At 39.0% G+C, this 72,089-nt stretch overlaps 1 protein-coding gene across 1 annotated transcript; it reads left to right on the top strand.

Moving 5' to 3' along the window:
- Positions 1-64,899: 64,899 nt before the first annotated feature.
- On the top strand, positions 64,900-68,073 carry nAChRbeta1 (nicotinic acetylcholine receptor beta1). Its single transcript, XM_017906586.1, has 5 exons — positions 64,900-65,275; positions 65,366-65,502; positions 65,820-65,974; positions 66,182-67,223; positions 67,849-68,073. Exons 1-5 carry the CDS (start codon positions 65,182-65,184, stop codon positions 68,011-68,013), a joined length of 1,593 nt encoding a protein of 530 aa, XP_017762075.1. The 5' UTR covers positions 64,900-65,181; the 3' UTR covers positions 68,014-68,073.
- Positions 68,074-72,089: the final 4,016 nt, after the last annotated feature.

The raw sequence follows: 72,089 nt of genomic DNA, 5'->3' as shown, positions 1-72,089 counted from the left end.
CGACTCTCAGCTATCACAGACAGTTTGCACGGCTTAACGCGTTCGGGGTTACAGTTTGAATACAAAGCGATCCACCGGGGCAGGATGTTATTTACAGGCGCTGAGAATTGCAACTTAACCCTTCGTGCTCGACGATTTTTTCGCTAAAGAAGGGCTGGAGTTGACAAATTTTCTGCCATAAGGCTGATGATATTCTTTAAGCAGTAAATAAGAAATCGTATGTATAATTAACACGTAGAATTATTTAATTTCGATATCTCGCACACTGTTACGTTATTTTAAATTTGATATATTAATTAATATCGAGCTTCGAAATTTTATCAAATGGTGACTGAAAGTGCAAAGGGTTAACACTGAACCTGTTGTGGTTTGAATGACCGTTTTTTAATTTTCATTGAAAATTCAACGTTATAGTATAGTCACTCGTCTTGGTAATTTGTCTGCCAATATACGTGTATATCGACCCTTTAATATCTCTCTGAAATATACTATTTTTTAAGATTCTAATCATTGCTTCTTCATGCACCGGTTATATGACCGTGATGAGGTTAACGTTAAAATTCTAGGGAATTTTTGTTATTCGAGTCATTGGGAATTGCTCGGTCGATAATTTCGTCATACTTTCTTGATGTTTTATTAACTTTAATCCTACTACAGTAGGTCAAATGGAAAGATTATTTTTCTTTTTTTTTTTTCGACATACATCGGTTTGAAGTTGCTCGGGAAGCTCGGAGAGTCTAGGCTGCGCCACCATTTTGTCGCGCATTGTACTATAACGACGTGACTTTCCGCGTCACTAAACTCCAATGACAGAGAACTGACAATTTTCTTTCATGGATCTTTTGCCAGAAAAAAATTTTAAGCGGTTTAATTTGCAATTTGAAAGTCACTGATCTGCAAACAAGAAATCTCGAGCAACAGATGCAGAAGTAACGTATCATATCGGTGTACAAAGAATATCTATCTCTTCTTGGAATAGATACCACAATGGAACTACAAGAAGCGTGGATAATTCTCAGCACTTATGTACAGATTCGAAATGTAGAGCAGATAAACCTCTCGCTGTATCTCTGTTGCTAAAACACTTGATTACAAGATCAGTGAAACTGTGAGCCAAAAGAACTGGAACGCGTGACTTCCTTCGGTACCAAAAAGCTGTCAAGAGTATATGCACGTTCCTCGCATAGATTGGAACAGAATCAATCTAAGATGATGTAAAGATGATGTAAAGAGATTATGAGCTAGTTATAAGATTTTCCTATGTCGAGAAAAAGGTATGACGAAAATTAAGTAGCTCTTGTAGATTTTGCAGTGAATTTTCGCTTCTATTCGCCATCCTGTTAGAGCTCGATTATCCTGGACTGTGCTTCCTAATTCGTTCGACCAAATGTCAGATAAATGTGAAAGTTCCGAAGTTGCAACAGGATGCAAATTACCCATGGGAGTGCAAATGGCCTCTGGGCCTTAGAACCGAGGTAACGCCATGAATTCCGCTCCCTTTGGCTCATTACGCTTTCATTAACAACTCCTCCTCGCGTTCATCGTTGATTAACATTTTACCAGGTTCAAGACGGTCCACGAAGCGTACAGCGGCGATTAATTCGAACGGTTCCCATACTCGGATTACCGTAGAATAGTGCGCTTGACATTGAGCCAGCGAAGTGGAGTAATAATTGAAATGACGGGGACACGCAGGTTCGCATGTGCAAGTACCTTCGCAATTGAGGATCACGCGACTAACGGAATACGCGTCACGTATGGGTTTCTGTGTTCAGCCACGATAATACATTCTCGGAACGATCGTTCCGGGGATTAATCTTGCCAACCGACCAATTTTTCTAATGTTAACATTTATCGCGTTTAATTGCGAAGTGATTGACTACCGCACTGATTGCTCAGCGGAGTAGAATATCTGTGGAGGAATTACGAAATCGGTGTTTCCATTTGTATCGCGGCAAAACCGAGGCTTTGCTGAATATCTTAATCGGATATCTCGAGAATGGAAGCTGAAATATTCGAAAATTCGTCAAGTTGAAATTTAATTTCTTCACGAAGCCTGCGCCATCTTTATCCTAATTTCGCCAATTACGTTTGACTTCTACTGTCTTCGCGGACATTTTAACTAAAGTTACTCTGCAGCAGCGTAATCCGAGCAATAAATCGCAGCCATTAACGATACACATGTTGAAAACTGCCGCCTGACGATCACGTTGGAACAATTCCGATCCTCGAGCATGTGCGACTGCGACACGAATAATAGGCCAATTTCTTAATGCTACAATGAGACACCTAATCGAATTCTTCGACTGAATCGAGCGGGTCCAATTGCGATAAAGAAACAAAATAATCCGAAGGGTTCAAAGAGTCACTTAGAGGAGCGAAAGGGTGCAAGGGGGACGGAGAAAAGGGTAGAAAATTCCGACTGGTCGAACAGCTCCCTCTCCTTCTTCCACTCGCGTGTTTCTTTTCCCTGTAGCCTACCATCTATCGTCTCAATGGCCAGCTCTCTTCGTTACACCAGGATAAAGAAGTCAGAACAAGAGGGCCACGGCACGAATCTCCATCTCGTGTTGCATCTTCCTTGCTTATCCGTGCCGCTATCTTCTTTCAATTATTTCTCCTTTCCTCGTTTCTCCTTTCGTTTATCGCGCTCCACTTCTTCGACTCTTCTTCGCGGAGCCTGTGAGCTTCTCGTCCGGGTCCCCGCGTTTCTCTGCCTCGATCTCTCCTTTCCTAGGCAAACCTGCTTTTAACGTTTCGCCGCGTTTCAATGTCGACTCGCCGAGGGGTAGAAACACAAGGGGTCGCAGCCGTGGGGGGTGCGCGGTGGCCATTGACACTTGGAACCGGTGAAACGGAGAGAAAGAAGGGGGTGAGATTCTATGGTGCGATTTTAATTTCTGAAGGAAAGTCGCCGGGGAAGAGAGCCAGACTGCGAACGATTTAATTGTTCCTGGCGACACGCATAAATGGACGACCGACAGGGTCGAAAGATGACGATGGATAGAGTCGTTCTTCTCGCTGCTTCCTCCTTTCCACTTGTTTATTCGCGAGTGGATCAGTTGCCTTGGCCAATCGAGCCTCGTCGTCGAAGGAGCAACGTTGAAGAGGGCAAGGTGATGGGTTAAACGACACGCAACGAGCATGAATGGAAAGTGATAACGGTGTCGAGTTAAAAAATTAATTTAATTTAGCTCCAGCGTATTGAATAAAATACGTCTTTGGGAACGTACTTCGCTATCTACGAAATAGTTTTATTCCCATCTATTATAGGAATCCACCAAATTCACACGCGAACTTTGAGCGTAACAACGCGACTGTGTACGTGCCAGATTTTTCATCACTGTGATTCCAAACTGACGATTTGAAGAAGAATAACACGAGATTTGGGATGATGGGCAATATTTATATCCGAATTAGAAAATAATGGGGTAAAATAAGTGTTCGAAGATTAACCCCTTCCCGTGCCTTTTAGCTCAACGAAATCTGAACCAAAACAAATTAGACTGATACTCGGAAACAGTCGCAATACGAGCCGAATTGTAAATATTATATTTGCGATATAGTGAGTTTTACGCGATACTACTGTTGTGGAAGTAAACTCTAATCCTTTTTCCTTTTATTACTATTATAAATATATTATATTTTGTAATAGATGACAGTTTCGAAACTATATTTAGAAAAATGTTCTGATCACGAGTCTGACTCGTGATACTCATGTTTGGGCTGACTCTCTGTTCTCGTGTCCGACTCGTGATATTCGTGTTTGACCCAAAGTCTTCATCACGAGTCAGACTTGTCAAAATAGAAAAAGGGAATAACGTCGCAGCTTCTGACGATTAACACTTACATCTTTTTGGTCATGTCATGGATCACGATATGCTACTCGAGTGACCAAGAAAGTCGAGCTTCAAAGCACCAATGAGAGTTATTGCAAGTTGAAATTTTTCGGATATTAAACCCCTCGTTAATGTCCAATTATATCGACACTGTCTCTTTCCTGTTGTTAGAATTTCCTGTGATAAAATGCTGTTCGTTATAGTATAAGCAATGACTTCTTTTTTTCTTCGACGATGAGTTTATGCATGAGCTAAAATTGTATACTCGTTTCACGCCAATTATCGCACAAATATTATTTCTGTCTTCATCATTGATCCAGGTTGTTGAAAAAAGGTATGAAAGCAAAGTTATAAATATCGATCATCGATGAAAATATGAATTTCTTTTAAAAACAAACGTAGAGGGAAAAAGTAATTCCAATGAAAATTTGCAAACAATCCACGAGTATTTCGATTATTTTTCTATTACCATTTTTTTTTTTTTTCTTTTTTAAGTTTGATATCACAATAATATACCGACATGGGACTTTATCTAGAATACTTTTGTTTGCGAACAAAGACGTATTCCGATACAGCTGATAAGATAAGTTAAATACATCAAATCAAGTACAAGTGTGTACGACACAGACACGGTGCTCCTAATTCTATTTGTGTTACAGTATGCGACCTACTTCGCTCTAAAATAACCTAACACCATATGATAAGAAGAAAAGCTTTCGCAATCCACATACTGTGTAAACGTATGTATCCCAGCTGGTTCTCGGCTGCCATATCTTCGCTCATTCGCGACACGTTGCTTTCTTTCGTTCCATGATAAATTGTTTACCATAAACTTAACACGCGGTAAATACATACGTAATCAGTCTGTTCATCTTTCGATCAACGAATCCCATCTGTAGATAAGATATCGACATCGGTCTCTCCTTTTCTATCCTCATTTGCAACACCTAAGCACCCTAAAGAACAGCTCACTTGTTTATCGTCGCGTTACACCGTCGAGACTTTCTTATAGGATACAAAATCTGCCACACTGTCCATCTCCACTAAAGCACACGAATTACTTGCCCAACTTCGTTCACGAAAATCAGTATCAAACTTACCACGCCTCCATCGACCAATCACTCAATCTACCCAACAATTTAACCGTTTGAGTCCCAAGCAGCTCGATCGTGCTCAACTTTGCTGATGCATGTACGTCACATAGTACCAACAAGCGCTATTGCGACGATTGGGATTTTTCGACATAAAATTAAACAAGCGCTATCTCGCCGTTTGGACTTCGCACTCGATTAAGGCAAGCGTTATCGCGCTGTTCAGGGTTTTTCAACCGTGTTCTTTCGAAAGCCTCAAGCCCTGCTTGGGACTCGAACGGTTAATCACCCCATTAGCCATAGTTCAGATTCATCAGAAGCTCTGTTCAATAACAAATTCAACAGCCTTTCGTATAAATGAATGAAGCTAGATAGAGGAATGACGATTTTCAACGATCAAGAAATTTCAGCTCTTGGAAATTTCAGCGCAGAGGACATTGAACAGGATGAAACATACTAAACGAGGACCTTCGGCGAAACGAGGACGAATAGAGGGATGCAGAATGGCAAGGGAAACAGAGGTTGGGACCAATCCGTAAAATTGTAACGCGAAACGCGCTAAATGCTGAATAGGCAGAGGAACGAACCAGAGGAACGTTACCCGAAGCTCCTGAAAGAAGAATGGCCTGTCTACCTGCGGCCAGGTATTTCCGTCGTCGTTCCAGCACTCGAGGAAACGTGTAGAGTATTCAATGACTCTGTGTACCGATTTCACCACGTGCCTGGAACGAATTATTTACGAATAGACACAGATGTGACCAGGTTGAACGGAGATACACTCGTGCATGAAAGTATGCGAACGTTTGCACGTGCTGTCTACAACGTGTGCTTTGTACACGTTAAACTAATATTTGGACAGGAAGGTAAAGTTACAGAAATAATTCAACGATGCGTGTGGTATTTATAATACATATGTTATAAACTTACACTATTGTATTAATTGAAAAATGAGAAACTCCGATGCTACTTTGGTACGTGACATCAAACTGTCTGTGCATAATAAATATCGTGCAAAACTTAATAATTAATTTATCTTCAATTATCAATAAAAGAATATATCTTTTTGGTTTTAAATTGTTATAGTTTAATAAAATCACGTGGTAAATAAAAGATAATAATTATTATATTATATTATATTTTATATAATATAGTAGAAAGATAAGTCAGAGATCGAAGGTTAAGAGAACTTTGCAGCGAACTCACTAGCGCCACCACGACCCGTATATACGTTCAATTAATCTTCCGTAAGTATCGTATATATCGTTGAATTATTTTTTAATTTTATTGAAACAATCTGGAATTTCTTTTTTACTATACGTTTTTTTTACCACGCAGTTTTAAATATTTCAGTGTAACGAATATATTTCAACTGTCGGACGTAGCAAAGAAAACACCCAGTTTGAATACTTTCGCGTGTGAGTGTACGTTCCTGTTCCGACACGGAATGGAAACGTGCCGGAAATGGTGGATAAATTGTCTCCTGGTTCTTTCGCGATAGCAGGAATTTTCTAGAGGTTTTGTCTAGGCTGAATCGCATTTTCGACTAGGGTTACAATTTATCGAATGCGAGGCAACTCTACGCCGTTTTATCCTTTCCTTTTCGAAATTTTTCCTTTTTCCTTCCGAAATTTAAATTGGATTTTTGTGAAATTTGCGTTTTATGGCCACGCAACGCCGATTACTATTCATGGAGGGAGATATATCACGGGCTTGTGAATTACGAACAGGATTTAATTTCTAATTTGAATTCTAATTTATGCGTTTATCGGTGGCCGTTTTTGGCAACGGGAAGTGTAACGGTGACTGGGTCGATTTCGAATTTACTTTGTCAAAGTAACTTTTTCGTCCATGGAGTACTCAAATTGATCGGTTTTAAGTTAAATTTACAAAATTCGAGAGTTCTATTTGCATTTCACGCAGGTATATACGAAAAACAACCGTAAATTGCTTAAAATATCTATAACGAATAATTCTATTTGACGATAAATAATTCCAATTCACACTCGATTCTATCTAATAAAATACAAACACTGCTTCGTGCTAAAAAATAAAAATCCAACTTTATTCCTCGGCCAAAACGAGACTAAAGGAAGTGAAAATTCGTTTCGCATCGAAGGGTGAAAGCTGTTGAGTTTTCTAAACTCGTAACGCGTGTATAAAAGTCGCTCGACGGAGATGAGAGAAATGAAACGGCAGAGGAAAGAAGCTGCTCTTTTTTCGGTTCGAAATTTTCCGCTCGCTCACCCTCCTTGAACGTTTGATCTCGAGAAGCTATAAGAACCGGAGAAAGACAAAGGGTGCGTTTAGCCTTGCTTAAGTGTTCTCTTAATGTGGCATAGTCACCCTTTTACCTTTAAAGTGGCAAGGGTGGAAACGACTTACAAATATCGGGGAACGATGCTCTTTTGTTCGTGCTTCTCACCACCTTCTAGGATCATTCAGAACGCAATGCTTCTCGAGGGTCCTCGAACCATTCATTCGCACGCAACACGCATTAGTACCTTCGATTCAACATTTCGCTGTGAATGTGTATCTCGAACAAAGCAAGAACACCTTTCGCTTAATATTTTGCTGATGCACCATATCGATGCGGTGTGATAACGTGTACAGAGGGGGTAGAAGGGATGAAAAACGTCATAGCGGGATAAAAGGAAGGATGTACGTGCATAAACGAGCAAAGGGATGAAATAAATACGAAAAATTAATAAATACCACGTCGAATGTGTACGAAAAAATGTAATATTACTTTGATATTTACTGGGAAAAGTTACTTCCGTTCGGTTAACCTCGTTTCCGATTAGCTGATACCGGAATGGAAAATACCGTGTGGAAAATAAAACACCGTTTATATCCATCTACGTATCCAACAGAGAACATGAAAAATGTAATGTCCCCTTTTTAATTAAACGAAATATTTCATATCGATTTTACGCGTTCAAATAGAGTGAGATCGTTATACGCCGTGGATAAGCAATTTACCGTTTGTTATTAGGCATGCATGGTATAATACGCTGAATGGGAATGAAAATCCACTGGATCATATGGCTTTTTCCCCCTCACAAAGAGACTTTAACTAGTTCTTAAGTCCACGGCTATATATTTCCATTCAACAGAAACGAGCTATTGTAATATAGTAACTGATGCAGGCTGCCCTCATTGGCTCATTAATTGAAATGTAGCGCGGCATACTGAGACGGAGAGTTTAAGAAGATTTGAACTCGGAAAATAACGTGAATTTTAAACCATTTCAAGCTTCTGTTCTAATTCAGGCAATTTAAACTCAGACTTGGTCTATTATCCCTGACAATTGCTACAATTTTTCGCCCAATAACCTATTCAAATACGATACCTCGAAGAAACTTGAGCTTTAATACATTCCTAGCGATTAACCCTTTACACTCGAGAGACGACTCAGAGTCGCCATTTAAGCAGATTCTATAGATCGGTATTAATTGATACGTCAAATTTAAAATTAGAGACATCGAGGCAAAAAAGACATGGAGGCATTGTAAGTAAGCGCGTGATTCGAAAGCCGCATCAAGGATAAAAGACACGTAATATTCGAAAGGGTTCCGAAACCTTCGACTTCCATCCTTTGTCATGAACCTTCGGGTGTCCGAGGTGTACGAGCCCGACTCTCGCCGACAAACAGGCGGCAATCAGAAATTCGAGACACGCCAAGATACACCGGCAAGGAGTTTCAAGGCGCACCCGAAAAGTATAATCTCGCGGGACGGTAATCCACTGAAATGTTGGGCTTCGTGGGATCGTCCAGGAAAACTGCCCGTGGAGATCCGGATTTACACGAGAGGATCTATTCCCGGTGAAACTTCTCCGCTTCCACGGGCCAGGATGCGGCATGCCACCACGGATGAGCGGCAAACGAAGAAAGGAAAATCCCAGGTAACGTAATTCAAGACAAAACGACCCGATCGAGCCCCTTTCGCCGTTCTAGTCCCATCCGCGATCGAAAACCGATCGAAAACCGATCGACCGGGAAACGAGGAGGGACCAAATTGTTCCATCTTCTCGTCGAAATGAGCCATATTCGACGCTCCGTAGAATTGGATCATCGTGACTCTAAGAATTTGTAAAAACTACCTTTCATGTCCCACGGCAAACTCGTATTACCGATCCTGACAGTTTGGTACAGGCTATGAAATAGAAACGACAAGTATGGAGACTGTTGCAGCCCCAGGACCGAATGTCTCAATTTAAGTAGAAGACTGTTGTCCTTATTGACAGCGTCCCTTGATTCGTATATATTCGTTATCACCTGGTCACCACTTTGGTGGACCTTAGCGAGGGTCAATAAACCACCCTTAAGACGATAGGCATAGGGCCCAAATTATTTAAACATCCATCATCACAGAAAGACGTTGAAGCTAACACTTTAATTCCGCTCTTCATTCATGCTCTTCATCTTCACGCGTTGCAACATCTTCATTTAAAATCATCGCAAATTGAAAATTCAAAGCTTCATTAATACAAAATAATATGGCTCGAAATAACAAAAATATTCGAAACTTGTTCCAAACTCTTAGATAAATTTTGACTCGAAGTCGTCAATGATCTCGAGTGACCTAATTTGTCAAGAAAAATAGCACAACTATATAATGAATTTCAATTCCAAACTATTAGATAAATTTTGACTCGAAGTTGTCAATGATCTCAAGTGATCTGATGTGTCAAGAAAAATGTACGAAAAATGTAAGGAAAATGGCAAACCTATATAATGAATTTCAAGAAAAATCTTTTCTCTCTCTGTCTCAAAAAAAAAAAGAAAAAAAAAGGAAAATAAGTATCACGAACAGAGTTTAGGTAGTTCGTGATCATTCGTATCAATAAATTCTCAATTTCTACGATCGTCGTACCACGGGAGATCCATGGATGAGCATCAAAGAGAAACGAAGCAACAACTCTAAAACGAATCGATACGATATTCGCGCGAGAATCTTATTTAAGAGAAATAAGAAATTCCCTTTTCCTGGCGAATTTCCTCGGGTATCGCTTCAGGCTACTTTTCTCAGTCGCAGAAACACCGGGATGTGTCAGGGTATGATCGAACCTCGACTGCGAACGTGGCTGACGGACCAGAGAATCGAAGAACGTGAAAAGAACGGGCGAACAATAAGATCGGCGAAGTAAAAGCTCCCTGGAGATTGGACAAATCACTTTTGAGCCCTCTTTCCTAATCAGCAACTGCTGACGATCTCGTGCAGATTAAAACTCACAGGTCGGCCGTTTCGACTCGGCCATTTCGTCTACCTGTTTCCGCGGGAAGGCAAACACGTGATTTACACGCGAAAAGACTGATTAAAATTCGCGTCTGACATTAATTAAGACCAAATCGTCCGAGTCAACAGTTTCCTTTCGAGGGATGTGAGAGCAGGACGGAATATTGGAAAAATACGTTTCATTGAAACACTTTTTAAACGAGCTTCGAACATTTATTTTGGGAAAATATTTGACAAAGGTTAAGCGTGGTACCGATGATTACGTATGAATTAAACTTTAGGGGATTTTTATTCTTCTTTTTTTCTATCAGGTGAATTTCTCAGAATGTTTATCTCTACTGGCTAGTCTTGATAGACTGATGTAAGTATTCGAATGAGAGTCATTTGTATAGGGATTTAGATTAAAAGTAGAAATAAGTTGGTAGTAGTCACTATTGTATTAATTGAAAAATGAGAAACTCCGATGCTACTTTGGTACGTGACATCAAACTGTCTGTGCATAATAAATATCGTGCAAAACTTAATAATTAATTTATCTTCAATTATCAATAAAAGAATATATCTTTTTGGTTTTAAATTGTTATAGTTTAATAAAATCACGTGGTAAATAAAAGATAATAATTATTATATTATATTATATTTTATATAATATAGTAGAAAGATAAGTCAGAGATCGAAGGTTAAGAGAACTTTGCAGCGAACTCACTAGCGCCACCACGACCCGTATATACGTTCAATTAATCTTCCGTAAGTATCGTATATATCGTTGAATTATTTTTTAATTTTATTGAAACAATCTGGAATTTCTTTTTTACTATACGTTTTTTTTACCACGCAGTTTTAAATATTTCAGTGTAACGAATATATTTCAACTGTCGGACGTAGCAAAGAAAACACCCAGTTTGAATACTTTCGCGTGTGAGTGTACGTTCCTGTTCCGACACGGAATGGAAACGTGCCGGAAATGGTGGATAAATTGTCTCCTGGTTCTTTCGCGATAGCAGGAATTTTCTAGAGGTTTTGTCTAGGCTGAATCGCATTTTCGACTAGGGTTACAATTTATCGAATGCGAGGCAACTCTACGCCGTTTTATCCTTTCCTTTTCGAAATTTTTCCTTTTTCCTTCCGAAATTTAAATTGGATTTTTGTGAAATTTGCGTTTTATGGCCACGCAACGCCGATTACTATTCATGGAGGGAGATATATCACGGGCTTGTGAATTACGAACAGGATTTAATTTCTAATTTGAATTCTAATTTATGCGTTTATCGGTGGCCGTTTTTGGCAACGGGAAGTGTAACGGTGACTGGGTCGATTTCGAATTTACTTTGTCAAAGTAACTTTTTCGTCCATGGAGTACTCAAATTGATCGGTTTTAAGTTAAATTTACAAAATTCGAGAGTTCTATTTGCATTTCACGCAGGTATATACGAAAAACAACCGTAAATTGCTTAAAATATCTATAACGAATAATTCTATTTGACGATAAATAATTCCAATTCACGCTCGATTCTATCTAATAAAATACAAACACTGCTTCGTGCTAAAAAATAAAAATCCAACTTTATTCCTCGGCCAAAACGAGACTAAAGGAAGTGAAAATTCGTTTCGCATCGAAGGGTGAAAGCTGTTGAGTTTTCTAAACTCGTAACGCGTGTATAAAAGTCGCTCGACGGAGATGAGAGAAATGAAACGGCAGAGGAAAGAAGCTGCTCTTTTTTCGGTTCGAAATTTTCCGCTCGCTCACCCTCCTTGAACGTTTGATCTCGAGAAGCTATAAGAACCGGAGAAAGACAAAGGGTGCGTTTAGCCTTGCTTAAGTGTTCTCTTAATGTGGCATAGTCACCCTTTTACCTTTAAAGTGGCAAGGGTGGAAACGACTTACAAATATCGGGGAACGATGCTCTTTTGTTCGTGCTTCTCACCACCTTCTAGGATCATTCAGAACGCAATGCTTCTCGAGGGTCCTCGAACCATTCATTCGCACGCAACACGCATTAGTACCTTCGATTCAACATTTCGCTGTGAATGTGTATCTCGAACAAAGCAAGAACACCTTTCGCTTAATATTTTGCTGATGCACCATATCGATGCGGTGTGATAACGTGTACAGAGGGGGTAGAAGGGATGAAAAACGTCATAGCGGGATAAAAGGAAGGATGTACGTGCATAAACGAGCAAAGGGATGAAATAAATACGAAAAATTAATAAATACCACGTCGAATGTGTACGAAAAAATGTAATATTACTTTGATATTTACTGGGAAAAGTTACTTCCGTTCGGTTAACCTCGTTTCCGATTAGCTGATACCGGAATGGAAAATACCGTGTGGAAAATAAAACACCGTTTATATCCATCTACGTATCCAACAGAGAACATGAAAAATGTAATGTCCCCTTTTTAATTAAACGAAATATTTCATATCGATTTTACGCGTTCAAATAGAGTGAGATCGTTATACGCCGTGGATAAGCAATTTACCGTTTGTTATTAGGCATGCATGGTATAATACGCTGAATGGGAATGAAAATCCACTGGATCATATGGCTTTTTCCCCCTCACAAAGAGACTTTAACTAGTTCTTAAGTCCACGGCTATATATTTCCATTCAACAGAAACGAGCTATTGTAATATAGTAACTGATGCAGGCTGCCCTCATTGGCTCATTAATTGAAATGTAGCGCGGCATACTGAGACGGAGAGTTTAAGAAGATTTGAACTCGGAAAATAACGTGAATTTTAAACCATTTCAAGCTTCTGTTCTAATTCAGGCAATTTAAACTCAGACTTGGTCTATTATCCCTGACAATTGCTACAATTTTTCGCCCAATAACCTATTCAAATACGATACCTCGAAGAAACTTGAGCTTTAATACATTCCTAGCGATTAACCCTTTGCACTCGAGAGACGACTCAGAGTCGCCATTTAAGCAGATTCTATAGATCGGTATTAATTGATACGTCAAATTTAAAATTAGAGACATCGAGGCAAAAAAGACATGGAGGCATTGTAAGTAAGCGCGTGATTCGAAAGCCGCATCAAGGATAAAAGACACGTAATATTCGAAAGGGTTCCGAAACCTTCGACTTCCATCCTTTGTCATGAACCTTCGGGTGTCCGAGGTGTACGAGCCCGACTCTCGCCGACAAACAGGCGGCAATCAGAAATTCGAGACACGCCAAGATACACCGGCAAGGAGTTTCAAGGCGCACCCGAAAAGTATAATCTCGCGGGACGGTAATCCACTGAAATGTTGGGCTTCGTGGGATCGTCCAGGAAAACTGCCCGTGGAGATCCGGATTTACACGAGAGGATCTATTCCCGGTGAAACTTCTCCGCTTCCACGGGCCAGGATGCGGCATGCCACCACGGATGAGCGGCAAACGAAGAAAGGAAAATCCCAGGTAACGTAATTCAAGACAAAACGACCCGATCGAGCCCCTTTCGCCGTTCTAGTCCCATCCGCGATCGAAAACCGATCGAAAACCGATCGACCGGGAAACGAGGAGGGACCAAATTGTTCCATCTTCTCGTCGAAATGAGCCATATTCGACGCTCCGTAGAATTGGATCATCGTGACTCTAAGAATTTGTAAAAACTACCTTTCATGTCCCACGGCAAACTCGTATTACCGATCCTGACAGTTTGGTACAGGCTATGAAATAGAAACGACAAGTATGGAGACTGTTGCAGCCCCAGGACCGAATGTCTCAATTTAAGTAGAAGACTGTTGTCCTTATTGACAGCGTCCCTTGATTCGTATATATTCGTTATCACCTGGTCACCACTTGGGTGGACCTTAGCGAGGGTCAATAAACCACCCTTAAGACGATAGGCATAGGGCCCAAATTATTTAAACATCCATCATCACAGAAAGACGTTGAAGCTAACACGCACCCCCAATATTATTCACAACCAATAAGAAGACACTAGATGTATAACGATGGTGGATGACAATAGGTAGATATACAAAACTTATAAAACCACCGAGACAACAGTCACGAGAGAGTTCTCCTAACCAGTTAACTGTGATTGACGAGTATACTCGTCATGGAGAAGTGATAAGATTCTGGTCAGATCTCTGCAAATCGTTCCTTTCCATCCTTAAATTTTATCGACCATCTCCTCCTCTTATTACCAACACGCGAATTTTTAGTTCTCGGCGAACTACTTTTAATTCTAACTGCAATTTCGGAAATTAGTCTGGACACGCGAAACGAATACGCGGAATGAATTTCAATTTAAAACGTGAGCGCTGTATTTAACCAGTTAGCTGTGATCGACGAGTATACTCGTCATGGAGAAGTGGCAGGATTTTGTGTCACGACGAGTATACTCATCATGCGTAAAAAGTAGCGACCATTGGCTATTTAAATTGCAATTTTTGAGAAAAATGAAACATATTCTCAAATTTCAAGATGTTTAGAATATTTTGAGACCAGGCCGGAATGAAACAAACGAATAAAAAATATGAATAATTTGAGACGAACTCATGCGTCCCCGTATGCACCGGCTGAAACAGCTTATCAGTTCGCATAACGAATTTATTTATGCGCGATGATAACGTTTTTTTGGATGTTAGCGTAAAAGGGGCAAAGGCAAAAGTCGGAAAGCTGATTTATGATAGGGTTCCTTCAGGGATGGTCCGCCATGGGACAAATGCGTGACGCTGACCAGGCGCTGAGCTCATTGATGGCTGCTGGCCCGAAGTTACCTAGCTATTTTTTGACGGTCACTAAAATTCATAGATATTCATAAAAACTAACCAATAAGAGAATAGATGTTAACCAAATAAGTAATAATAAATAATGGCCACAGCTAACTGGCTAAAAATTCCATGAAGACGAGACAAGCATCACGATCAGTCAGTCAAGACAGACCCACGACGATTAACTCAGCGCGAGAGACAGTCACACATCGGAACTCTTTAGTTCACCCCTAACCAGGTCTAGCTCTATTAATTTAGAGTAGGCCGCATCCCAGCAAAATTGTCGTATCCGCGAAACTCCCACCACGAGAGTCGCTGTGTTCGGGACGCAACAGAGACCAAAGGGAACCAAGATTCGTCTCCGTTTATCGCGATTCCTGTCTCCCAAATGAATTTCAGCCACGTGTGCCCAATTCCCGGCGTAACGTTGTTTTAGAATTAACGCTATTTAGTGCAATTGGCGCTCCTCCAATCGCGTTGAATCGATTACGCGCCAGCTCCGCGCGGCGATAAAATAAAGCACAGGCACGAAATGTTGAATAAATATCGCGGTGGGAAACGAACATAACAAAAGGACGTATAAAATTTGTTTTCAGATTCGATTCTAGTGAAACGAAATTGAAGAATAACACACAGTAAGAACTCATATCGTAAAATAATATGAGGTCACTTTAGAAGAGATACATTTATTATATTGTCTGTATCAGACTGGCGTCAACCACGTGGCTCATAAAACCTCAAAATGAGATCAGAATAATTTTATTCAAACGATACTCCTATCTCGCCAGAAATTCGCCAGTAATTCTCCCTCAAAAACGCTCACAATCAGATATTTTCATTTGTTATGAAATCAAAATGTCAGATACCCGCGTCATTTTAACGAGTTTGGTCTGCTGTTTATTAACTCTTTGCACTCGAGAGATGACTCTCAGTCACCATTTATTTTAATGCTATAACTTAAACAATGGACGATGATAATTATATTAAGAACATCGAAACAAAATTATTCTATTCGTTCGTTTCTCACGCAAATTCACGATTTTTTTTTTTAAATTTTAGGATAAAGAGTATCAGTGAGCTTATAAAAATCTAAGAAGAGCTTCGAATTGCATTTTCACAACGAAAAAATCTTCGAGTCCAAAGGGTTAATAATTTAACCAGATTATTTATTACCGATATAAAACGGATCCCGTTATTCTCTTCTACGATTTTTCTGCCTTCGTAACGAGGTTACTATAATACGAGATCACGAGGTACAATCGGGAAGAACGATTTAATTACCGCTGAAATTGTTTCACTCCACCACACTGTATTAGCAGCGTCGTTAAAAATCTATCACCTCTAATTTTATTTCTCTCGGTTACCACGTGCAAAGAGGATTTAAAGTCGGCCCGTCCTCGAGAACAGTACTTGGAACGGGGATCGTATTGTTGCGACAATAATCCTTCTTCGGAAGTTCCTCGCGAATCGAGATACAAGTTACCACGCGGAAACTGCTTTCCACTCTTTCTACAAATCGGCTCACCGTACCGTAAGAATTTTTAAGATCACTTTATAATAGCCAGAACCTGTGCCGTAAACGCGTCGATAAACTTCCCGATTGGGACGAACTTCCGCGGCGAGAAGTTCCGTTTAAGTAGAACTCCTATGGAGGGAATCCGGTTACGGCAATGTCACTCGCTGCCATTTTCAAACGAGACAAAAATTGCGCGATTCGAAATTTTCAAGGAGAATTTCAAGGAGAAAAACACAGACAGCAACTATGCTTGCTCATTGTTACAACAATGAGTCATTTCGTTTATCTGATTCGAGATACTCAGACCTTCTCCAAGTGGATTGAGAAATGCGTTTTCATTGTGTAAAATCATTTATCGAACACTCGTTGTTGAATCGTTCATGATCGTTAACACGTTGACTGTCATGGTGATCATCGATATTAATCTTTTTAATTTATATTTGTTTTATTCAAACTAATTTTTGAAAATTTGAAGAAGGTAAATAAATAGAGAATTTTGAATAGAAAACATTAATAATTTGCACTATTTTGTTGTTCTTTGCCATATTGTTTTATAAGTTAGTATTATATCCTAATAAATAATAGTATAATATCACATATAAAAGGCACGTGGCAGTCAAAGTGTTAATGTATCGAAGAGTGACAAATTTGTAAGCGAATTTACAATAAAATATGTTTTTTGGAAATTGAAATTAATAAACCAGTAGACACGAGGATTATTATATTTTAAAGTTATTATATTTTAACGCGATATAAAGAGTATTATATTCTAGCACGATGCAGGGGTTATTATATTTTAACGCGATATAAAGAGATACTCGGGAAATATGTGAGGAATTTATTTTTTTCCTTTTTCATGTAATTAGTATATAAGAATGGTATTCGATAATGGAATAACGCGATAGCAGAAAATTGCCTTTTAATAGTTCCGGTGAATAATTTCGACGAATTGTTACGTGACTTTAGGGTTTTCACAGGAATTTACGTTTGGTATTCGATGATTATCAAGCGCTATTATATTCGTCGATAATAAAGAATTATTATTTGGGAGATAAAGCATTCTCCCTAAAGGCATCTCTCCCTTACGGAAACTTCGGTCCTTTAAAAGTTTATAGTCTTCTCCGGCTCTTTAAAATACCGCGATAATTTACGTTCCCCAGTTCGTAGATCGTGTGTCTTCCTAACAAAAATTTAGGAGACTCTCCGGGAGAGAGTTTACAAACTATTCACGCAAATCTGCGGAAAACCCGCGAACACGGAGTACATTTTACCTGCACCCTTAATTCAAGGGTAGTTCGCTGCTACGAGCCGCGATAGAATTATGCTCTCTTTTAAAACAATGATATTTACTCGGCTTTAATTATACCTGTAACTCGCGTTTCACCTGTTCCTCTCTTTCGAATAATCCCGTTTCTCAAGAGTAAAGGGTGCGAGAAATCTCGCAGGGGGCATCATTACCATTAGGTAACATAACGAGACATTAATTTCTTAATCGATTTTATATTTTCCCGACCTAAACTTCCAGAATTTCGGATTCTTCAAATTCATTTTTTCGATCTGCAAAGATGACTTGTTAGAAAATTTTATTCGCGATAACGAGATCGGATTAACCGATTTAATATTTTTCGAATTTTCAAAAATTTCGTGTCACGAGAAGAGCGCCGAGTTTCGAATTCCCGGAAACTGGAGACTCGAATTTTAAGGTTTCCATACGTCGGGAAATCCATCTACACACAGAACACGAGACCGGGAAAATCCGACCGAGAGACGCTTTCCCAACTCGGCTCATCCCCTGCGTAAAGCGAGACGAGTCTCGATATCGCTCTTATTACTAACTGACGTAAACGTGACTAAAATGTTCATTTACCGATCTTGTGAATCAAAACCTGAAAAAGGAAAAAAAAAATGGCGGCCTTGCGAAAATTATTTTTACATCAACGGCAATCGCTATCGGATTTTATCTTGGATATAATGGCTGTTCGAAGGAGGCCTAGTGCGAATTTCGCGACGTGTTACAGCGTTGTTTCACGTGACACGCGTTCGCCTTCCTATTATGTATAATTACGGAACTCGGTTACGAAATCGCTAAAGCGAGGAACAATTGCGCGCCGTCGAGGACTCGCGATATAATGGCGGAACGATAAATGCGGGTAGCCACTTGCACGAAACTGTGAATTTTACTTGAATGAATAACACGGCGGAGGGAGCAGGGGGAAAAAAGCGGGGAATCTTTCGCGAAACGTCCGAGCATTTCAACGGCTGATAAACGACGCGCTGCCGGCAACAAAGGCAACGATGATCGTATGCAAACGCTTTCAGGGATTCCCTTATCTCCGTGGCTCGCGGGTTTTCCTCGCTTGACGCAAGAAAATAGTAAACACACGCAAGAAATGTTGCTGCGTTATCCGAATCGGGGCAAGCAAATTAAGCTGTTTGTGAATTGCATCCGCGAAGCGGAAATGTCGGCTGTAATGGGAACGATTGGACGGGGGGGGCAAAAATGTTTCCGTTTTCGTCTCTTGCAGGGACGAAATTAATTAAGCGATTAACGGAGTATCTTAATTAATCGAGATTGGGAAAAATTGGACACTCGATGTCGCAATCGAATCTGCTTGAAACGCGATATATTGTGAAATGTATATATAGGGAGTCCCAAAAATATGTATACACACTTTGCGTGATTATAAAGACATTTAGGGCGTCCCAAAAGTTTCTTCCTTTTTGTTTTGATGCGAAATCAATAGACGATATTTGTTGTTTAAGGTTGATTTATGCTTATATAGTATAATTATATATATTATGGTATGATACGATGCCATAAACGGAGAATTGATAATCCTGCATGTTTGCAAACATAGACGGCTCGAGAACATACATAGCATGACGCGGAAAGAACTTATGGGACAACCTAATATTTAGATGGATTACAGATTATGGTGGTGGAACTTTAAAATATATTTACGTTTTTCAAAGTTTTTCAAAGTTTTTCAAAATGTCTAAAATCAGACATTATTTTAAATGGGTTGTACCTAGAGAAGAAAAAATAAATTAGAAGGAATAAGGTATTAAAGTGTGTACAGGATATTTTGGGACACCCTGTATAGTGGAGGATAGGTTAGCCAGATCGTGTTATTGAAAAGAAATGTAGATAAAATTTTTATATCCATCGGTGAAAATTTGTATGACCCGCTGTTAATTAACCTTTCGCATATCGAGAGGTGAGCTTCAGTCACCATTGCATAAAATTTGAAAGATCGATATTAATTAATATATCAAATTTAATGTAATGTAACGTAACCAAATAATTCTACGATTCTATTATTATACAATTCTTTATTTACTGCTGAAAAAAGTATCGTCAGCTTTTTAGTACAGAATCTTTGAATTTCTACTCTTCTCTAGCCAAAAAGTTATCGAGTGTAAAGGGTTAATTAATATTCTGTATCTACGCCAATGAGTTTGAGTTGCAAGTTGCTCGTAAGAGTTTAATTCTTTACAGTATCCTAATTAAAATTAAACTTATTCTATAAGTGGACATGTCTTTTATTTTATACGTGTATAAAGTGGGTGTATATAAATTATCTTGATTATGCTTGCGTCATTTTTTCCTGATAATCTGTATTTTCGGAGCCGTATAAATAGGATTACGAATTTATAGAGTACGAATACATAGTACGAATATATTCTATATATATATTTAAAATATATATATATATATATATATAATTTAAATGTGTCGAAACATAATTTATCGATATTACAGTAGATTCTCGTACAACGCGATTAATATGTCACGCGTGTTGCAAATTCGTATTATACGAAATCGGGTTACACGAGAATTTTTCTCGCACGATACAAGTAACGTAAAATCTTGTTTGGCGCGATATAAAATCGAGTGTTCCGAAATTTCGCGCGAGTAAAATTTCCCAATAAAAGATATAAATTTAAATTCATAAAGCGCGCGTAATTGGAACAACGGTTTCCATCCCTGGCGTGTGGAAATAGGTAGAAATATTTCGCGCGATCTAAAACGGAGAAATATTCGTAATCGAGGTGTAAATAAAGGGTGGAAATTCACCGGGGAGAGAGGCGCGGAGACGTTCAGCAGATTCGCGAATTGGGGGAATAAAATTGAAAACGCGAACGTCTCAATTGCTGGAGCAATTTTTCGCGCGTAAAATCTGACTGCGAAGGTAAACCATCTGCCGGAAATTTAAGTTGACGCAAATTGCTGCTGAAAACACAGCCGGCACGCAAGACAGGGCGAACAAACCCGTGGACCCGGGCAGCACGTCGACTTGTGTGCTAGCCGATGTGTTAGCAAAAATAAGTAAATATACTCCATCACACGGGTCACCAGAGTATATTGAAGTTAATGCGAAAGCAAGCACGGTTGAAATTAAATTTGCGGCAATAACGGCGACGTGCAAAATAAACCAATTCAACCCGGAAGTTACGCGGGCACGAGGATTTCAAAAAATAACGAGCCAATGCTAACAGCATCAATTACCTTTGCACCCTCTACCGAGAAAAAGTAAAGACCGCTAACGCGAGTTTCGCGCGTCTTACATACCCGTGCCCGTGTTGAGGTATTCATTACCGGAGGAATAGCGTGAAACACCATTTATCGTTATTTGAACGATTTTTTTTTTAATCTCGCGTTACGTAATATTTATTTTCCCTCGTTTTTTAACATTTAAGTAAACCGATATCGACGTTTTAACAGTTTACGTTAAGATCAATTCTTTGGCTTACGTACTCACGTCACGTTGAAATTTTTATTAGCAGAGGAACAGCGTGAACCACGATTTATCGTCAATCGAGAAATTTTCTTTTAATCACGTGTCACACAATTTTTATTTCCTTTCGTCTTTTAATTCCGAAATAAACTCGTATCGACGTTTTAACAGTCTACGTTAAGATCAATTCTCTGGATTACGTGTACACTCTGTGAAATTTTTATTATTAAAGGAATAGCGTGAAACAACACCATGTATTGTCAATTGAAAATTTTTTTTTAATCACGTGTCATACAATTTTTATTTCCTTTCGTCTTTTATTTTCAAAATAAATTTGTATCGACGTTTTAATAGTCTACGTTAAGATCAATTCTTTGACTTACGTCTTCACATCTTGTTGAAATTTTCATTATCAGGGGAATAGCGTGTAACAATACCGTGTATCGTCAATGGAGAATCTTTTTTTTTAATCACGTGTCACACGATTTTTATTTCCTTTCGTCTTTTAATTTCGAAATAAACTCGTATCGACGTTTTAACAGTCTACGTTAAGATCAATTCTCTGGCTGACGTGCTCACGCGAGTTGAAATTCTCATTACCACAGGCGTGGTGTGAAACACCGTTTACCGTTACTTAGAAACTTTTATTTGTCAAATCCACGTTATTCCACGAATATTTGCAATATCTATATTTGCGATATTTGCAACGTCTCTTCATTTCGGCATCAAATCGTAACACCCACTTGCAGCTAATCTATTCCGCGACTTACTCCTAGCTTTACATTTAACTTCTCGTTTCTTTTCGAACCTTTTGACTCTGCTCTCCGGAGGTTTCTATCGCCAGCGATAATCGTCGATTTCACGTAGCACGTATGATCTTTTCCTCGCAGCGTAATCACGGGCCCACTGTTTATGATCGCGCGGTTCGACGCGTATTAGCGTTGCATTCAATTCGACGAACGCTGTTACGTAATTCCCGGCGCATTCAACCCGTACAACCAGCACCTATCTAATCCTAAACGAGATAAGTGGGAAAAACTGAATGAGACGGCCTCGCGAGTAAATTTTCTTGCCGCGCAAACAACGCAAGAAAACGACAGTCAGATGCTTGGAAAGATGCCTCTGGTAACCGTGTTCAATTGTTCTAAGTGCCGTTCTAAGAACCTACTTTTACTCTGCCAATAGAACGACAGTCTCGTTTAAAGATCGGCGGCCAGCGACTTTAATTCGCCGTAAGAACGAGCATAGTCGCCGGCTTCCGCGAATTTTCGGTGTTCGACTCGACCTATTCGGATTTTCCTTCTCGGCCAGCGAAATGAATATTTCCTCCGGTTTCACGAAGGAACAAACTGCAAGATTACGAGTCGCGATTCGCGTGACTAGCTGCGAGTTTTGTTTCACTCGACGCTTCGTTTCTATCGGATAGCTCGGCGCTCATATTCGGGACGGGAGCGATCGAACAGCGGCAACTGACGCGGAAAGCGAAGATATGGGACCGAGGTTCGATGAAAACTATTTAGGCAGAAAGGAGGTTCGTTCGAAGGTTAATTTCCGTCTTCGATGCCAGGCAATCGGAACGGTCTTCGTGTCATTTTAACGAGAGGCACGAACAGGGGTAGCTGCAGCTTCTGTAATTTACGTAGCGCCAGCGCGACGGGGATGAAGAGGGCGGCGAAAAAGAAGAGGCAAGATCGGGGTTGCAAATTAATGAATTTCAACGTCGATTCGTCAAACTTCCCTCCGACATCGCGATATAACCTATAAAGTAGTTAAAAAGTGACCCAGTTCGGCGGCAGCCGCTTCGCAGAGAGATAAAAGTTAGCTCGAAATAGAGCAGGATTTTTATTAAACGCTCAGGGATAATTCTACGCCCTCGTTTCGACACTGAAAATTTCCTTATTAGGATACTGCGAATACAAACATTTTTATCCTGAAAAATTTCAGCCCACGAGCACCCTCGGGAACGCCGAGCAGAAATTTCCAGCCAATTTTCGAGGGTTCCTCTTTCCGCGAGAAATGACTTTGCGCGAAACGATATCGCCACGTGTAATACGTTTCTCGTACCGCAACTATCCTCGCGATATTAATCCATCTTTTTATGCCGGATCAGCGCCTTGGGAAAATTTCGAATCGAATAATTCAGTTTACGGATGTTCCTCCTCTGCGCGCGTGCCAATGACCCCACGAGACCGGCGAAACGATTTCGTAATCGATGTGAAACACGTATATCCCTGTTTTCTCTGAACACGAGCAGCATTTCGAAATTCGTACGTATGGTTCGCGATATTTCTCAATATTATTTCAAACTGCAAGGAATACTGAAAAAATATCGAGATGGATCGTGACCGAACAGCGAATATACGATCTACGGTCGAAGAAAGAAATTTTGGCGCGATAATTCACAAACGATCCCAAGGAATACCATGCTGGATTACGAAAAACGCCGAAAAATCCCGAAATTACGGCGAGAAATTCGTCGTTCCCTTTTAAAGAAACCCAGGAAATGTTCCTCTTCGACGAGTCGAATCCGGGCAATATTACACGTCACGGGAAAAGATGAGCCTCGCATGATTGAGCTGCAGCTTCACGGAAATTTCTCACTTTGATCGCGAAATCGGGAAAAAGTTTCCACTCCTGGTACCACGACCGATTTCGCATAACATGGAACCGATCTAGGAGGAAGAAGCGTCGACTAGTTGGAGAAACTCGGAAATCGAAATCCACGGTCGCCATTTAAAATTTATTTATTTATTTCGACGGATTAGAACTCTGTGCTGCAAACTACGAGGGTGGGTAACACGTTCAGAGATATGGTGGTCATCAGTGACTGGCGATACTAATTCTGTAAATTTATATTTGGTTTATTCAAACCAATTTTCGAATATTTGAACAACGTAAATAAATAGAGAACTTTGAATAGAAGATATTAATAATTTGCACTATTTTTTCCCCCTTTATTTTATTTGATCGTGCCCCCCTGGACGTACTATATAAAAATTGCGCGGCAGTCGTGGAACCAGTCGTAGAAACTTGGAAATCGAAATCCATGGTCGCGGTCTAAAATTTATTTATTTATTTCGACGGATTAGAACCCTGTACTGCAAACTACTAGAGTGGTTAACACGTTGATTGCTATGGTGGTCATCAGTGGCCGGCGCTTGTCTCCTCAGTGAGGCCATGGTGGTCACCAGTCTCCAGCGATATTAATTTCTTTAATTTATATTTGTTTTATTCCAACTATTTTTGGAAAATTTTCAAAACGTAAATAAATAAATAGAAATTAATAATTTGCACCACTTTTTCCCATATTGTTTGATAATCGATCATTGCATCGTAAGAATAATGGAAATTTTATCCATAGAAAAATTTCGTGGCAGTCAAAGTGTTAACACCACTATAATAGCAATACCACTTATATAGTAGCTTACACCGTTCAGTGGCATCAAAAAATAAATGAAAATCGTCGTTTAATAGCTCCAACTAATCAAAGATCCTAGCGACGACTTCAAATAACAGACAAAAGAATAAAAATTATAATCTAAACTCGAGATCTAAATCGAAAATCTACATCTCTAAACGACGCAATACAGATGAACATAACATCGCATAACAGATGAATATTCGCCTACGCGACAGAAACGCAGTTGCAACGAATGAAAAGACGATTGGGATACCCTGCTGGCTCCGGTCAAGCGATCTCCCGTCATAAAAGGATCCAACGAAAAGGATCGTGTCTCTCATTTTCGAATTACCGTCGGGCCGTATTGTTTCGAGCGACTGGAAAATTTTCGCGTTCTCCAACCAGTCAGGATGTAACAAATTCACGAGTGATTTATTCCCGAAAGGTTGTCCGATTCATAGAGACTACTAATTAAAGCACAGATAAAAGGACTTTTGTCGATGGCTGTTTTAATCTCTTCAAGTGCTCCTAGAAAGGCAGATCTTTGATGCATATTCTGGAGGGTCTTACTTATTACCTTCCTGAGTTTCGCCCCGTTTCGTATAATCTAGTTTTCAAATAACGATTGGTGAAAAGGCACGGCCGCTGTGCCTTTCGAGGGATCGAGGGACAAGCTAATTGTCCATGACAGAAGCTGAACGAACGAAAACCACGATTTTCTTGCCGATAACGAACTCGGAGACCGGTATCGACGGACTCGGATCAACCAGTGCCAGCTACGTCCAGTTAACCAACGATTTACTGCCTCGATCTACGATTAATTATAACCTCGTCATCGATCGCGAGAGCTTATCACGGGGACCTGGACGGATAGAGAATCGGCGTGTATACGTGTTCCGATATCGTTCGAGTGTCATGGCAATAGTTGGAAACGCGAGATCTTGTCAAGAAATCGGATCATGTATTTTTTAGGTCAAACGCGCAAGGCTAAACCTTGACCTCTGCTAGATACGGGATTCTCGGAAACGCTTTGTCTACGAGCGATTCGCGAGCGATTCGCGAGCGATTTCAAGCGACCCGAGTTTTGACAATGTTAATATCGATTTGACGTACGTTAGCGAAACGGGGAAGGCCCCCGAGTATTTCCCCGATTTACACAATCGTTGCTTCACCAAGTGTGCAGTATTAACGACGTGAGCGCGCACACGCGTTATCCACTATGTGGCGCATTTTTTGCCAATTGCGCTTGGACAAAAAATTAACGCCAGACAGAAGCATGAGATATCGCGTCGCGACGCGTGATTTATGAACCCGCGATACGGTAAAACGTTATTCTACGAATGGGAATAATTCGATGATGCATGAAACTGACGCGTCGAGAGTGATTTTAATAGAATCGCAGATACTCGGCGCAAGAAACGGTCAACTTTTTGTCACGTTGCTTCATATCGGTATATTAACGCGTCGAGGATTATCCCAGCTTATTTTAAGGTCATACGTACTCGTTATATTCCATCGACGGACTTTTATCAATTTATCCGCGAATTGATATCGAAACGTTGGATTTTAACGCTTCAAGTTAGTTACACGTCTGTTGAAAACAGACCGAGTTGCGAGATGCGCGGGACATGTCACGCACCTGAATGGCGTGAAGAACAAACGAGGATGTTCGTAACTGACCAAACAATACGCTTGGTACGACACGGTGAATTATTAATATATTTTTTCACGCCGTATTCTCGAAACAGCACTCGATCGCTCGACTCGCGTGGATTAATTGATATATAAATAAAGATACTAGTCACTGGTATTTATTTTCCATTATCTATTCTATTCTATTATTATCTATAAATCATCGATAAGTTTCGCGTATGTAAGGTATCGACAAGTCACGTGTCGTACGAGTGCAGCGATGCAGTGGTGTTTAGAGAAAAGACGTTTAAGCGAAGAGCAAAGGCGAGGTGTTCCTACCTTATCGAGATATTGAAATCCATGATCCCTGGCGACCTGCTGGGCCACTTCCGATCCTCCTTCGATGTGCACTGCCCACTGATTCGAATAGGCTGCCACTCGTCCACCAAGAGTCACCAGCGCGACGATGGCCAGTCCGAAGATCCTCTGCGGGCACATGATAGCTCTGCCTCTCGACTGCAACTGCTACTACTAGCGGCTCCAGTTTCACACTCGGCACTATTATCCACTATCCACTAAAACCGCCACTACTACCGGCGGAGGAGGCAACGAAGATAACAAGAACAACGACAACAAACAACGGCACCAGCACAGCCACCACGATCAACACGGCCCACTTATCTACCTATCGCACCACGATAGAAGCAAACCTCTTTTAGCGAAGCGTTCGAAAACGGACGATGATAGACGAAATGATAGTCAAGGAGAGAAAGAGAGAGAGAGAACGAGAGACGGATAAAGAGAAGAAACGATATGACACGTCAGACCGCCTCGCACCTGCTGGCCGTCTGCAGCCAACTGAACTACCAGTCGCCTATGTCACTCGTTAAGTAGCCTCCTCGCGGCGAGCCGATGACTACTGACTCTCCGTTGTTCTTTCTTCCTCCACGTCCACGTCGTCGTCGTCGTCGGTGTCGTTGTCGTCGTCGTGCTCGTCGTTCCCTCGTCGGTGACGTTGCTGCCACTGTCGCCGCTTTCGCTCAACGACGAACAGCGGTAGATGGGGCGATCGTCAAGTCATGTGGCTGTTGTTGGTGGGGAAATCGACGTGATCCTCCTGATACCAATGATCGTGTGCGCGTACGGTGCACGTGGCTGTCCTCTCTATCAAGGGCGACGTACGTAGAACCGGTGTTCCGCGTTCACCGTCCACTTCGCCTTCATCCGCGTCGCGGATCCGACCTCCGTAGAAAGTGGCCACTTACCTTAGCCGACGTTCGAGCAATGAGAAAAACACGAGTAACCCACCTTCCACTTCGCTTCCACCGCTACCTTCCCTACTCCCTTCTCCCCGTTCCAAACTTTTTGATTACGTGGATCGGCAACGACCTTCGACAAACTGTTGTTCCAAAGAGCCGCCGCCGTAGCTGCTCTTCGCTTCCCTGTTCCCGCCTCCTCCGCGTTCCTCGCTAGACTTCTATCTCGCGAAACTCGTGGGATTTCGACTCACTCGGTGGGAGAGACTCCGATCGAACTCGATGATCCACGAGTGGGGGAAGAAACTCCGTGAGGACGCCGAAATCGCTTCAGCCGTAGACGAACAGCATTTGGTAACCCACCGATGGGACCACGGGCTCTCCAACGAATATCTGTTGCGGACGAGATGATCACGAGAGCTGGACCACGTGGAGGGAAAACGCACTTAGACACCGGTCAGCCGGTACCACGGTGACAGCACAGTCCTCCGGCAGCAGCGGCCAAATGGTCGGCCAGCCATTCAGCCAGCGTCGCGGCACGCAGTTATCGACCGAAAAGTCGGTCGATTCACGTCATCGACCGTTGCATCCTCGCTGCTAACTGCATACCTAGGAAAATTCGTCGATGACGCGGCCTCGTGCTCGTCTCTTGCCTCCTCTCGCGCCGCGTCCTTCTTCCCGAGTGCTCCGCTTTAGCTCATCCTCCGCCTGTCACTCATCCAAATCACACCTGAAAATCATTTCACCGATTAAGACTCGGACATCCTTATAAACCAGACATAATCACGATCTTCTCGATCTACCTAACCAAAAGAAGCTAAGAAAAATTTCGATATTTTTCCAAATTTTTATTCTTTCATCGCGATTGCTCGAAACGAATATTTGTAAATACTAATAAACATTCACTTAACTGATCGAAATAAGCTCGCAGTTTCGAGCGTGTTTCGAAATTTACAAATATATAGTACCTCGAAATTTTGAAATTAAAGCGTCTCCATACAAATATTTGCGATTAATCATATTTCTCTGCGTATTGACGATAAAGTCGAAAAGGTATCGATGTGTTCGCCAATTTTTATTTTCCGAATGAAGATGACCCGAGATATATTTTCGTATGCTCGAAAGCGATTAGAATACGATTAAAAGCAATTTCGAAATGGAACAACCACTCATTCCAGCTAGTACAATTGCCCCGTGGTGGGGGAGAGCGAAATAAACCGAGTTATTTGCCTTTCCATTGTCTTTACGCGAAATTACGTGTTCTCGTAAAATGGCACCAGCCGCGATCAAGGTTTAATTACGGTCCAGTGAGGTGAACGAGTATAACTAAGACATCAACGCAGAGCCATTGTTTGCATATCAATGAAGACTCGACCAATGTCCGACTATCAGCGTCCATCTCTCTGATTAAATTTTCATGATTCGAGTTTTACGCGCATTCTCGAACGCGGTTATGCAGCTTCCATGAGTTTCTTTATTTGTTTCAACAAACCGTCAGACAACCGGGAAAATTTACCTGGAACTAATTCGAACCGTGCTGCTGATTTTCCGTGATAAAGCTATCGGGCAGTTTCTCGTTGCTTTTGCAAGTTTCGCGTTTTCAATGACCATGTGCGCGCAACTTGCATCATCTTTACGGTCGAAGAGCGTACTCGAACGAGTGAGATTTTCAAATGAAAGAAACAGGATCGATAGACGTTGGAATGGTTACACGGTATGCCGGGAAAATTGCATTCAGTGTGTAACGCGACCTGATTTCCTTCGTACGAGAGATTTACTAAGGAAACGTGAATTTCCCTCTTTCCTTTTTCCCCCAAGTTCTACCTCTTCTCTTTTTTAACGAACTTGACGAGCTACCCGTGTTGTTTGACACCCTGAAGGAGCAAACTATGGCTGGAATTTCCTTTGTGTCTCTATGCATACTGCGAAATGAAATTGCACTTTTCATCGACAATGCGAGAAAACAACTTGTGGCTCGGCTATTGAAATGCGTTAAGAAACTCGAATGCAATTAACAATGGTCATAGTGACACAGTGACTCTGTTTATTCTTAGATAATTTTGAAAGAAAATTTTCCAAGAGTAATTTTGATAGTGGAAGGTACGAGAAAATTTTTGTATTTTGCATCTCCTTTGTAAAATTTTGGCAGATCTTCTGGAATTATATATAATAATAGATATGCTTCATCGAGACCCATTTACCCTAATGTTTTTCGAAATTTCTAAGGAAGATACGTGAGAAATTTAGAATTTATATTAGAATCTCGTGATAATTTTGAAAGAAAATTTTCCAAGAATAATTTCGACGATGGAAGGTACGAAAGAATTTTTGTATTCTGCATCTCCTTTGTACAATTTTGGAAAATCTTCTAGAATTAATAATAGATATGTTTCATCGAGAAATATTTACCCCTAATGTTTCTCGAAATTTCTAAGGGAAATACGAGAAAATTTAGAATTTATATTAGAATCGCGTGAAAAAGCTGAACAATCAAGTTTCATGGAAAGTATAGAAACACGCATCAGTCGTCCTGGACAGTTACGATTCCTTGGAAAGAGAACCCCGTTCCCTGAGGAAATTGTACTTCTGATGTAACACTGATCTCGATTTCTCTTTTTGGGCGTGAGCTTTTATGCGATGGAACATAAATTTTCCGAGACGTCATGCATTTTCTTGCATACAACGCCCAACGTATACTCGATCCTCGATTTGAAAAATTACTCCTGCGTAACAAATCAACGCGAAAATTAACATTTCCATCGTGAGAGATTCGCGTACACTTCAACGTCGTTGTCTCGAAATTTCGTACATTTGATCAATTTTGCATCTGCAGCGCAATTCCTCAATGATGGAAATTTTAAATTTATTTCTTTCGTTGAATTTTCTTGAAATTTGAAATTTTCTTGGAATTTTTCTTTGCAATTCAAATCCAATTCGTAAAAATTGTGCTAATCCTTGTAACGAGAAAATCTAACTGTACCATAATCCAACTGTCCTCAATGTTCCCTGTATGCAGGAACCATGCTTCATTGTTCGACGATTTCTACATACCTGTGTTGCCTATTAATCAAATACAGCCCCTTTCTGTTGGGCCGTAACTGGATTTCGAATTTCTATTGAATGTTTGCCTGGTTGAAATTGCAATTGATCCTCGTACATACGTTTCGCGATGCGAAGATAGCACGTCTACGTCTTTTTCGTTTATTAAAACCGATGCGGTACACAAGCTCTCGATGTTGGCTTACAGGATAGCTTTTGAAAATAGAGTGCTCGAAACTACGGCAAATGCAGTGAGATAGTGTAACCGATAAAGAATTTCTGTTCCACGGCAGAATTGGAGCAATATAAAAATACCGAGCACGAGTATGAATTAATGGCAAATATATCTTCAGTAGATCCTAATGCGGAGTATTAATTAATTTATTTCTTGGAGTATTAATTAATTTACTTTTTGGAGTATTAATTAATTCATTTCTTGGACTATTAATTAATTTATGTTTTGGTGTATTAATAATTACATCGTGACTGAATATCGAATAAATTTGGAATATATGGAATATATTTCGATTATAATTAGAACGACGAATAAAAATATTTTTCTTCAAGGGAAAATTTGTGGGGCTGTAAATATCATTATTCGAAACAAGTTTGTTTCTCGGTAATAATAAAAAGAAATTAAAATTGCCACTTGAAACACTGATTAAATAATTTAAAAGCCGACGTTCTACCACTACAGGTATATTTATGAATAATTCTGCACTTGCGCCTACATAAATGCATACGAATTTTCAGCCAAAAATCGCGTACACTGCTCTCCGGCGAAAAAATGTAAATGCGTGTTATTATTTCGCAAATATTTGTACCTAGCGCAGGGTACTGTGGGCAAATTGAAAAATGTGCAAATTGCCATAGCCTAGCTGAGACACGGTGAAGTACGCATCGCTTTATTCGCGACTAATGCTACTCGCGGATGTCCACGAATATGCGAGGATTCGGTATTCGAGGCGTAGCGTTTTCAGCGATCCTACGGTTTCAAAGAACGAAATAGAAAACGACTATCGTGCCATATTATCGATGCATTTCGAAGGCAGCCGAGTTTCGCGAAAAAGGGTCCGATTTTCGTGGTCCACGATACATTACAATTCCATGATACGTTTACATCGCGATCAAGTGAAATTGCGTTGATGATATTCATTCCCTCGAGTCGGTAAACTTCAAACGGCTATTTTAATCGTGCAAATACACTGTGCACAGATTGCAACTTGTACAAATACTTCCCTCGCGGAATGGCTACGTAGGTGGAGGCTGACTTTTGATAAACAGAGAAAAATAAATAAAAAATAAATTTCATTTCGTGATAATTATTACCTTTCTTACATTCCCGTTTATATTCAGTATAACGATGATCCATCGTTAATTAATTCCTCGGATAAAATCCCGCAGAATGTCGCGAGATACGAAGACTTTGAATAACTCGTGCGATGATCCATCGTTAATTAATTCCTCGGATAAAATCCCGCAGAATGTCGCGAAATACGAAGACTTTGCATAACTCGTGCGAGAATTACGAATTAATTTTCTATTATATTAACCTTTTGCACTCGGCGATTTTTTCGCTACAGGAAAATAGTAATTCGAAGACCTTTTGCTATAAAGTCGACGATATTTTTAAAACCGTAAAGAGGAAATCGTATACAAATTAAGACGTAGAATTATTTTATTTCGATATCCCAGTTGGGTAATTTAAAAAATAATATATTAATTAATATTTATCTTCAGAATCTGATTAAATGGCGACTGAGGGTCACCTCTCGAGTGCAAAGGGTTAATTTTCCTAAATTATAGTATCTTTTTCTTCATACCTTGCATTATTTATTTTGATAGCGAATTTTGAGAGAAACTGAATTCGATTCAATGACAGCGTTTCGTTGTTTTATTATAAAATAGTGTTGCGTGATTCGAATTTTGAATTTCGAGATTTTTTGTATGAGTAGATTAAGAATGGGATTTTTAATTAATTACTAGAATGGATGAAGATTGTTGGAATAATCGAACGAATGTCGCAGTGCTATCGTTGCCTTTTTCGTATGCTTGTCCTGAATTCTACTCAACGTTACAGCATGCGGCGAAGAATCGTAAAGAAAAACTGAAGATTCGCATTATCGTCACGTTCGAGCGACGTTCCAGACGATTCAACTTCCTGGGAGAGGATATTGGTGGCCCTACAGATACACAACTTCGTGAAAGCTCTATTTTATGTCCAAAACAAGTTACATTTCCTCTCTACCTGGCTTCTGCTATCTCATCCGCCAAAACGAAAATGTAACTTTATATTTCGTCGAAATAAAACAGCCAACTTCATTCTCCAATTTCATGATCTTATCCTTGGTCTCTTTGGGAAACTCAGCCGAGAAATTTCATCGACTACACGAATCAGATGAAATTCGCTATATCGAGGAATCTTAATTTTCAACTCGTATTATCTGGGAATTTTTATGGCTTCTTTGAACCGGAGAACCTCGAGAATGTATTAATAGTAAGGATAGACTGTTTGGAAGAATTTTGCGAGGTTCGTATATTTTTATGCTGACATAATAAATATTCAGTGTCCATAAATTGCCTATGGCTCTACTCACATCGATCAAAGATATATGGAATCGTTAAAATGTAAATTTTACGCACCATCGTATTATTTTTACGTTTATCGAACAGATATCGGCAGCCATAAATTACTCGGAGGCCTATATAAATCGATCAGACACTCGGAAAACCATTAAAAATGTAAATTTTGCAGATTACGTTTATTTTTACGTTTATCTAACGAATAACCAACACCCGCGAGATACCTATATACGTCTACGTGCATGGAGGATTCGCGAAATCGTTAAAATGTAAATTACGTGAAAAATGCATACGAGGCCTAGCAGACGCAAAATCGAGGTTAAGGTCGATGCTGACGATTGAGAAAAGGGATTATTAAATCTGGGAATATCGATTTTGGCACTGATACATCTCAAATACCACGTCACGATCCAACACATGCATTGTACTCAATCTACCCGACCATGACCAAATCGATACTAACATTTCCTCCAAATTTCCAACGAAATCTAACTCGGTCCACGTTCTATGTAATTCTACTAGCTCTAAAATATCAGGTACCAAGTATCCAACGCGATATACCGTAATTCAATTACCATTTCCAAACATACCTCCTCCTATCTATCTACCCACCTATCTCCATCCCGGTCTCCAGCCACAATCGCTAATCCCTGTCCCCGCAAGAATTATGAAAATTACCGAGCAGTAAGACCAGTCTGGCCAAGTATCCCGACATTATGTCTCGACTCAAAGGAGACGCGAGCGGCAGACTTCCGGAAAAAAGAGTCCGCGACGCATTGGCTAGCCAGCGATGGAGCACATCGCAGTCCACTGGAACATCTACTTCGTGCCCCGAGGAAATTGCATTCTGCGGTCTTCCTCCTCCACTTCCGCACTCGGTGCTCCAGTGATAAAGAGAGAATAAGGGAGGCCGATGCGGGAGAGGACAGCGTTAGAGAAGTGAATCAAATTTAAGCCGACTCTCTCTTCGCCAGCCTCTTTCGTTCCGTCTTCGGCACTCCGTTATTATCGTTCCTCCCCCCTCGCTGTTACCCCCCTTTCATTTTCCCTTTCTCTCCCCCCTCCCTTCCCCAACCATTTTCTATTTTTTTTTTTCTTTCTTTTTTCCTTTTTTCTTTTTCAATTTCCAAACAAAGCGCGCGAGAAACTTCCTCTGGGCGCTGGAAGTCGTTCGAACGATTCACCGCCGGCCTGGTAACGAGCACGCGGATAGAGGAGACTTTGGACGCGTGCACACGTCGCGGCAAAATGAAAACGGACGAGGCTGAACCTCTTGGCCAGGTAATAACCGACGACCTTTGCCCTCGACGAGCTCTGCCTACCTGGCCGCTACGTGACCGAGTTCTCTTTCTCCAAAGAGGACCGATTTTTACGCACGGTCGACGCGTATCACCGGATGCCCCGACAAGCAAGGTTCCAGCTGCAGCTTGCGAACATTTTTTCGGACTCCGGCATCCGAGGAGAGGATAAAGGGAGAGATCGATGGCTCGATTGTACCACGATTGAGAAATACACTTTGGCAGCCGGATTTCGAGAGCCCGTGTGAATGGAAGAATAAATTTAGGTGATAAAGTGGGTTTTACGGGGCACCGAAGTGGCTCTGTGACAGCCCATCCGATGACTAAATAAACAAGGATTTGCGAGGCTTGCATTGCAATCGAAATGTTCTTATTTCCTTGTAAATATATTTTATGCGATTTAGAGAAAAAGAGATGGATTTCGAGATGGATCTATAAATTTTGGAAAATAATTTCCGTTGCGAATGTGACTAGATGATCGTTATTTTTAACAAATAACTTGTTTCCGCTGTGATTATTAATTTAAGGAATAATTAAAATATTTCTTTTGTGTAAAATTAATTAAAAATTTTTGAACGAAAGGTTCCCAGTAGATTTTGGAAATTTAACCCGTGTTAAAAATACTTGCAAAAATGAATTTAGAGAATTTAATAATTTTGTCAACGTCAGCGTCAATTTTGCACCGGTCGTGTATAAAAAAGGCATCATGTCTGGTTCAATTTTCAAGAAAGCGTCTATTTTGAGTTATTTATAATAATTACGCTCGGATGCAAGTAGAAATTGCACTTGGTCACGTATTTTTGGATAGTAAATAATTCATAAGGCACCAGGGCTCACGATATTTGCCAAGTTACAGTTTATACAATTTTCTCAAAATAGAGTATGCTACGAAATAAATTTCTACAAATAGATATTATTTTTCAGAGACACAGTTTATATTATATTTCAAAATTAAAATTAACATGAGACAGAAATAATTTGTAACGTATTTTATACCTTGATCATAAAATAAAAGATAAAAAACTGCATTTGTACAATTTTTTCACTCGTGATATACGAAAAAATTGTATCCTAATGTCGAACTAACGTTTTCAAGCATTCAAAAATTCCCGCCACTTCGACGAATCGTTTCGCCCCCCCCCCCCGCTCCAGCCCGATGTTGGACTACCGCGTTACAACGGAATAATCTACAATTCGTTACAACGGAATAATCTACATGTGCAATAAAAACAATACACAGCGAGACAAATTCTCAATAATATGTTCACGATGATAAAGGAATCATTTTTGCAGTTACGTTTTGCAATCTATTAGATCAAAAACAAACGGAACGCGATATAATTGTTAACGTTAACCTTTCGCATGATTCGCGTGACTCGAATCGGCGAAACAAGGAAATTAACCTTGACAAAAACAAACACCATGACGCGTCTGTTCCGAAAATTTTCCCAATGACTACTTATGCAATGATCATTACCGTGAACAAAAGGAATGCCAACGAACCGAGTCCATGCAAGGGCCTTTCTCGTAACAGGAAACACTCGGGGTCACGGACTGCCATGAAGTTCATGCCGGTGTGGTTCGTGCAAACGAGAACACGAGACGCGCAGAAAACCGGCTCGTTCGACTCACTCGTTAAGATAACACGGTTGTATATTCGTATAATTCCACACGACGAGAGATCGAATAAAAATTCAAACTGTTACTTTATCGAGAAAAATCACAGCGCGAGCAACGACCGGTACGCGATTGACAATAAAGCTGCGCAGTGCCCTACTGCGCAGCGTCGCTTAGTTTCGATAATCGCAGCCACGCTATCGAACCACGCGATCGAGATCATGTCGGCCGTATGCAATGTTGGAATGAAGTTTAAAAGTCAAATGCGATCGTCGAACGATCTCGGTTTCGATAAACATGGCATTAAAATGCGAATTGGAAGGCTATCCGTGTCTCGATGTGGCTCGAAATATGTCGAAAAAATGCCTATACCCTTGGACGTGGCACGAAGAAAAAATGTAAACAAACTCGGCCTCGAGTCAAGTCGAGCTCGTGCTACGCAATGGGCAATATGGATGGCGACGCTCTATCTGGATACACGAGGAAATCACCGCGTGATAGAGTTAAAACTACACGTTTTGTAGAATCGTGTACAAGAATGCAGATACGTTTGAAGCGAGACATGACTGCACGTGGGCAGAACACACCCGTCCCGCCACCGAGATGCAACGAGAAACTGCATTCGCGCTGCTAAGCTGTCAAGGTATCTTCTCGTATCGTTGAAAGATGAACGCGACAAAATTGCATACAAACGCACGTATATACATGCGTATACTAAGTATACATTGCGGTGAACTGTTTGCACGAGGCCATTTCAAGGTAACGGTTCCCGGACACGCGTCTCGATACCAAAAAGAGAAGTCCACAGCGAGCCATGGCTTGACAGCTCGCGAGAATTGCTCGCGATAAAGTACGAGCACGCGTTCGTATATATTAATAGATTTCACTCACGATTTCAGCTGCTGCTCCTTCGGTTTTCCTTCAGTAGAACGGGTACTGTTCTGCGCGTACTGGTCTCCGCCGTCGTGGAGCCGTCGATACACGCTCTCGTCGTGCACGGAGAGATACTCCAATCGAAGCGAGGAATGCGGAAGATGGAGAAACGGGGATAGCACCGCACAGTTGCACAGCCTGGGAAACACGCCTCTTGTACCGCCAAACGGGAATGATCTATGATTATTATTCACGGAACTGAATCCACGATCGTGACACGTAACGTGTACGTAAAGCGAACCGCGTGCAGTCTTTATATCGTGTCACCGTCGACGCGCGAATGTCGGATCGTGCGACGTCATTCCTCGTTGCGATCTCATCCCAACGACGAAGCACGGCTGACTGACGGCTCCGTCCTCCACTCCGTTCCGATCTTCCCCCTCCACTAGCTCCTTTCTCCCCGCAGTCTTTCTTTCCATCCCCACCACGCGACTGGCTTCTCCCGCCGTCGCAACTCGCTGCCCCGCGCGTCCCACGCCACCCGCAGCGACGTTCAGTCTCTCGGCAACCGCCTGCCTGTGTACTTCTCTTTCTCTTTCTCGCATTTTGTATCCGTGCCGTGAAACTGAGCGAGAAAAGCATGGACACGGCGTGAAAGGTTGAGGAGACTACCAGTGTCGTCGTAATGTTACGGGTGTACCCGTTAGCCGCTCGTGCCTCTTCATTACCTATCGCCAATATGTTTAATATAATATTATATTAAAGATGATACCTGTACATCATTCGGATAGAATGAAAATATTAGAAACGCCTTTTACTGAGTGATTTAATTATTTGTAGTCAAACTTAGTACGGAATACCTACACATATAAATATAATTAACGATTGAAGTAATTTATGGGAGTCCCAAAATTACCAATAACAACTTTTACCTTTATTTACTACGTATAAAAAGAATTTTAAAAAACGTTGAAACAAAATCATCAAAGTTTCCAGTACCAACACAGCAGGGAATCGAATCTACATAAAATCCATACCAATACCCTCGACAATGCTTGTCAAAATTTCAAGAAACTTTATAATACTACGACATCATGTCAACATCTATTACACCTAGCATCGTCTAAACCGTCCGAACGAATAAAATTCATATTCCAGTTGGAGGAACATTCACTTTCACATCCTAGATCTACCACAGAGAGCTTTGACACGAAAGGGAACGTGCCTGAAACATATCACCTGACCGTATTCTGCGACGTAAGCCCTGGCTGCTACAGACATGGGCCCGACAAGGTCCTCGATCGTCCCTGGGGGTTCCAGCAGAAACACGTCCCTCTCCATCTTGCTGCAACCCTCTTCTTTCCGCTCGTTCGTCTTCTAGCCGCATGCACGTAGTAGTACGTCTTCTGTGGCGTGCACCAGTGTCTTCAGCCTCCGTCAACCTGGTTTCTCGACTTGCCTCTTTCTTCTGTGGCCCCTTTCATTCTTCCTTTCCACCGTTACAGGGGCCCTTGCTGCTCCGTGACGTCGAGGGGAACCACCGGGAATATTGAGCAGGCATTCCGATCCCTAGCTACTCTCGTCCACGTTCGATTCTTTCCAATCTTATCGCATCCACCTGTGCTGCTGGCTCGTGTCGATGAAGCTCGCCAAGCTCTGTGTACACCAGGGACACGGTGTACTAGGTTGCTGTTGTTCGTCGCTGGGAACCTCGCTGACACACCGCTGGATGCATGCTAAACCAGCGTGTCGATAACGAGCTGCGATACTATCCAACGCTAGGTCGCATCCGGATTTCCGTGCACCTCTGCTCGCCTTATTTGTACTGTACCGTATCTAAGATCAATTGCTCGCCCAAGGCCACTCAAGGGTTATCCCCGGTATAAAGGTCGATTCGCTATTCTTCGCTGGAAGAATCAGCTCTTATGAAGCTCTTACACCCTATTTCCTGTTGTATGTTGTTTGTTGAGTACGCAAGATTAATAGATACGAGATAATAGTTAGAGACAGGACGAAGGGAACTGAGTAAGTCCTGGGGCTTAGTTTCGGATCCTGGTGTTTCTGATCTTGCTTCTGCGGGTATATATGTGATTGCGGGAATTATATTTTGCGTAACGACTAACGAGTAATGAAACAGGGAGTATAAATTTATTTGAGATATTAAAAGCTGGGTATCAGTTGCTGCGAATGGTTTATATCGGAATGCAAATTTGTAATTCGAAGAATTTACTTATCGAAATGGAGAATAATATATTTCAAACGATATTCCAGCGTTCGTAAATAGAATTCGATCATCAATTATTGTCACTGCTAATGCTCGTTGCGAGTTCTGTTATATGTAGTGTGAATTTTAGTAATGGAAGAATCAATGAAGGACGAGAATATTTAAACAGAAGAGCCCACGGATGAAGACTAAATGAGACACGGATAATAAATAGAGCACGGATTTATGGTTGAATAAAAATCGACGATAAGGTGACGAATCTCGAGGGAAGGATTCAGATCCTGCAGGCTTTCATTGAGAATTGATGATGAATTTGTTTTCGACCTGGTCCATGGCATTGAGTTATCCCTCCGTTCATCCCTATCCCATCATGCTATCGCGTAAGAGGATTCAGGGCTTCCTCGCTGTCTTGCTTGAGACGTCTTATGTTCGAGCGATTAGATGTACGACTGTGCTATTACGAATGCTTTGTCATCCGAATTTGCTGTGTATTCGTGATTTTATTCTTCAGTAATTCGTAGAACAATATTATATTTGTACACTGGATGGTAGATTAAAATGCAATTAAATGAAAATGATTTTATGAATAACATAGGAGATTGTTTAAGGAAAGAATAATTTCAGGGAAATATATGATATATTTTTCTGATATTTAAGCGAGCTACGGTTGAATAAAGAATGAAAGACCTTGCAAAGACAATTAACCAAAACATAAAAATTCCTTGTGCATTTCTACGTTAAGATAAGGAAGCTTTTCAGTAAAGTTTCTGTAAGATGCAGTTATTCTTTAAGTGTTGCATAAAGAAGGACAAATGACTAAAATCTTATCTTTGGTTTTCACGAATAATATTTTTGGAATAATAGGAACGAAGTAGGATATCTAAGCTTCGTATTAAACAATGACACGCCTAACGAAACTACATTCGTTGAATGATAATATTAATTATTGAATTTTCACAATTTAAAAATATTTATCCGCATGATTGTTTAAGAGTGACAAATAAATTTGATTAAACCATTAAATGTGATAACGCAAAATTAGCAATTAGAATTTTCTCGTAATAGTTTCCATTACGCATTAGCACAGTATTAAATTCCTATAATCAGTAATTAATGGGACAAATTATAAAATTATCACACGTTGCAGAACTCCATCATCGATAGATTAATGTAGTAGGTAATGTAATTTGTCCTATCAGACATTTATTACATTTATTGTTATTCCATTAAATACGGGTAGAGCACTATAACATTCACTGCCTAGCTAATTTGCCCCAAAATGTCAATTTATGCTGCTATAATCCCACAGAGTGAATAATTACTGTCAACCATGAAATCGTCGGTTTTCGAAATTTCTACGTAACGTGGATTTGGTTGGTAACGTGTCAATACTGAAAAATTTAGTAGACCAGAAATCGGTCGGGTCTAATGCAGCTAACACGAAAGTCAGCCCACTATGAATTTATCAACGTGTTCATATATCGAAGGCAAGCGCCGAAAGCTCTGCCCTAATGCCGAAAATGGAGCAAGGATATTTTATGTGCAAACGAGATTAGTTTCTTGCATTTGGTACGGCGGATTTCAGTGGAATTGAAGTATGTTGTAGTTTGTATGAAATTAGGGGGAGTTTAAGTCATCATTTCGCTGATTATAAATTTTTTTTTGGAAATATTTCGACTAAACGACCAATCTTCAAGAAAGAGAAAATTTTGTATTATAATTATCTTTATTATTTATTTAGTCCTAAATGTTTCCAATTTTTCAGAGCACAGATTACAAATGTAACTCCTTTGTCCATGAATAGTGTTTCATTAAAATTTGATCCATTTACCACAGTTGAAAATGGACGCTGTTTAATTTATGAATATGGAAATGTAATTGAAAATGGAACAAATATGAAAGTGAAATTAACAGCTGCCTTCGTACCCGAATTGAATTTCATAGCAGATACTTCTTTACCACTTTTATTGCAGTAAAGAGAATACGTACCTTAAATTTCACGTTTTAATTTTCTCGAGTATCAAGCATTTCCTTCGTAATATTCTTTCACCCCGTGTTTCGGCTGTGCATCTTCCTTAACGTATTACCACCCTGCAAAGTAACTCAATGCAATAAAGTACGATCATAATCAAAAGGAACACTTCCTGACTAAACAATTACGTATTCACGGAATGTTTCCGGTGCTGCACTTTTAGTTTCAACAGCTGCATGATTCACTTTTAATGAAATGGAAGCTAATACTACGAGACAAATAATTCTCGCTTTCCCTTAACTTCTCCAAATTTATCCTGATTTTATCTGCCTTGGGAAATTGTAGAAAAATGTAATATAAATTATTTACAGAATGAGACATTAGAATGTTAAAAGATTGGAGGAAATTATATTCGAGAAATAGAAGTACCTAGGACAAAAGTTACTGAACATTAATTTATCTTAAAATACTGTTTGATGAATTGGTATATTAATAAAAATAATTAATTCTTACGCTGTAAGAAGAATTTACATTTCATATTTTCCAATACGATATTTGCAAAATTAAATAAAAGAAATTCCTAGCATATTGTATGCGCGACAATATTATCCTAATTGAGATTCTGGAAAAGTTTGCTAGAATTATTTTACGTTAGCATAAACATAGGGTCCGGTATATTAGGAATTGATTAAGTGCTATAAACTGTTATAAGCTCCGCTTTTATTTCACAGCTCCCCACTAATGAAAGTCTTTACAATTTTCTCACATTTTTATTAAGAAAGTATCCTCCATTAAGTTACCATAATTGAACTTAATATTCCGACTAAGTTTCCTGTTTCCACATGCATTTTTTTCTCCTGGATATCGCCATAAGCATATAACTGATCTAAGTTAGCGTTGAGTGAATAATATTCCGCCATTCCAGTAATATTCCGTTTCTCTTCGCTGTAACGGATTCGTAATTAGAAATTTGCAAGTTGTACGAGATAAATCAATCTTTTCTGCAAGTATGAAGCCGTCTCTTAAGTTTTATTACGGTATAACCATTTTTTTCTCTTCCTCGTAAAAGTTTCGCAATTAGGAACTTCGCGATTAAGGAAATTGTTAATAATTAATTGTCCAGTAGTAGAATTTTAATAAAATTAATTGCACTGGATTAATTGCAACAAAATTGAGGATCAGAAAATGACCTCGTTGTTCCTCTACATTCCTATTGTCATCAATTGATCGTCAGTTATAACGATATTTAACATTTATTAGAAATTATAATTCATAGTTATTCAAGAATTCTTGTCGTGCTATTATTGAGAAATTTTCTGAAGATTATAAATAGTTTAATTGATTGGCAAATATATATTGCTACTAGAGGTGGCTAATTCTATTCTACACCCCAGAGGATGAAGGAATGTCATATAAATATAGATCTGAAGCTTCTTCGTTTTCGAGATATAAATATTTTTGTTTATCTCCAAATTCTACTGGAACAAATATGACGCGTAGAATCAAGAGTATTAATAATGTTCCTGCGATGACGTTGTCGAGATTGATTAATAATATACGGATATTCATACATGTGAAAGGTAAATATTATGGTACAGCAGATGGTCCCGTCATCGAAAGTAGTTTATCGTAGTAAATTGATTCTTGTGTAAACGTTTCATAGTTGAAATACTGTTGCAATAATGACTTATTCCAATATCGCAGATATCCACTCTATCTATGGATGACTTAATGGAAATTGCAGAGAAGCTCAGCGCCAATATCGTCAGACATTTTCATGAAAATGTTCTGCAAAAGAATACGTTTAATTCTACACATCATCGATTTAGAGAAATTAGATCGTTTTCGTGTACTTATAAATAAGGACATAAGGTTGACATAAGAGAATTGCATAGACATATTTGAATAATTATTTTAATAATTGAATTATTTGAATAAAATAGAAAATTATTATAGAAAATTATAATTGAATTATTTAAATAAAACAGAAAATTATTATAGAAAATTGTAATTGAATTATTCCAATAAAATGGAAAATTATTTCGCTTTGAACCGGAATACCGAAATAACCTAAACAAGAATTATCTATCCGTTCGAATAAACTAATAGGCATTTTTATTTCTAATGACATCTAGTCGAATAACATAATATATTATTTTAATTTTTATTTCTCAATTCATTTATTTGGATAACATCCAAGTCTGATATATTTCTCTAGATACATCCCATTGATCGATTATATTAAATTCTGAATATTACTCCGTATAAAATATCTGCATGTTCAGCACGTGTAAATTGCACACAAAATTGTGCAAGACGCGCTAATGCATTTATAGCCACGAGGAAGAGCCTCGGTAAGAAATTAACGAATCGAAGGGGTCAAATTTAGCAGATAATCTAACCGGCTTGAAGCTCATTTATAGTTTCTAGTTTATTACGCAATCCAGCTCGAAAGTTCAGATATACTATGCTAAACGAAAATAACTCGATCGAAGTTAAACGTAAGTCGAACGCAGAGAGGAACTTTGAGCGGCGAAAATTTACTATTTCTATTTTAGCCGGTAAATACACTTGAAAACCCGTAAAGCGATGCAGTCGGGATCCGGGAATAAACAAAATTAGAGAAGGTCGCTTCCGCTTCGTGGAAAGAGTGAACTTTCCATAACGAATCGCTTATTCGAAACTTACCCCGATTAAACTGCAAAATCGGGCTGACTTAATGGCGTCGCGTCGATTGCTTTGTTTTTCGGTTACCGCAAAAATCGTCGAACAGCTGTAAAAGGACTCGCGTTTTTCCGTCAATGAACCTCACGGAAGTCGACGAATTGCGGAACGATTTACTGAAAAACCAGATCGATCCCGGGGTAGTTCCGTGCAGCAACGGCGTCCTTATTTCTCTCGTCACCCGGCAACCTTCCATTAATCTCCGTCAGTCGTGTCTGATGGACACGGAGGAGGCGATAACGAACGGGTTATCGAGGATGAAGGACGAAACTCCTCCACTCGTTTCTTTTCCTTATCACCGTTGATAATCGAACCGTGGTGAAATTTACTAATTCCTCGCAAATACTTGCTAAATTTCCACTGGTAAATGCTTCACAGTGGTCTGAGAAATGATGTCACTAGTAAAATTACAAACGTTCGTTCGTCGAAATAAAATTTTCTCAGAGATCAGAATTACGCGCAAGCACGCTTATCGAAATTATTCTCAGAGAAATCTCCTTTTGCGATAAAAATCTCACGCGTATACTTCCACGTTTGATAATATCGCGTGTAACACGTTCATAGCTATGGCAGTCAGTGGCGACCGTCACTGATGATTGATGATAGTCGAAAATTCGCTCGAGTATGAATGTGTGGAAATTCTTTTACCCGCATGGAATGTAGTGGTATTATTTCAGAGGTGTCACTAGCGTGAAATTTATTGTAACATCGTTCAATTTGTGGATCACTCTTAAAGTTAAAAATCCAAAGTTACTTGTATCGTCATTTTCTACGAATAATAAAATAAATATGATACGGAGTGTAAGGGACATCGCAAAATAAAAGCTACGTGCAAATTGACATTGTAATTTATCTTCAATTGGTATTTCTCATTTCAGGGTATAATATATCGGTAATAAATATTCGTGATGGAAATGGATGGAAATTTAATCGAAACAGGTATAGAATGCTTTCAATGCAGTTAAATGAAATATACTCGATGTGATTACTTTCTCGGACTTCGATATTGTCGCGTTCCTTCTTTTAATTGTTTGTTCAAAAACATGACGAAACCTCAACATCGAAAAGGACGTTTGATGGCTTCAAAAGCTAACGCAGACCAGTTTATTTCTCCATCTAAAAAGGGGATACCTTCCGCTGTCGGGTAAAACCAACTAACGACAGAGTTTCATATTATATATCATGAAATACATTTTCAATAACAGATGGTCTTGCGGCTGTTATCGGATCGGTGTTGTAACACTTTGAAACAAAAAGGATCGCGGAATCAGATATGAACTACGCGAGACTGCGATCCAGTGAAATTCACCGCGTATCAAAGACAAAGCTTAAAATTGCAATGGTGGTAAAATATCGATCAATAATATCGACCACTTTTCCTTCTTCTCTACGATTTCAGAATCTCAGAGATAATCAAATTAATCTGAACTGAAAATCATAATGAAATTAAATCACACGAAACGAGTTATAATTAAAATAAAAGAATTAGCGAAATTCCAAGTTTAACCATATGCACTCCATGACTTTTACGTTAGAGAAAAATAGTAATTCGAAGACTTTCTGTTATAGAGTTGACGATATTTTTAAAATGGTAAATAAGAAATCATATGAAAATTGAGACATAGAAATATTTTTGTTCGACATTCCACACATCGTTAGGTAATTTTAAATTTGATATTTTAATTAACGTCGATCTTTAGAATCTGATTAAATGGTGACTGATTGTGAGAGTCACCTTTCGAGTGCAAAGGGTTAATTTATCGATATTCTTTTAACACGTTGGCTGCCACGCAACTTTTCACGATTCCGGTCTAAGAAGCCAATTTGATTCAATCACGTTATATTATTAAAAACTTTATGTATAGTACATGGTAATAATCAGAAAGCTTAAAAAATGTCTTTTTGAAAAAATACATGTTACGAATTATCTTATAGTTGGCGTGCAAGATTGTTTTAAAAATTATTACATACCATAAAAATGTTATTCTTCATGAATAAACTTGTATAAACATTTTCTTTTTGAATTATACTACAGTTGCACTACGTATTTTCCCGTAGCTGTACAAATATGGCAAATAATGAAGGGACGAGATAACTCGTAGTGGGCGTCATGGGCAAGGAAACAACCTACGAGATATTTCGTAGTTGATTGCCATCATGGTGGTCACCAGTGCTTGTCTCCTCAGTGGGACTATGGTGGTCACCAGTAGGGTTCGGTAATACTAATCTTTTAATTCCTATTTGTTTTATTTTAACCATTTTCTGAAAATTTGAACAGCTTAAATAAATAGAGAACTTTGAATAGAAAATGTTAATAATTTGTAGATAGGGAAATAATTTTTACCGAGGACTTGCTAAAAAGTCCTCTACCATCTATTGGCGAGGGTGAGAATGATGCTACATTTGCTACAAATTGTTGAATAATTGTTCAATAATTCGTTATTATATCCCAAAAATAATGGAAATTTTATCGTGGCTCCATGAGCGTACTGTACAAACAGTTCGTGGCAGTCAAAGGGTTAATAAAATTAATAAAATCTCGATACGGTTCTAGTACGCCGAACAATCGTATATCGATCACTACTCCGTATAGGGTGCATGAAAAATCACCTTTCCTTCCACTTTACGACTATCTTTCACCGATAACAGACCGCTTCGAGGGTCTCCCTTCAGTTCTACCAGCACGTCGAAAGTTTCTCTCACCGCGCGGCGGATAGGAAATTCAAAAATTTTGCAGCGAGAAATTCATAAAGGAGAAACCAATTACTCGAACAATCTGTTAACCTACAAACCCTCAAAAATTCGCTCTAAACGAAGTTTCCAAAACTCTCCGATCCCCGATGCTCTGAACGCAAACAGCAGGAGCCAACTACCCAAGGAAAGCACGAGCAACGAGCTCCATTCAAAGGATCCAAGCCAAAAAATGCAAAAGAGAGAGAGAGAGAGAGAGAGAGAGAGAGAGAAATAAAGAGAAAAAATCAGAGGGAAGGAAAAATGAGGAAAAGGTGGAAGAACACGAAAGCAGAGGAATCGGAGTGAGTAATGATGCGAGTTTCGCACAAATATTAATTATCATCCGAGTATAGCTCGTCACGTTGCCGGGTTAGGTAAGTAGTCGGAATAATGCCATTCTGTCAAAACAGGACGTCATTAATTATACTTCTTTCGTCTAGGCATGGTCTAGCTCCCATCACTGTCCAGCCGTTTCGTCGCGAAAATCGATGGCGAGACAGACTGCATATAGTTGTCCCGTGGGATGACGATCAACTTCCGAAATTGGATAATTAACCTGGACAAAGTGTTATTAAAGCGGATGATCGAATCAGTCTCCACAGAAGTTCCATTGAATCGACTCGTTCGCTCGCTACTTCGCGTGCCTTTATGATAATTTGATGGCCGAGGAGTATGGCAGATTAGACGAGTCTGTCGGACTCTCCCATGACGCGGCTTTGCTTATTATTCTCGTCTTTCTGGTTCCTCGATTTTTTGATCGTTTTTCGACAATCTGCTGGCTGCTTTGTCCATGCGCATAATAGGTATTGAATATTCCGAATGCCTCGGTAATTTGAATATTCGTTTCAGTGTCGTTTAATGCGAGATAGACTGCAAAAAGAATTTCGCAAGGAATCCGAAGCAAAATTGATCCTGATTCTGTCACGTCCTTTTTATTCGCGATGACGGTATTCAAATTTTATTATTATTCGATATTTTGCACCAAGTTCGTCGAAAAATTATTTTTAATAAAGGAAACGTGGTTATTGAATATAAAATTAGATCAAAATTAGATTTTAGTTCAATGGTGATTTTATTTTTACTGGTATTTCTATAATATTTATAGTAATTTTATGCTACGTATATTATTTGGTTTATTTTTATAAATTTTGTTTAATAAATTGTTGAAAATAAGATGCATATTTACAAAAATCAATCTCTTAGGAGAAATAGATATGTCTTTGAACTATGTGTCGAAGACGTACCGGAAACGTGTGAAACGTTTATTTCACGGTGTAGATAAGAATTTGGGGATCAGGACAAGCTTCAATTGCATGCTCTTTTTCATCACTCTAATTTTGTCTCTCCCTGCGAACGGTTAGGATACAGTAGATATACCTTCCTAAGAATAGAATAAACGTTGTAATAAAATATAAAGAAATATAATTATGATTAAAATATACAATTTATTATAATTGTAATTATAAAATATAAAGAACGATAGTTATTTCATTTTTACCCATAACCCCAATATAAATAATTTAATATATAATTCGCTAAATAATTTGTGTAACTTTGACATCCGATATTCCTCATTACACTTTGTGCGATGCCATAAAATATTCCAGGTATCACACTATTCCTGTAAAATGCCGTTGTCGCGGATTATTCTCTTCGTTCCTCCTTCAATATTCCTTGGGCATGAGAGGGCACTTTATAATGTCATTTCGCTGTCATCTTCATTGAAGTAACGGCTGTTTCTGTCGTTTGAAGTATCTAGGACGACGATACATCGTCGAAGTGCCTTATAACGAAAATCGATTGTTAATCATAGTCTCTTGTCTTCAAGTTTTACGGACACTTCGGAACGTCGCGAGAATATCATTACTAGCTAATGCTACATAATCAGTATGCAACACGGATGCAAGGTGATTAAGATTATCTCAGCGAAATTGACTTTACTTCGATAACGCTAATATAATTTCTCTTAAATTCTGTTAAATTTATATAAAGAACGATTGCAAGTTTCATAAGCGGTATAAAAAATTTTTAATTTAATTCGCAAATTCATTCATCCCTTCCAAAGATTCCGAAGTCCGGAGTCTTGGCTTTGGATGTCGAAAAAAAGTTCAAATTCAACTTCTGTAGTTTCTATTCTGAATTTCGATCGAACTTTAGATGAAACGATTTAAGAATACCAAAGAAAATTGGAAAATTACTTTTCCTTTATTTCGGATCTGTTCGTTTAATTTAAGATTATTCTTTAGCTCGATTCCGAGTGCCTCGAGGAATTCAGTATCAAGTATCAGGGATTACAAAGAGAACTGCAATGAAACTTCTTTAACCCGCTTTGTAGTTTCCAGAAAATTTGAAATATTTAAAAAATTGCGAAAAGAACTGGAATAAAATTTCTTTACCTAAATTCTGAATATTTAACGCATTTACAATTAACCCGAGAGAAAAATTCTAAAGAAAGTTACGAAGAATCACCTCTAGCAATAATGCAAACTGCAAACCGCAGTAAAGCAGAAATTTAACAAACGAGCAATTGACCTGACAGAATTTTACTTTGCCAAAAAAAAAAAAGGGAAAAAGAATTCAAAATAGAATCTCCTGTCCTACATAAAACATTTCTCAACTTTGATCCCTGCTTTTTAACGAACGCGAAGCGACTTTGAGCTCCGTCTGAATATTTCGATAAAAATTGTTCGACGATCATTAATTGTATATCGTTAATCACTGTTCGCGAGTACGTAGCTAGCAAGCGAAAAGTCGTTAAGAGCTGTTGTCTTCGTGGATGATGCTTAAGTCTGCCAGGTGAATTTGCAAAGCCGTAGCTCCGATGACTCGGTTCCTGTAAGTTTCAAACTGATAACCGCAACGATTAAGCGGATAGTAATAGGAATTCGCAAGCTGTGCAGCGGCTTGAATCTCGCGGGTTCGCAAGCGGTAATTCAACTCCCTTCGCAATGACTACATCAGTGTATCTCGATGACAAGCATTCGGACCACCAGGAGTGTCCTCGTACTTCATACTCCGCGCGAGTAAAGGGATTACCGGGATCGAGTATACGATCCTTTATGCCGAGGAGTGATAAAAATATACGACGAGCAAGAGTGGAAAATGTGGCTCCTAAAATGTCATATGTAACGAATGATCTAAGTAGGTGACTCGCGCATCACTTAATCACGTATCACCTAATTACGCAAAATTAGAAGAATTAAATTATTACATAGAGATTAACCCTTTGCCCAACGATTTAAGATTCAACAGCGTTCGATTCAACGTAAACAGAACTGCCATACTTATTAGAAAAATATAATTCGGGATAAGTTAATTTAATAAATTACAAAAATACAAGTGAAAAATTGAAAACAAAGAAATGACTAAAATTAAATGATATATTAAATTAAAGGACGAACAATAAAGATTAATAATTGAAGTGGGGCTGACTTGCCACGAGCCAGGTTCGTGATAGTCAGTTTTGGCCCGACCGATGTACCACGAGCCAGGTACGTGATAACCAATTTTGGCTCGAAAACTTCACCACGAGCCTCATACGTGATCGTATTAACCGAAGGGTTAATAATATATAACGAAATTCTGAAACTATGAGAAGGAGGTTAGGGTAGCGCAATCTCTTATGAATAAATAATATTGGTATAATTGGAAGACAAAAGGTGAGCATTCGCTACATGCACTCTGACGCTTATTAGCACTAGAACTACCAACCCAGTGAAAATGACTGGTCCCAAAATTTTCCTTTTTGCAGTCACCGAACACATACACCTGTTTTAAGAATAAAGTTGGAATTAACCCTTTGCACTCGGTGATTACTTTCCTTGCAGAAAAATAGCAATTCGAGAATATTTTTGAAACGGTAAACAAGGAATCGGGTATAAATTAACGTTTAAAATTATTTTATTTTGACGTTCCACCCAAACTTAGGTTATTTTAGATTTGATATGTTAATTAATATGGATCTCTGGATCTTTGATTAAACGGTGACTTAGACTCACCTCTCGAGTGCAAAGGGTTAACTCATATTAAGAAAGAACTGTAATCGATATATTCACTCATATTCATCGTATCGCTGAAATTACTATAATCTGTCTACGTTATAATTAGCTACTCATTAAACATCGGTAATTCTAGTGTTAACACTCACTTTTACACACTTTCCTCTCAAAACTACTTTATTGCTCAATATGATCACACTGTTCTCTTTGATTATTCCAAAAGCCTCTCTATCATAACTATATCTATTACTAAAATAGCCTAAATAAAGCACAAATGACAACTACACGTATCGCGATTATTCCAGAGAACCATTTGCACATCGAAAAAGTTATGGTGAATTTAAAAAGCGTGCAAAGTCAACGGGCATTTATTTGTGCATTTTTCATCCGAGATTATGCCACGGATCGCGCATAATCTTCCTGAATTTGTATCCAGCGTTGCGTGAATAAAGCTCGTTAGGCGATTAAATTGGCGATCGTTGGAAATTCCGCAGATCAAGTGCAATCGGTTTATATCAAAGTGCGAAATACGATTAACAGCTATTTATTCCCGTTGCATAATTCGGACGTGTAGTGGAAGTGTTATGCAATGACAAAGCCTGTAGAATAATAATCAAACAACTCAAAAATACTCGCTCGCTTTATGGGCGTACTTCATAAAGTTAATTGACTGATACATTTTCGAGCACGTTCGCAACAAGTGCCCGTTTTCAAATAAATCATCGTATTTGCACTGTTAAACATCAGATACGCGTGTATTCGCGCGTTATTACGATAGTCTGATTATACAACGGCCGATTATGCTTTTCCCTCGTTAAATCCCGTGATTATCAATGTCAAGGCTCATCCTTCCATCGCTTTTTTGATTTATTGCTCTGCAACGTTTTATTATCATTTTTGTTTAACACGTAACTCGTTATATACCTGTATCACGCTATATTTATTTTCCCTTTTCCTCCAACCGGTATTTCCTTATTCATTTCTTTTTCTGCGTACCCCATGAGTACCTGTCTCTACGTTACTCTACGTTAATGGGTGTATCCTACGGAATTAATTAACGAATAACAAATTATTCCACCGTGGTCACTTTAATGGGCCCTCTTCGCATAAAAGGGTTAAAGTTTCGAGGATGAAGAACAAGTTCCTTAACCTTCGAGCAACTCGACGGGCCTGACGGGACCTGAATACCGAGCTGTTTCAACTCGTCGTAAAAGTTTCGTAAATTTTTACGCGATATTTCCAGCCGCTACACCTCTCGAACATCGTGGGAAATATTTTCGAAAATATGCAAGGCTTCCCGCAACACGTGGAATCGCCAAAGAAATGGATTCTACACACGGCAGCAATAAAGAGAGCACTAAAATACATACGCCCTCTTCGACCTTATTTTCCAGCTATGGGAAGTCCCCTTTTAGCACGTTCTACATATCCCCTTCTTCGCGTTATTCGAAATTATCTGTGACACGTTACAGAGAGAATTACTCCAGACTCTGACAAATGGAAAGAGTACCACAGTTGGTGACGAAATGCAAACGCGTTGCGAAGGTAAACAGATACAGCTCGTTGGAAAAACACTTGCTATAATTCGTAAACAAGGTCGAATGGAACGTATGTTTCTATGAATCGCATTATGGGACACCTTTAACTCTTTGCGGCACAGGATTTCAGATAATAAAGTGGACCCATGTTGCACTGCAATTTTATTACGTTTTAAATAAAATAAAATTGGTATATTTTTACTAATAAAGGAGTCGCATAATGTAAAAGCATAAAACCAGGATAAAAAGATTGTCGCGATGAACTTTCCGTTTGCAGCAATCGATGAAGCTGTACTGGCATATTGGACGTTGTCAACACGAGTGAATACATTTATAAGGTTTGTCGAAGGTTGTTGCAGGCCTAGGACCGCAATGACCTAGGTCAAGTGGACGACTGTTTTATGTTCTTATTATATATGTAAGTAAAACCTACATAAAATCCTATCAGTAATATAAGAAAAATTCTATCTCCCAACGTTTAATGAAAACTAATAGTCACAATCAGCGTGTTAATATTTTCTTTCATAATTAATTCACGATAGATCACGATAGGAGCGTTTGTCACTATGGGACGATACTTCATGGGAAATGTATCGCGATGAACGATATTAGCCAGAGGTATTAAATCAGTTATACAAAAAGCAGTATACATCGTTAGATTAGCAATTCTATCGACTCGGTTAAACGATACAGGTTATGCAAAACTAAGTGTTGATACGACGTTAGGTATTGGGTACTACTATCTCTTCATCGTTCGAATGGAAAGGCAGAATGACCCAACGCGTACAAACATTCCCAATACCTATTTATTTTAATTTATTATTCGTGTCAAACTCCTTTCTTTAACCTCAAATCTTCTTTAACTAATTTCTCAGTTGTTTCATAGAAATTTTCCAATTTTTCTTCACCGTGTCACGTGAATGGAAACCCCGTTCAGTACCGCAAATATTATTAGCGGTGATAACGTTGCAAGTGTTCAGATTAAATTAGATTATTCCTTGGTTTGCTGTTTGTGGATCTGCGCCATTCGAATCTGGAGCAGCTGTTTGCCGATAGAAGGTGGTCATTGTTTCCCAGCACGATTAATTGATGATCTTTTCTGCGTGGCCTGCCAGCATAACTATTAAATTAATCCGACCGCAGGAGACCGGACCGGTTTTTCTTTGGTTTCCGTTAATAAAATACGATCCGTGTATTACAACGTCGTTTTCGAGTTGTTCTGGCATTCGAAGGATTTTACTCTGTCTTTTCTGGTTATATGTACAACGAAACTTGGAACATGTTCCTATGGAACCATTAACCCTTTGACTGCCACGCAGAAATCACACGTTTCACTCAGGGTATATTATTTTAATATAATATTTTTATTATTCAAAACATATAATGGTAAAATAATAATAAATTGGTGATATAAGGCAACATTTTTACTCAATGAAGCTATCTTATCCCGTGTATAATATCTTATTGGATATTATACACGGGTGACTACCGTGGCGTCTTGGTAACAGTTGACAATTGACTAACTGTCAATTTTCATTCAATTTTTACAATTGTAAGTATAACAGTTCAAACGCTCCAGTCATCAATGACCACCGTGACTTCACAGGAGAAACCGTGACCTGTCATATACAACCAAAGTGGCAGTCAAAGTGTTAAAAACGAAACGGAATCGCGAGATTTGTTTTAATTTTTTTTTATCGATGTTTTAATAAAAATATTAATTGTTCAATAGGGCACTTTGTATTTTAAAGTATCTTCTAATTAGGGTTTACATTCAAAATGCACTAATTGTCAACTTTCATTCAATTTTTATAATTGTAATTATAATAGTTCAAACGTTTCTGTCATCAATGACCACCGTGACATCACATGAGAAACCGTGATCTGTCATATGCAACCAACGTGACAGTTAAAGTGTTAACAAATACGACATCCTGAACGAGGAAATATTGGAAATGTAAATTGGAAACACAAAATGTCATTTTAAGACGTTTGATTAACATTCGTTTAATTGCAATTGTTACAAACGTGTAGGTAAATTTATGCGTATACTCCATACTCTCTAATTATTAATTTCTGGTTGGACAAACCGGTCCGGCATCGTGTAACATATATCGAAAATTATGCTTATACAGGTGTCCGATACGGGTGATTAGGATTTCGAGGCTGTAAAGTATTATTCCTGTATGAACGTGGAAGCGTGAAAATAGCCCAGGGTTTCTTCGCTCATATTATTGCGTGCCGAATATAATTTCAGGTGGGTTACGAAGAATTGCGCGCTTCATTTGTCTCACGAAGACTAGCACGTTTCAGTTTGTTACGAAGAGAAGCACGTTTTATTGCTTGTTCCTAAAACTAGCATGCTTGATATCGACGCAGTTGGCCGGTAACAATAGCATACTTCAGACACCGTGGAGAAGAACGGCACGTTCCGTTTGCTTCGCGAAATCTGAAATTCCGGTTTATGAAATTGGCAAGTTTCTAAGAAAGCTTGGTTCAATTGTTAGAACGAATTTGGCTGATTGTGAATCGCTAATTGTTCGAATGATCGTAAACGTTCGTTGTTTATTTATTCCAGTGGAATGTGGAATATTCGATGCATCTGGAACCGAAATTAGCTATTGTTGAGTACCATTGTTGAACATACTGTTCAAAGATAGGAATAACCTTTCGCTGATGTCGATGATATCATTCTATCTTTCGGGATTAATTAATTAAAATCGAAGTTATATTCGAAATTAGCAAAGTGCAAAATCTGTTCGCAAAATGAAAGGAACCTGCTATTTTTCTCAACTCACTTCGAATTATCCTCCTCGCGTCGTAATAAGATATGCCTAATAATAACGAAAGATAAGAATGAGGTAGACCAATGATACACGTGATTGGTCCGTTGCTATCCACAGAGTTAATTTAATCCCGTATCCGGCAGCAGCCCCTTCCCCCGCATAATATCCTCCTTAGATGGATCCAGAGACAACCGGTGATTTCGTGGCGGCGATGCTGCGTCTGCAGAAACACGCGAGATATGTGCGTAATGGAATTCAGCCGGATAGGAGTACGCCTTTATTACATACCGTGACTCGAAGGCAAACAATTTCGACAGACAATTTCTATTCGAGATTAACGTGTTGATGTTTCAGCCTTGCGCGAGCCCACCGAAAACCGCTGACGTCAGCGCAGACGATGGCAAACGATTCTAAGAGAAGTCTATGCAAATCAGCCGGTAATTATATGGAAACGAGGTTTTACCGAGGAATATTAAGGAAAGAAGTTTGTGTAACGACAACAACACTGAGTCCGAGCATTCCGACAATTATATAGCTTGGAAGAGTTTTTGGGGATCTTCGGGATCCTTAGAGGTTTCAAATTTCCAAACGCACCGAATTGCCATAATTACAGTGTACGATGAGAAAGTGGAACGATACAGTTTCCATAGCGAAGCCATTTTATACCAATTTTCATAGTTAATCGAGGACGTAGAGCTATTAGTTCTGAATAAAAAGAAAAATTTACGCAAATTCTCACAATTGACAAGCCTTCGAAAGTATTCTTAGTGGTCTTTGGGATTCCTCGATGTTTCGAATTTCCAAACGCATCGAATTGCTATGATTATAGTGTACGATGAGAAATTAGGACGATGCTGTTTCCATAACGAAGCCATTATAATTTTCGTGGTTAATGGAGGACATAGAGTTACTAATTCTGAATTAAAAGAAAAATTTAGGTGAATTTTCACGATTGGCTAGCCCTTGAAAGTGATCTTTGTGATCTTTGGGATTCCTCGATGTTTCGAATTTCGAATTGCCTCAATTGCAAGGTGCGATATAGTTTCCATAGCGAAGTTATTGGAATTTTCATAGCTAATTGGAGGTTCAGGATCAATAGGAGAAGGATATTCAATTAGACAAAGAGCTTAAACGTTAACGAGTTCGAGGTTACGTCCAACCTGATATCAATATTGATATTTCGATTAAGCAAAAGGCGAACAACCTTTGCTGGAAGACACGAAAGAAGCTTTAACTGAAACTTGAAACGATCTGCATAATTTTCTTTTCCTTCCTGAGCCTCGACGAGATCTAAATTGTATTTATATATATTATATTTTACATAAAACCAAAATGAAAATATAATACTCACCAATTTCATCCTCCTTAATTTCCTGCGCTTTTAGAATTTCTCATTTTTCATTTATTAAATCTGAAACGAAATTAAAATAGAATTTGCCAATCACTGACTGCATGAAAATAAATCAAAATCGTATTTCCTATGAACAAATGTTACCACTAGAACTACTAGCCTGTAATGCGTATATAAACATAATGTACACGTATAATTACAAATTCGAGTAGTGTCATGGAAATAAATGAGCACGCGTAATTACGCTCCTAATTGAAGGAAGCATTAACACTGCCAAAGCAAGTGTTACCGGTAACCGTAAAAATTAAAAACCGAGCATTAATACAGGTAATTCCTGCGTCTATTAAAATAATGCTCCGAGCTCCATTTTGTTTCTAAAAGTTTTAAATAACCATCAGCCGTGTTCTTCTGCTCGAAAGTTTCCGTTAAAATCAAATCTGCGCGCGGAACAACTTTCATCTAACACGGTAAACTTTTAAAGCCAATAAATGTAGCAAATGTAACACGCTGGCAATCAACTGCAAACTTCTACCGAACGCATACCTAATTTTCCAACAAGGAATCTACTCTCCAAACCCAAACTCACAATTCCTTACTTGCACCTGAAACTTATGCGTGTCGTTTGTTCGGTATGGGTCTTTTTTCATTCCTTATTCAAATGTATCAATTTTTATTTCGACTTTTGCAATTTCGTTATCGAAATTAGCAGGTAACAGCTACACCGATGAAGTAAATTTGCGTACGTGTGAGTAAGTGTTCTCATCCCCGTTCTTTCAAACACTGGCTGCCATGTTGTTCATTTGTGTGACGATTCGTTTCGCGTGTGGATGAATATATCGAAGAGAAAATTAAGAAATTTTGAGTTACTCCAAAAATGAAATTTTGTATTTTATTTTCCTTACGATAATTCGCAAACTCCGAATTATATGTGAATTTTATATTTACAGTAATTTTACAGTCACACGTAAATTTCGCATTAGGTCTGACTACGCATCGTGTGAACCCTGTATTTTCAATAGGTACGTTCCTGAGAAAAGAAGTGTACAAATATTTATGGAAATTTATGGTAAAACTTGGATTTGTTTCAGACCTGAGAAACTAGAAAATACGATAAGCCGTATGAAAATTCATGCTTCAGCCTTATGGTTATTACATTGCAAAGAGTACACGTGTATATAAAATTGTATTTAAGACAAAATTATCATTTAAGACAAAAAAGAAGAGAATATAAATTTGTTAAGAAAGAAATTTGAGAAAATATTTGGACTACGTGAAAGAAAATTTTATATTCTGCCACTTTTCGATAATAAATGTACTCGCATTTGTATAATACATATTGTACAATATCATAGCAATCGCGAGAAATTTCTACTTGATCACAATTTTCTCGCTCTTCAGGTGAAATTCTTTTCGCTATAATTCGAAACTAGCACTCGACATTCTGCGACAACGATGCTTCAAATTTTAGAAACAAATTCGGTTATTAATCGTCGTGTTGCCAGTTTAGCTAGACCATTATATATCTTCGTAACGAAGCATTAATAACTCCAGCTCACGTTGGAACTTCCAAGCTCGTTCTCCGTGTGGATCATGTTTAACAAAGTGATTACCCAATTTACTGGCCAGTCGAGCTCTTCTTTAATTAAATCTGCACAGAGAACAGGATCCTCTTCATCATTATCACTATGTACTATGAAATTAAGCGTCTCAAAGCTGGTATCTACCATTTCACCTTTGTCACAGGGTTCATACGCTAACGATTCGTCGATATCAGCCAATGACATGTCACCGAATTTTTCCTATTTAGTTCCACAAACTGCTTTTAACGTATTTCTGCCAAGCAGATCGATACTTTCTCAACCCTTTGCACTCGACGATTCTTTGGCTAAAGAAAAATAGGAGCTCAGAGATTTTCTGTTACAAAGACAAAGGACAGACAAGAAAACAGAGTAGAGGAGCAAGACAACGAGTGATACCAAAGACTAGGACTATACGTGCACACATACATAAATACCTAAATACAGTAAGGTTATGTGTTAGTGGTGGATGAAATTTAATAACAATAAGAACAATTATTTATTTAATAACAAAGATTATTAAACTCAAATATTGGGTTGAAATATAATTAATTTATCACAATCACATGCTCACACGTCTTCTCACTATTAATACTCAATTGCAACTGACGTATGCCAAATCACTCTCTTTTTTGTTCTTCTTTCATACATTACATTAGCATACACAATTCACACACACCTCAATAATTACACGCATACTCATTTATCATAATAACCTGAATTCATTAGATATTTCCATCCCATGCATACTTGTTCCACTCATTCCAATACATATATACTTAAAAGTCTATATAACCATTACCACATTATGTGCAATATAGAATGCGGAGATGTAATTCTTAAACTGTATACGGTAAGAAATGAATATCTGTAATAAATAAATATTATGCGCTTTCGGAAGTGTCAGATTTTTGCAACGGAAAGCAATAATCGAGCAATTTCGTGAAAAGTCATCGAAACGTAACATGTACTCGCAGAAGGGAAATTAGGGGAGATTTAATTGGTTAAACGGGCGAACAACCGAGTGAAGAACACCCACGCTGTGCTAGCTAGCTTTTTAGACGAATATACGAACCCATTACGCGCGTACAAAAGAATTAACAATGAATGGAATGCTTGCGAACAGGGAAGTGTAATTACGACTGATTGAAAGTTTTCCAGCTTCCTATTTTTTCCCGCGGACCAGTGTGATTACACCCATCGGGTGTTTAACAGCTAATGACCACTCGTTTCGATTCCGTTCCGACAACGCTTTCCTCGAGTGATTAAAAAGTCAGTAGAATTTTAACGAGGGTGTGTAATAAATTCAGCGATAAGGAAGCGGAAGGTGTAATTTCATTATTTAATTTATTCCGAAACTTTGGTGCTACCAATTACAGGAACATGAAATGCAATTTAGAAAATATTAGGTGCGAAATGAATTAAAGGTAAAAGTATTAGCACTCTGCACTCTCTGGGTGTCGTTACTGAAATATTCACAATTTCCTGCGTTGCGTTGCTTTTATTTTCATCCGTAAATATATAATGGAGAAACGAGCGAGATAACTGTGTAAATAAATCAGCGGATATTTACAATTGTTTCCATATCAAAATCGAATTTTGCTTTTAAAAAAATTCCCCATTGTTAAAGTGCAAATAGCAGTAAATATTATTCGATATTTTTATCTCGCCGAATATCTAATATATCAAAAATAATCGTGCTGCACCCATCAGCCCTACAACTGAAAATTATGCAAATTTTTGTATCGGATGAAAAATATCGTCGAATAATCCGATTATTTCGACGAACCTTTAATATTAAAATTGATATCGCAAACCATATATTCTCAGGTATTTACACTCGTTGAGCAACAAAAGTTAGCTACTTTGAGTAAATTATACAATGCACAATTACTAAACAACACTATAGTTATTAATTTGATAATAAACATACTAAGATAATAAATATAATAGTTCTATATTTTAATTATATCATTCGGATACTCTATTTTCTCATACTCGTAATTTTAATATACGTTTTCTGTCATTCATTTGTTCACTGTTTACTTTCTCAGTGCAGGCTTTGCTCCACTTTCTCCATTCCTTACAATCAACGAACACCTCCATCCACTGTATCCAGTGTCATATCTCCAGTACCATATCTTTATCACGAAACCAACAGCTACAACCAAACATCGTTTGATATTTCCCAAAAATGTTATTCAGCATTCCGAGTATATCAATATTCCTTAACACTAAATTTATCACAGCTTAAATGACAATTTTCAAACTTCTCGTTCGAAATTCCGTATTCAGTGACATCGCTTTGGCCTCTTGCCTGCGTGATATGTTCTCTGGAATACGTATAATAAATTTTATTATTATTCCATTACCATTATTCCATTCCATTATTATTTCATCCCTTTTAAGATTCTTCTTCGTGATGTGATTGGTATTAATTAGGAATAATTCCGAATCCAGCAATCAATATTCAAATTTCTCATTCGAAATTCCTCATTCACTGTCACTGTCTTGGTTACTTGCCTGCGTGATTTGTTCTCTAAAATATATATCTAACAAATTTTTGAAATATTTTCTCTTATTCCATCTTTTTTAAGATTCTCTTTCGTTCCTTTTTCCATCCATACGGTCAATTGATAAATCGTGGTACTTTTGACATTAATTAGGAATAATTCCGAATCCAGCAATCATAAATATTCAAACTTCTCATTCGAAATTTCACATTCAGTGTCATCGCTTTGGACACTTGTCTTTGAGATATGTTCTTTAGAATATGTATAATAAATTTCCCTATACTTTCTCTTTGTCTATCATTATTAAAATTCTTCTTCATTTCTTTTTCCATCAATCGGTCATCTGACGGGTCGTGATACGTTTGGCATTAATTAGGAATAATTCCGAATCCACCAATCTCTAGTATTCAAATTTCTCATTCAAAATTCCGTATTTAGTGTCATCGCTTTGGATACTTGCCTTTGTGATGTGTTCTTTAGAAAACGTATAATAAATTTACCAATATTTCCTCTTAGTTCATCATTTTTAAAATTCTTCTTCGTTCCTTTTTCCATCAATCGGTCATATGACGGGTTGGGGTACGTTTGGCATTAATTAGGAATAATTCCGAATCGAGCAATCGCGAATACAAATTCGCGACTCACCGAGCAACAATGTTTAGCGTCACAAAAGCCTAGCTGAAGGTACAAAGGCGAAAAAAGTGAACGAAGAAAGCAATCTAATATCGCGTCAACTATTGTCGTCGATTGACAAACGAAACCAGTGTTCTTCACCATCGGGGTTGAAGAAAATTCATAGCCAGTATGATGGCTGTAGCACTTTTCCCGGTCGATGTGACGTCGAACTCACTGGCTGATTGTTCAAATATAAAAATAGGATGAAAGGGCCGTGACAAAGGAAAATGCAGGCCTACTCCGTCGCGTTTTTAATAATTCGGTTGCGGCACACACGCGACACCCGTGTACGCCACTGCGCGAGCTTTCCTTTTCCCTCTTTCTCTTCTTTCTCCTCGTTTTTTTTTTCACTACTTTCTCTCCTCTCGCTCTTTCTCCTCCTTCGCAGTCGCGACGATACGCGCTGCACTCGCGTCGTTTGACGCAACAATAATCCTGGCCGAATGCACCGGGGATTCCAGTGCAACGTTACGGTATATCGCGGTCGACCGCGGCAGATTGCCGATTTCTAGCATCGGCCTGGTGTCTACAGCGATCCACGGATCGCATGGTTATTGCTCGCCCGGAATCCTAGATCCCGCGATTTTTCCCTATCTACGCACGGCCGTCCACTCGCTCGTGTGCCTTCTCGGTGGTCCACGGAAAGGTGTACACGCGAGGTACGTATACGAGAGTGTGCATGCACGTACACGTGGACGTACGTTGAATGTAATTGCGCAACGAGCTTCGAACCGTTCCGAGCAATCGGCTGTGATTTGTCGTGGTCGCTTTCAGATCGGTTTATCGGGCCGTTCGTAGTGTAAATCCGCGGTTGAAGGGAGGTAAGAGAAATTCGAGCAATCCACGTGTATTTGCGGAATTTTGCGCAGTTTGCGGAATACGAGGTTACGTATCTTCGATTTCGTTTTTGCTGACTCTTGGCAGCGTGGAGGAACGTTTCTTTTCGTCATTTCTAAAAAGTTTGAGAAAATTTTTCGTTGTAAGTTGAAAATATATTGCATTTAAAAATTACTTGGTATATAATTCCTTTTTATATCGAATTGATTAGTATTGCGATAGAACTTTATTGTGTAGTAAATATTGATTGCCTTTTAAAATTCATTGATACTAAATTTACCGTGACTTAGATGACCGATTTTTAAATTTTCGTTCAAAATTCTGTCACTTGACACCTGGCTTCGTGATTATTCTTCCAATATACGAGTGATCGATCCTTCAATGTCTCCCTTTGTTCCAATTTTTAAAGATTCTACTGCTTTTTCGTTTAACTGAAATTAGACCGTGATGGGTTTAGTGCGAAATGTCTGAAATGCAGGAGTCGATCTTTCGAATGAGCAACTAAGTGTGCTTCAATATCTTCGTCGTCTTCGGACTATCCATGCCCCTGCCCCAGGAGGGAGAAACCAAAAGAAATTGAAGTAAGGTTAGGTTCGTTGTATCTTGTAGAGAATTCCACATTTTAACGATATTGGAGGTCCTAAAATAGCGAATTCTTCCTCGATTGACATGTCACCAGAAACACCAGATGTGTATTAACTTCCCAAACTAAAGAATAAAAATTTATTTTTGAGCTATGAGAAATTGGGCATTGATCAAGTTCTTCGATAAAAATTTAAAAAGAATTAAAAATGGAGTTATTCGCTTTAATCTCTGTTACAGAGGAATTTTTGAACCCATATGGTACATATAGTAGGAAGAAAATATCCACACTGTGCCTGCAAAGTTAAAAAATAATTCAACGATACATATTTATAATACGTTCATCGGAGATACGGGTTGTGGTGGCGCTAGTGAGCCCAGTGAAGATCCTCTGTCATAAGGGACAACAGATAAACGAATACAATATCGAAACTTATATGATTATTTTATAATATTTCTCTTACAATCTCCAGACTTCTTTTTAATTATGTACACCATTGTCGTTTCAAATGTTTCAATTTAAGGACAGTATCTATACGTTCAAATGCTTCAATGTACATATAAACGTATGCAATCTTCATAGCCGTGTAACGAAATAGAATCAGCTGGAATGTATCTTTCTTTATCCTTTTCTTTATAAACGAAGCAATCGTCCTAAAGAGAGCGTTTGCTTATCTTATCCTTCATCGGGATCACGGTTTTCTGATTGCACGAACTCGTTTCCTTCCTTCCACGTTCAATCTCTATCTGTTACCAGAGGACGAGTTGTTTCGAAATAACCCATAATTGTATCTCTGGCAGCGTTTCGGCCACGCAGCTTGGCAACTCTGTCGATTCTGGGTCCACATTAAACGAGCAGTGCCGGAAATTTCACGGTAATTAGTTCGAGAGCTTGCACAGTTCAAAAGGGAGAACGGATGTGGGGGGAAGTTGTGAATGAAGACCGCTTTTGGACGAAGAGCGATTGGACGGAATTTATCATAGCATTATCTATTCAATGGTGGATTAATGGCTGGAAAACAAGTCGATCTGTTAGAGGATAAATCCGAAATACAAATACCCCGGGTCCCAGTCATAGTTCAGGATTGCTGCGTTTGACTTAAACTTTAAGGCCATTCATCTAGGATCTATGTGTTTGATGTTTGAACTGTGAAAATTAGCTATCTAGCAATTGCACGAGTAGCTTGCGAATAGTTACCAGCTTGTTATACGATAGAAACATTGTTGAACCTTGGACCCATGGGTCTCTATCGGATATCTAATGGCCTCAGGTTTGGACCTCAAAGTTTCTAACCTGGAATTCATTATGCTTATTTCGAATTTATGGACCGAAGGTTGTACTTTGCTTCTCGATATCTGGGCTCTGAATATCTTAGGCAACCATGATTTTGAAACCACGTTTTCGAAGTTCTTGTTTGGCCGTCATTAAGATCGAGAAATTAATTGATGATGAATATACATTGATAGTATAGTTTAAAATCAGGATAAACTGAAAGCTGAATAGATAAGGAAATTAAAGTACAATCCTTTTCTTCTCTTATGTCTATAGACGAACTCATTGGTAAATTTTCTTTGCTTAGAATGTATTAAAAGACCTGCAAATAATTTGTGGATTAAAAATATTATACGTGTTGCATTTGATTCTTTGTATATGTATTCAAGATGTCTGTAGATATTTTTAAAAATGCAAGAAATTCTTCATTCAAGGATTCATCCGAGATTTAAATTCGGTGGAAATTTGCATTGCGAATTTTTTCGCAACGCGAACATAGAGTTCACTACAACCCAGCAGCTTATTCTGCACTCGCATGCGTCGATAATAATTTCCAGCTCCGAAGGTAACATTTCGAACAATTTATCAAAAAATAAATATTTTAATATTATAATCAATCTCTAAGATGCAATTAACTGGGACCAAAATAATATTTACACATTTACATTAATTAAAAATTTAAATTCATTAAAATTTACACTATTGATCTTATTAAAAATCCCCTAAATCTCTCTGTCAGTAGAAATCATCGTTAATTGTTGTACACAAATTAGAATTGTAACTAGACAACTTTCTATAAGCCTTCACGATCCTAAATAAAATATTCAACTCAGAAATCAAGAAAAATCTAATCGTAATTAAAATTCAATTTTAAGTGACATAAATTGAATCTTTCTATAGATTACATTTACCCCTCTAAATTACAATATTTTGTAATTTAGATTGCAATACACCTCGTTATGTATACTCAAGGAAATAAGAAGAAGAAAATACAAGAAAAGAAAAACAGAAAATAAGTATTCCCATACCCACATTGTAGGAACCTATTTGAAACAAAAATTCGCGAAAAATGCGAATTAAAACGAGGCAACGGAAATATCGAAAAATCTCGTAACCCGAGAGAAATTCCACCCCCATTCTTATTTTCGCGCCATTGTCTCGACTTGTCCAGTATCTCTCAGTGTATCTCTCGATAAAACAGAGCCGAGAATCGCGCAGAGAGCACCTAGACTGCGCATCTGTGAAGCGTGTCGCTCGTGAGCAACCCTGCCCATCAACCCCTAAACCTCGAACGCGTCGCACCCCAGTCGCTCGTTCCAACCCCGAACATCGACTCGCTCCGTCGCGACATCGTTTCGACGAGCGGATCCTAGGCAGATCGAGTCGAGGAAGAAGGAACAGAGTGCACGAACGTGACAGCAACCGGTGAGAAAGGTTTACCGATTAATTTCCCGAGCATGGAAGAGGGTAGGCGCCAGTGGATCGGACGGCAAACGAGGAAATGCACTTATTGGCCAGCGTCTGCGTACTCATATTGATCCGTGACGGTGGCTGTGTAGTATCTACGGATGTCTACGGGTGGGACACCTGAAACCTATCCAAAAATGCATTTTTGTTTGCGTTTCGCGCGTTTTCTCCTCATTTCCGCGATTCTTTGCGTCGGTAAGAGTCATTCATCCTGTGTGATGATCAGTTTTGTTATTTGCCTCAGCCTAAAGTGAGTGTTCCGTGTTAATCGTCCTCGTTTCTCAGGTCGCTGCTCCGAAGATGAGGAGAGGTTGGTGCGAGATCTGTTCAGGGGGTACAACAAACTCATCAGACCCGTGCAGAACATGACGGAGAAGGTGGACGTGAATTTTGGTCTCGCTTTCGTGCAGCTAATTAACGTGGTGAGAGTCTTTCATGTTTAATTTCCCCCGTTTGATGTTTAATTTCCCTCGAAATGGAAGCTGTTGCAGGTAGAAGCTCTACCAGTCAGATATCGCAATTGTTATTTTATTTTATTTATTATTTTCCGTGAGTCTTAGAATTTTTGTTTCTCTTTTTATTCTCATTTTGTGCGTTATTCTCTGTATATTGTATTATACGTTGCTCATCGATAATGACAGTCTTATTCGTTTACTCTATACGTTTTAACAATTTCGTGACACTGTTTGCGATTACAAAGAGATGAAAAGACACAGATGCAGAGGAAAATATCTTTCAGAACGAGAAGAACCAAATTATGAAGTCGAACGTGTGGTTGAGATTCACTTGGACGGATTATCAACTGCAATGGGACGCAGCTGACTATGGAGGTATCGGAGTTCTCAGGTTACCACCCGACAAAGTGTGGAAGCCAGACATTGTACTGTTCAATAAGTACGTAGCAAACGCCTTGCCAAAGTGAATATCGCACGAATTTCGTTTATAAATTCAGAACTATCTGCCCATGACTCTATCATCTCTCTTCGTCTTGTCAATTCGGTCATCAATTTATCGATTCTATAAATTACGTCGTGGAAAAGTTATTTAACATATCCCATTGTCGAATTTAAACCCGGAACCACTGATTTTCCAAATTTCCAGCGCCGATGGCAACTACGAGGTGCGTTACAAGAGCAACGTCCTGATCTACCCCAACGGTGACGTCCTCTGGGTTCCTCCGGCTATTTACCAGAGTTCCTGCACCATCGACGTAACGTATTTCCCATTCGACCAGCAGACCTGCATCATGAAGTTTGGATCCTGGACCTTCAACGGCGACCAAGTCTCGCTAGCCTTGTACAATAACAAAAATTTTGTGGACTTGTCTGATTACTGGAAAAGCGGAACCTGGGACATCATCAGCGTGCCAGCCTATCTGAATACCTATCACGCGATCCCAACGGAAACGGACATTACCTTCTACATCATCATCAGACGCAAGACTCTGTTCTACACGGTGAACCTGATCCTTCCTACTGTTTTGATCTCTTTCCTCTGCGTATTGGTGTTCTATCTGCCAGCAGAGGCTGGCGAGAAGGTGACGCTGGGAATCAGTATCCTGCTTTCACTGGTCGTGTTCCTGTTGCTGGTCAGTAAGATTCTGCCACCGACGTCTCTGGTGCTTCCACTGATCGCCAAGTACCTCCTGTTCACCTTCATCATGAACACGGTCAGCATCCTGGTCACCGTGATCATCATCAATTGGAACTTCCGTGGGCCCAGGACGCACAGGATGCCTCAGCTGATCAGGAAAATATTCTTGAAGTACCTGCCAGCGATCCTGTTCATGAAGAGACCGAAGAAGACACGTCTTAGGTGGATGATGGAGATCCCAAACGTCACGTTGCCGACTTCTACCTATTCAGGAAGCCCGACCGAGTTACCCAAACACCTGCCATCCTCGTTGACCAAGTCAAAGATGGAGGTGATGGAGCTGTCCGATCTTCATCATCCGAATTGCAAGATCAACAGGAAGGTACATCACACCACTAGCACTTCCAGTGCCACTGGTGGCGATGGATTGGCTGACAGAAGGGGATCCGAAAGCTCTGACTCCGTGTTGCTTAGCCCCGAAGCTAGCAAGGCTACGGAAGCTGTCGAGTTCATCGCTGAACACTTGAGAAACGAAGATTTGTACATACAGGTAGGACTGTACCTTGCTTAATACATTGTGCAAATCACATTGAGTACAAATTAGATTGAATACACTCGTGATGCGCTTTTGATGCGAATCAACATCGTTGGGTCAGTGCGCTGTCTAAGAGATATACTTGCAAAACATGCCATACACCATTACACGTAGATGGTTGCTACACCGTTTATCATACCAGAAAGAAATATTAAAAGTTAAATATTAAATAAAATTTATTGCAGTTTATTTATATTGTTTCACTTCCGCTTCTAATTACAAAATAATGGCCGGTGATATGAGATAAATTCTGAATAAAATTTAATAATAGTCAATATTGTGTTAATCTCTTTCGATTGGTACAATTTTTCAACTATCGTTCGCGTTTGGAGACTCGATTGACTCGGTGTTCCCTTGTTTCTCAATTTTTCACAGACCACTGTTCAGACGTTAGAATCTTTCTAACCTTCTGGTAGGATAAAGCTCTAGGTACGAGAACTGGAGCTCTATTCGCAAGATCTTAGGTGTAAAAATTGGAAATAATCAGGAAACGTCGAATGACTCAGTATATGGTATTCTATAGTAACCCATCGTAATTTTGATATGATTAATATCGTTTAAATTTCTCCGTTACTTTCAGACAAGAGAAGATTGGAAGTACGTGGCGATGGTGATCGATCGACTGCAGCTTTACATTTTCTTCCTCGTGACATCCGCGGGTACCATCGGGATCCTGATGGACGCGCCTCACATTTTCGAGTACGTGGACCAGGACCGTATCATAGAGATCTACCGTGGAAAATAATTGGAAATACAAAAAGGCGTGCTATCGTTGCGCTTATTTCTTTTTCACTCGCGTCTCTCGTCGCCCTCGATTCTCTTCTTTGCGTAGAAGTACGTCTAATCTGGATCGGATTGAGCAGCAGGTTAAACGAATTTCGAACCGTATCGTGAAATTTTTCGTGTCGATAATCCTTTGTTCTCGAGCGTATGTTTTTCTCAGATATATCAACATTCTTTTAAAGTTGCTCAATACTTCAGAATTATTTTCTCTATGTTTTAAAATCATTCGTTGTTTGATTGTAACGAGAGAAAAGGAAGATTTTATAAGAGGGTGATAATATCGTGAAAGTCGAAACGGCACGCTCATCGATCTTTCATAACGATCGATCGTTTCTTCGTTTTGGACGAACGACTAACGATGTTTTAAAAGTCGCACTCGTGAATATGTCAAGAAACGAAGCTCAACTGCACTCCTTATATGATTATTTATTAATTAACCAAGTTCTTGAAAGTCAATTTCCAATTTATTTGATCAAAAATTAAATAAAATTTATTTATTTTATTTATTCTGTCGCGTTAAATTGTACTTTTCGTCGAGTGTTGTATAATTTGTCGTACAGAATTGAAATTTAATCGTAATAATTTTTTAACATTCGTACGTACACGTGCAATCTTTGTTTAAATGAAACATAGTTGGTTTGAGGGATTCTGGTTATTTTCAATGTTAGTCATGATTGCATCCTTTGTTATAATTGTCTTCCTTGGAAACCTTCGTTGGGAGCATGCTGAAACGAGTGCTGGATAAATGCGAATTACGAATACAATATTAAAATTAATATTCTATTGACTGCGCATCCTAGATGAGTAACTGGTTAATCGGAAGTAAGGTTAAGCATAGAGCGTAGACATCAAATAATTTTGATATTAATCGTGCGAATTACCGTTGCCATTATTGTAATCTAGCAGGACTCGTATTCGATAAACCATCGCGATGGAGAATATCGAAGGGCCGTGACAACGTTCAACAACCAACCGACACGTTTCGATTTTTCTCAACCATACTTCTCCGAAATTACTTCGGAAAAGTTGCGTGACACGTCGTGGTACGATCGATATCGTCCAAATTGATCTCAAGTCCAAATTTCATCCGAGCAACGAATAAAATTCGACAATCAGAAGACGATTGAATCATTTCTCAACCGAGGCTACAAAATATTAGAATTTCACAAATTTACAAATTCGAAAGATCGAAAATGACAAAATTTCGAAGCTTTCAACATTTCGAGCAGCAATTATTCGAATAAAATTCCACTTTAAACATAAAATTTCCAAATCTCAAAATTACGCTTTTACTTATTCAAATATTTCGCTAAAATCGAAGTTCAATTTCTTTCATTTTTAAATCGAGACTGCTTCAAAATTTCTTACTTTCCGAAATGCGTCCTCGAAGCTGCCCAATTTTGACACCAGAGACATCGAACGGTTTTTCGAAAACAACGACGAAGGAAACTCGAATCGTCTGATCGCGAAAGCGCACATTAGAAGCACAATGTCACGGCCCTGCGTACTTAATCGTTACTAAAACCGAAGAAAATGAAGAAACTGCGCCGTGCGTGACACGCGAATGTATGACAGCCACGCTACGTGCATATTGTACAGAAGATTGTTAAAACGGTCAATGTTTTCTCTAATAGAAAGTTTGCTCCGAGCACAGAGGATGTTTATGGTTGCCGATTTAACGATCGTTGATTTTCTCATATGTATCGCCTACAGTTGTGCCTCGCGAATCATCCTAATTGTTATATCTGATGTTACTGTATATAATACGTATACGAACCTCGACTTTTCTTTCGCAAGTATCCACTGTCCAGCGTAACGAAGCGCAATTGATCTTATTAAGCACGATCGACGTCGCTTTCTTTCCGAATCGGAGCTTTCGTCCGCATCGATAGGAAACACCTCGAGGTAATTGCATGTCGTTTTGATAATTTTATAGGTAAACGGTGAAACAAGGAGACAGCGTGAATCGCTCCTCGAAGCCGGTGAGGGAAAGGACGACCTGGACTTTTGAAACCACTTTAACCCTTTGCACTCCGAGCAATTTTTAATATCACCTATCAGCAACTCCGAATCATTTTAGCTTTCATAGTACAACGTTTACCAGTCAAGTAGTATTTCATTTTCATCAGTTCTTCTGCCAGAGGCACACCAATATAATATAATTATATAATTATTATTACTAATTATATATAATATAATATAACTAGTATAATATCTATCAGTAAACATACGGTAACCCTGTGTTTCGGGAATTTTATCTAACCATGTTTGATATAAATCCAACGGAATTCTGGATTCCGATGTCGCAACAGCGGCAACGGAGTTACAGGCTCTCTTAACCACTTGCGCTGGAAAGACGTGTCACGCACGTCGTAATGCTTTTGTCGCAGAATCGCCAACGACGTGGTACACACGTCGCTAGGCAATTGTCACAGAAACACGTGTCTGTGAATTTCTTGCCAACGCAAGTGGTTGAAATAGCGCCGTAACGACGACACAGAGTGCAAAGGGTTAATAGCCACAGCGGAGAATGTGCTATGTACGTAGAAGATCGACGAGTGATTAATTAGAATAATTATTCTATTGTCCAGGTCAGACCTGCGTTTTAACAAAATTCGTCGTCGACCGTTCGCGATTCGATGTCCTCGACGTTTCCATGGGAATAATAAACGACGTGTACGAGTACCATTCGCGATTAGAGTAACGAGTTGATAGGGTGACACGCGTCTTCCTCGAACGAGATACAATAACTAGAATTTAGTCCCCGAGAATGAAGTAATTAGACGATGCTTATTGATTTCTATACATTTTACTTCCATATATTTTATAGCGTTGTTCACACGAGAATGCGAAGGATGTCTGTGTATGAGAATCACGATGAGATGATTTTTAGGCAGGTTTTACGAGTCACGTGCAATTGAAGATGTCGCTTCTCGAAGATCGTCAACCGACCCATTTTTCGACCTCGTTTTCATGAAATTCGGTTATGTGTTTATTTCGTATGTGATAATCGTGAATCAAAATTTCGAGATTTTTACGAGCAGCTGGCATCTTCGATTAACCCTAGAATATTAATGTAATTTCAGTGTCTTTCCTTATGTTATTTATTTTTATTGTTTTTGTCCCATTTGTCATTTTTAGATTATATTTCTAGGTTGGAGATAAGTAATTTTTAACAATGTAAGGAGTATTGTGGATATATGGACGTTTATAATTATCAGGAATAACAATAAATGCGGATATTAAACGAAACGATCGCATTCGATATTCTGGGGTTAATATCATTTTCTAGCGACTATTACGCCGATGTAACGTTGTTGTTTGTACATCTGCAATCTAGAATTGAACGCTTTTCGAGCGAAGTTTTATCAAATAGAAGTGCCATCGATGATACATGCGTGACTTTTGTCATCGGGCATCCACAATGGTAAATTTAATCGAATTTTCGTTCGTCGACTCGAAAATTGAACGAGGAGAGCCTGCCTTCTCCAAAGTATTGAGACGTTGTAAGGGAAATGTGAATACTCTCATTGATTCTCACGTGCAGCAATTGGAAGCTTGTTCCACTCTAACTGTAAACCTAGTTATCGTTGAAATTGAAGTAAGTGAAATCATTTTATCAGCGTTACAACAATCAAACGAACGTATTGAAATCTGTCGCACAAAGGAGGCGTGAATATCGCTAACCAATAAACACTTGAACAAATGTCACTCGTTTCTTCTATCTGAAACATACTTACAACGATCGTTTCTTGCATGCTGACAACCGATCTCGAGCAAATTTACGGAATTTCTAACAAAATATTTATTTTATTTGCAATTTATAAAATTGGGGTTGGAAGAAATATTTTACTCTATAACGTAGAAAAATTATAGTTACACGACTTTTAATGAAATATTTATTTTATTTACAATTTATAAGATTGGGGTGAAAGAAATATTTTACTCGATATCGTAGAAAAATTATACAATTATTTTGTTTGATAAATTGGAATATTTAATTAGTTTCTCAAAATATACCAATTTGTTTAAAAATAT

The sequence above is a fragment of the Eufriesea mexicana genome, unplaced genomic scaffold, assembly GCF_001483705.2.
Source record: "Eufriesea mexicana isolate 0111107269 unplaced genomic scaffold, ASM148370v2 scaffold4744748691, whole genome shotgun sequence".
NCBI classification, from domain to species: Eukaryota; Metazoa; Arthropoda; class Insecta; order Hymenoptera; family Apidae; genus Eufriesea; species Eufriesea mexicana.
This window is presented reverse-complemented; position numbering and strand designations above follow the sequence as displayed.

Bases quoted from the DNA above. Each gene is read 5' to 3' on its own strand.
- nAChRbeta1 (XM_017906586.1), top strand. From the start codon at position 65,182: ATGTCTACGGGTGGGACACCTGAAACCTATCCAAAAATGCATTTTTGT. The intron at 65,276-65,365 runs GTAAGAGTCATT...CTCGTTTCTCAG, and splicing joins TTCCGCGATTCTTTGCGTCG to GTCGCTGCTCCGAAGATGAG. The intron at 67,224-67,848 runs GTAGGACTGTAC...CGTTACTTTCAG, and splicing joins ACGAAGATTTGTACATACAG to ACAAGAGAAGATTGGAAGTA.